Here is a 72,089-nt window from a genome sequence, read left to right on the forward strand (position 1 = left end):
GAACACCAATTCTTACGGTACTCTATTCGCGACCGAAATGAGTCTAGGTGGCGTAACGGCGCTAGCTTCTCCGAGGTAGCACCAATGATCTAGCGTTTGCTACAGACAAATTAAAAAGTCATAATCTTGAACGTTTTTTCTTAAATAATAAAATATAAGCAAACGATGCAAAAATTATATTAAAATGCAAGCATAATTTTTTATAAAGTCGAATTTACGAATAACGACGAGGAAAAACTAATAGCGTCTGCTTTAGCCGCTATCTATCGAGGTTTCAATAGCGCACCCATAAATAATGATTCCGCAGACCCCGCAATGGCTTCAGGGGCCCCATAATGGAGGGGGTCTCCACTCATCCCTTATTAATGCCGCTGATTATAGCCCCCCCCGAAAACGGTGTCGCAGGGGCCCCCGGAGACCTTAGCTACGCCACTGAGCGAACCAATGGGGGCGTAGCGAGAGTTTTCGGTTGCAAATGTGCACTTTAATTGAAGTTACATTGCGCATTCATTCGATTTTTCTATCGTTCCTCTCAAAACTAGCTTCCATCGGAGTATTCAAACCACGCTTAACCGTCACAGTTGCTTCATTTTGAAGCGTTTTATTACAGAAACCACAATAGCTAGCCGAGTTCAGGGCCGGGCAGAGAGAGGTCTACAAGCATGCTTTTTTATGGACCGGTACGATAGGGAACCATCGGCCAACTCTTCATTAGCACCCCATCTTTAAAATTTAATTTAGAAGCGCCTGCGATTACATAATTTGCCCCCGGGGCCCCGAAGCGCTCTGCAAGGCCCTGGAAGAGTTATTCATTTGAAACGCTGCTACATGAACAAAAACGTTACGTAAATTCAGGCGACTGAAATGTCAAGGAAGACGTTAAATTGTAAAGCGCGTTTCGGGTACAACGTTCAAACTACGATTACGCAAAAACGACGACTTATAACTAAATATTTCACTAAAACGTTTTCATAGAAATTAGCCTGGCTCTTAGTTTCGTAATTGGGATTATAGCCGTAAATCCAATATTAACGGAGATATTAGTTAAAGACCATTTTTGCACTCTTATTTCCCGTCATAAAAATTTGTGATGGGGACTTTTGAAATTTTTTATATTATGCCTAAATGGAGGTACCTGAAAAAATTCAGCGCGGTAGCAATTTTTACGAAGTTTGGCCAAAATATTGACTAAAAATACTGAAGCTCTTTCCCAATCAATCAGCGTATTAAGCATTAACTTTACCAAAAGTTAACTCTATTACAACGCTATCTCAATCGCCCTGTCCATTAAAAACAATTTAAAATCATTCGAAATCACCCTGTCTATTAGAAACAACTTTTAATCACCCTAAATTACTCTAATATCACCCTGTTAATTAAAAACCACTTTTAATCACCCTAAATCACTCTAATATCACCCTGTTAATTAAAAAACAACTTTTAATCACCCTAAATCACCCTAAATTAGAAACAATTTTTAATCAACCTAAATTAACGAAAATCAACCTGCTCATTAGAAACAATTTTTAATCAACCTAAATTAACCAAATTAACCTGTTCATTAGAAACAATTTTTAATCAACCTAAATTAACCAAAATCAACCTGTTCATTAGAAACAATTTTTAATAACCTTAATTAACCCTGTCCATTAGAGAAAAATTTAATCATCATAAATTACACTGCACTACTAACTTTACCACAAAGAAAATAAATTACAGTGCTATCTCAATCACCCTGTCAATTAACAAAATAAGTTGTAAAAACAACAAACTTAGAGTTAATTTTCTATCACACAGAATAGTAGAACGCTATCTAAATCACGCAGTCCATTAAGGAACAATTTTTCATCTAACTCAATATATCGTTAATAATGTTTTTGTTTACCGAAAAGAGTGCTTTATTTACCGACGAAGAAAATCACAATCACCTTGTCCCTTGGCATAATTAGTGCTCTAAGCATTAAGAACCTAAGAGTAACATTACAACAAAGAATAATCCATTACACCGCTACCTCAAACACCATGTCCAACAGGAACAATATTTAAATCAACTTGTCTAATAACGAAAGATAAGCTTTGAACATGAACAAACTAAGAGATTTAAAACCACCAAAATTGCTTTTAAGTTCTAAATCGATCATACGGAAAAAATGTTTTTTCAGTCGGAAATATCAAAATGAGCAAAATCAGCAAATGACCAGTTTCTGGTCCCCCCGATCACTAAATAATTCATCTCTCTATTCTAGAGCTATTTCGGTGGCGGCGGCGGCGGCATCGGCTACACCATACGTGAGACTATTATATTAAAATCCCCCAATTAGGATTGTAAGTAAAAATCGGCTATCGTGCATTTTTACCAAACGTTAAATTATTTTAAAGTTTTCTAAAATGTAAATTCGTTTTCAATATCTGTTATGAGAGAAGCATATGTACAGGGTGTCTCTGCTCGATCAGGCCATTTTTCTCAAAATGTATTTATGCTAGGGTTTCAGAAAAATCGAACGATTTTGTGCCGTTTTGGAAAATTTATTTTTTCACCGGTAGGTGTCACGCAAAATGTTTCAATAGAAAAGTTGTAGGGCATAGTCGAAAGTGTAAAAATAATTTTGGTTCGGTTGAAAAAGACCTATTTTTCACTGAGTTTGGAGGTCGGGGGAAAAAACAAGTTGTACTAGCAGGCAATAGCCTTTAACGTAAACAATCGTACATAATCACAACACACATGTACATTTATTTTAGGGAATTTATGCTTTCAGCTATGTAGTTAATAATGAGATCTGCAAAAAGTTATTGTTAAAGAAAATTATTACGTTCAACACCTAATTAGACAAAGTAGAGAAAGACCGCGTCTTCCATTTCGACGTGGTTACGAGTAAGATCATCAAACAAAGATTTGTAGACCAAAGATTACGCTTATTTTTCTTTTGTTGTTTTTTAACGTGAAATATCAATTGTTCGAGTAGTATTTAAAGCGTTTACATTTCAAATTTAAAACATTATCTCAGCTTGGCCGATTGTTGTCCAGTATGCCTCTTTACACTCGAGATCAGCGCGCTCATATGCTAGAATTATTTTACGGAGAAGGTCGTCGTAATGCTACTCTGGTAAGTCAGTTATTTAGACGAAGATTTCCCAATTGCAGACCAAGTCATACGACGGTTCTTAGAGTGGTCCGCGACTTCGACACCTGGGGTAATAGCAATCCGAGGTTTCGTGGTCGTGGTCTCCAGGACATCGACATGGAAAACACCATACTTGCCTACTTCGTCGCCTATCCTCGAGTGAGCGACAGGACTGCCAGCTTTGACTTAGGGTTGGATCGAAACTACGTTTGGAGAACACTCAAAAGACACCATTTTCATCCTTATAGAGGGACACTTCACCAAGGACTGCATTACGGTGATAGACAGCGCCGACTCGACTTCTGCAATTGGTTTTGCCTCATGCCTGACGCACACCAGGATTTTCACGATCAACTACTGATGTCCGACGAATGTTCATTCGGAAGAGATGGGCCTTTCAACCGTCAAAACCAACCACTGGGGATTTCCTCACCGCCACCAAGTGCAGTTTCGCTTAAATGTGTGGGCTGGTCGGTGACAGAATTATTGGCCCGTTCTTCCTGCCAAATCGTCTGAACGGTCAAAACTACTTGGAGTTCCTTCAAAATGAAATATCCAACGTGTTGGTCGACATTACTCTGGCCGAGTACAGACGCATCTGGTTCCAGCAAGATGGGGCGCCACCTCACCAATATCGTGACGTGGTTGCATATCTAAACGACGAGTTTCCTGGAAGATGGATCGGAAGAACTGGTCCTGTTCGTTGGCCTGCAAGATCCCCTGATCTAACACCACTAGACTTTTTTCTTTGGGGATTCGTAAATACTACGTATACCAAACACCTGTGACGAGCGTTGAAGATTTACGACAAAGAATCATCGAAGCATGTCGCCGGGTGACTCCAGAAATGGTTCGGGGAGCATTTCGCAATATGCAACATCGTGCATATTTGTGCATTGCATCAGAAGGTGGCATTTTTAAAAACATTTTGTAGAAGTCATTAAAAAACATTTGTCACTTGGGCTAATTATTATTTGTTTATTTTTTGAAATCTTATAACTGAAATGCATGTTACCTACAATTCGTTAAAGGCTATTGCCTGCTAGTACAACTTGTTTTTTCCCCGACCTCCAAACTCAGTGAAAAATAGGCCTTTTTCAACCGAACCAAAATTATTTTTACACTTTCGACTATGCCCTACAACTTTTCTTTTGAAACATTTTGCGTGACACCTGCCGGTGAAAAAATAAATTTTCCAAAACGGCACAAAATCGTTCGATTTTTCTGAAATTTAGTAACCAAAGCCTTCCATACCTAACAAATAAACCCTGAAAATTTCAGAACCCTAGCATAAATACATTTGGAGAAAAATGGCCTGATCGAGCAAATTGAGAGACCCTGTATATGATAATGTTACTCACTTGAATCATTTTTCTTCGCAGGTTCCTTACGCTTTCATCAAAATGAGTTTCAAAATAAATATAACTATTACATTAGTAACCATGATTTATAAATTATTCCTAGGAAGTGGGATGTTTAAAATTTACATTCTGTAAATTTGGTTTGAGTCTATTTGATCGATTCCCAAATGATCGAAAGGGTCCCATTTGCTCGAGTGGCATTTGATCGAACGAAATTTGATCGAAAGCTACTGTAGGGTAAAACTACTAGTTTTTGGGAGTAAATCGAAAAGGCAACATCTAGTCAGAATGAGACACAGTAGACTTTATGAATAATAATTATTTCTTTAAACTGTACTAAAGAAAAATAATATACAGAAAAAAACCTGAGCGCAGTGACGTAGAAAACAAAATATTCTCTCGGACATGATTAATAGAAAGACCTATTGAAAAAACGAACTCTGTACCTAATTTTTAGCAATAGAAGAGCCGTGGACATGGTCAGACCCCTCGTATACAACGGTGCATACGCGCCTACGGCGCGTACATCAACCTAACCTGACCCTATTTATATATATCAAAAACAACGGGCCGTTATCGTCGATGTCATAAAAAATTCCATCATATAGTGTATAAAGTAAAAATCTCTTCATCTTTGTGGCTTAATACAGTTGAAGCAATTAATTATTCCATCATTATTCCTTCTGCACTTAAGCAATGAATTATTTCATCATTATTTCTTCTGCACTTCATATTGACATTCGGTAAAATAAAAACATACCAACTGGTACTATAAATACTTTTGAATTCGATCAAATAGTATTCGATCATTTGAAGGTTCGATCTTATGAAACAAATGACAAATGGGATTCGATCAAATGGAATTTCGATCAATTGCAACGTATAATGATCGACTGTCGATCAAATGGACCAACACCGTAAATTTGGTTAACGTCTTATGTTGATACTTCTCTCTCAATATATTGTATACTCCTGATAACACTTATTATTTGAAACGTTACTAAACTAGAATTAACTATAAAAACGCGTTAGTGATTTAACAAAAATAGCGACTCAAACAGTTAAATACACTAAAATATACTTAAATATAAATGAAATAATAAAGTTGTATAATGAAATAATTATACATACATATATTTATATATAACGTCCTTACCTATAATGTTTGTAATTGTACGAGTTATTCCACCGGTCCATTTGTTTGAGTTCCATCGCGAATATTTTTTCCATCGATAGACTCACTGGACTTCTGAGCACGTCATTAGCATTTAAAGAAGCCAGCAAACTCAGTATTTAGTGCTGCCCTTTTTTGTACTTGTACGTGGAAGTACAGCGCTCAGAATAAAAGCTTTTAAAACTCTCTTAAACGTTACTCGATACGTCAGTTAATAACACGCAGTAAAAGTGTTGCTAGGTATATTATTTTATTGGCAAAACTTGATGCCTTTTCGAGTGTTTCTTTTTAGTTATTACGCACGTCTATCAAAGTGAAATTATTTCTGTTCTTTTTTGGGGCAAAAATCAATATTTTCGAGACCAAATAAATGGGTTATAAAAAACAGGGCTTTATAGAGTGTTAATGATATTATAACTGTACCGGAAATTAACGTTTTTAGACCGGAAATTATCTTCGAAATTGAGTCTAGTTGGCTGGTCCGTGTGGAAGTTGTGGGAGATCTGGATATTGGATTTGGAAATCTTATCAAAAGGGATTTTCGTTTGAATTTTTGTAAATTTTTACTAATTATACAGGGTGTTTCAAACGGTTATGCAAAATTTTAAGGAGTTGTAGGGGATGAGTTGAGAAGTATGCCTGTTTTTTTTTCCTATTTTCCTACGATGAGTTAAAAGAGCGCCAGAGAGCTTCAAAGTGTGGCCTAATAGCCCCTGAAAGTAGGCTGCAACAAGCGCAAAACCAAGCAGCAGGGAAACGCGAACATTAAGGTTTGGGTTCGTGTGATCGGTAAAAAAGGACTTTGTACACTAATCGAGGTAACCCGCGTAAAAAAGTAAACTTAAACGGTATTTAAAGTCTCTGCTGCTTTGTTTGGCGCATGTTGCAGCCTACTTCCAGGGGCCACGCTTTGAAGCTCTCTGGCGCTCTTTTAATTCATCGTAGGAAAAGGGGAAAAACACAGGTATACTTCTCAACTCACCCCCTACAACTCCTTAAAATGTTGCATTACCTTTTGAAATACCCTGTAGAATAAATAATAAACTAAATGTAGCATTAAAGGCTTATACGCCATTTCAGTATGCCATCTACGTCAGTTTTCGGGGAAAAAAGATTCTATTTAAGTTTTCCATAAAGGGAATAAAATAAAATTACATTTCCCTTATTTACTAGTAGATGGCGCTTTAGTTATTCCAGACTTTTATACTCATTTGTCGATCCTACTACACTGTAATTGCTTGGACCGCCGACGTTTTGAATAGGGTAGCTTAAGACAAACATTAGACTAACCTTTTAGTGACTGTTTGATTGGATAAGGGATCTTCAAAATGGTCATATAATATATTAAATCAGGAATCCATACCTCTACTTGGAATGATTATCCTGGCGTATCGCGTATGGTAAAATCCGTATGATGGCTTTGGCCCCGCCTACGAGAGAAAAAATCCCTTCTGCGCGCGCTCCCTTTCACGTTTGTTAAGTTAACATAGTGACGTCAAAAGAATCGTCGGCCACATCGAGACTAAAATCGTATACTAAAAAATACATTTTATTAGTAGGACCCTATGGAACTTGAAAATGGTGACTTCGAACTTGAAAAGGGTTAGCGAAAGAGACTAACGAAAATTTAACAAAATGTTCATCACTACTTCACAGAAATATACATTTAAATTTTAGCAACAAGATTCTTGGAAATTATTATTCGACCTAAGGTACTTGAAACGTTGTTCTTAAAGGGAATGTAACCGCATTATTTGGTGTGAAACACTTCGAATATTGGCAGCTCCTTTATATGACTTTCGATTTTCAAATTGTAACGGGGTCTTCCAAAAAGAATGCGTTGAGATTAGATTCTCTTTAATTCAGTGGAGTTAATTAGTAACACATATAACACTTCAAATAAATTTGCAATAAAATATCAATTGGAACAATTGAAGAAAGCTAGACACTAACTTTCCGAAATATTTGCAAGAAACTAAATTCATAATGCCCCTTGCCCATACGACCGAATCCCTTTTGACTTATTTATCCCCCCCCCCCCTCATAAAATTTATCGGGTATCAAATCAACACTAACTAAACTAACTTAACATACCTTAACCTAACTGAAAATTTATCAAACAACCGAAACCCGCCACTGTGCTATCTTTAAAAATGTCCAGAAATTTTCGGTCGAATGAAATTTAAGCGAATTGGTTTTAAATAGCCTAATTTATTTGTCAAAAATATATGCGTTTATTAAACAACTTCTAACTTGATTCCTACCAATGATATAATTATTTTTTCAATTTTTATTAGTCTTGTCAATGGTGTTTTGAAATATCACTTGATTAAATATTTAAATTGTTCTTCTGTACCATTGAATGAACGCAAGTATACCAACCGCAGTTGCTATTGTTAACGCTTCTGGGATATTCGGCAAAACCTTTTCCAAAAATGACCTCTGCATCGGTTTAAAACCCTGTTGAAATTCAAACCATGAGTTACCTACCGCAAGAAAAGGGACTGTTGTCAAATTTATTGCAAGAAAAAGGGGGTGGTGACAAATTTGTGGCAAGAATAGGGGGCTGGTGACAAATTTTGTTGCAATAAAAGGGGCTAGTGACAAATTTATTGCAATAAAAGTGGGCTGGTGACAAATTTATTGCAAGAATAGTTGCTGGTGACACATTTATTGCAAGAAAAAGGGGCTGGTGACAAATTTATTGCAAGAAAAAGGGGCTGGTGACCAATTTATTGCAAGAAAAAGGGGCTGGTGAGAAATTTATTGCATGAATAGGGGGCTGGTGACAAATTTATTGCAAGAAAAAGGGGCTGGTGACAAATTTTGTTGCAATAAAAGGGGGCTAGTGACAAATTTATTGCAATAAATGGGCGCTGGTGATAAATTTGTGGCAAGAATAGGGGGCTGGTGACAAATTTATTGCAAGAAAAGGGGTTGGAAACATATTTCTTAACGAGAAAAATTGACTCCTCCATCGTAGCGGACAGTAACAACTCGCGATTAAATTAGGTCATAAATACTAAAGCCCATCTCAATTAAAATAGCACCAAGAATGAATTTATTTCTACTGTCGGGAGAATGACTGTGTTCAGACGATATGTAGAAGATGAGCTTGCTGTTAGAATATGAGGGGGGCCAGCAGCAACACTAAAAATCGTCTCAACCAAATCAGTTACCCTAAGTAAATAATTATGTTCTTGATAGCACCCTAAGCCTTCACATTATTAAAAAATAAATGCAAATTAAGCGTATTAGTTTCATGTTTTACCTCTGGAAAAATAATTAAACTATTTTAAATGAGATAAAGAAGTGCTAAATTTCTAAAATTATTGATAATTTAGATTCTGTTATAAAACAATTTATCCGCTTAAGACTGTTGGCGCCATCTCGTAAGACTTCGGGTATTTAAAAATGAGCCTCTAATGGCGTTACGCCCGCGAAAGGGATTTCTCCCTCATCACACGGATTTCGGTATTATACTAGAAAAGTAAACGCGAGAGTACCTTGACGGTGGTATCTGGTACCTCAACGCCATTGTCCCTAAGTACCTCCCTGGCTGCCCTTTGACCCGATCGAATCGCCCCGTCCATGTAGCCCGACCATTTAGTCGACGTCTCGGTCCCCGCGAAGTACAAACGACCTGTGGGCTCTCGAATGAACCTGAAATTAAAAGATTGAAAACCATTCAAACTAATTTTTGAAGCGAAGCGAGCGAAGTTTCCTTATCAGCGACTAAAATGGCGAAATGTTTTTGATCACCGCAGGCCTAATAAAAGTACCGCGAAACAAGGTCATAATGGAACCCAAATTTTAAATTTCTATTTGTGATCTACACCTTCGACAAAAACAAGTGGTCCAAAATGAAAATTTCGTCAAATAGAAGTTTAAAAAACTAATAAAAATGAAGGGGCAGATAGTATTCTTTGAGGGGGAATGGATTAATTTGAGGGGGCAACATTTATTTTTGAGGGGGCATTGCTACCGAATGCCGCCGCGTGTTTACGGACCTGCCTGGCAGCAAGAGGAGCCGGGTTCGATCCCAACTTAAGACACTGGTTGCAATCCAGGAGATATTCCTTCCGCGTTGAGATTACTGGTTAGGGGTCTTCGGTTTCCCTTGTCCGTAAAAACGTGTAGAGGTTAGTGCTCGGATTTCGATTAATTTTTATCCATGAATAAAATAAGCTCGGCGATATTTAAATAATATTTATTTAAATAACTAATAGTTGAATAAAAATTGTAAAATGTTTAAATAATCGAAAGTGGATAAGCCTATTATTTAAATAAAACAAACAATTATTTAAATAAATGCCACTTTTATTCAAATAAATGCTTGGTTGCGTAAAAAACATAATTCAATAAGTTAAAATGATATTCTTTTTACCAAAGTTTTTTAAATAAATCGAAAAATTTGTGGATAATGAATAAACAATTCCGAGCACTAGTAGAGGTTAGCAGTAATAGTGAATGTTGGGAGCCAATAGGTGGCGTTGCGAGCGAACACGCTCCTACGAATTGTAACCCGGCCAGCTAGCCACGTTCACACGTACCCTCGGAAACGTTTTGCCTCGTTTCGATCTCGCTGCGGTACGTAGCGTTTGGAAATCTGTTTGTTCACACGTTAGATTTCCAGTGAGTTTTGAAGATTAGAACTAGTAAAATATTAATAAAAATGTTACTAGGCGCCAAGAATGTAAAAAGACATGGGATGGCGTCAGTACGATATAATGTTTAATGAGCGCTGGTATGTCTACGGACGAGCAAATCGAAGAGACAGACCATAGAATAAATATATCTTTGCTGGTACTAGTGTTGTTAATTTTCCGGAAAAATAAAATGCGGAAAAATTAACAAAAAAATTTCCGCAAATCGGAAAAATAAAAAATTGAAACATAAATTACTTTTTAACGGTTTCTAATGTTTTTAACTTTTTATCAGTAAACATAATCCAAAACATTAATAGTGTTACATTGTTAATCAGTTTAAACTAGTCTAGAGGTTTAGTTTTACTTTTAGATTAGACTAATCATGGAATGAAACCTTTTTTTATTTTTTTCCGGAAAAATACGGAAAATTTTCCGGAAAAGGGCTTCGGTCATTTTCCGACTTACAACACTAGCTGGTACTATTCGTACTAATAGGTTAAGTAGTCTTTTGTGAGACTAGCTCTCAGTAAATATCGGAAAACAAGTGCCACCTGCCCTATGATAAGGCCCTTGCTATTAGAGATGGCAATGAATCTATTCGATGCTTCGAAAATACACGACTTCACTGGAGAGGGCGGTGCTATCTATCAATAGCAAAGGATGCTAAAATAATTGAAATTAGCGAAACGATAACTTCGTTAGAGAACATTGTTGAGTATTATAATTAGACAACTAAGCACAACATATGCTCTATTTAGTGGGCTTTAACCTAAATTAGATATACCATATAAAATATATTGTTAAAAATTACAATAATTTAAGTTATGGTCAAATTTACAAACGAGCCAATCAACGCGAGGGGTACTTTTATGTCCCGCCTTTTGGGTCAAAATGTAGCTTAAGCATCTTGTTTTGATTTCGACGCTAGCGACATCTGTTGTAAAAAGATTACTTCGCGTCGAACCGACACTTGCTTTAAAAGACTAAAAGACGAAAAGGTAGAGTTGACATACTTGCGAGTCTTATGTCGTTAAAAATAGGTTTCTTAAATGTCGTAGTAATTTATTTAATTGAGCAGAATGAATTACCTCGAGTAGCCTGTAATGACTCCTGGGAAAAAGAATCCAACGAAGCAGCCGCCCGTGAAAGGATTGGACATCCAGTTGTATTCCTCGTAATGAACGGGCTGACAATGTACACAATTATTTATGGCTTCATTTTGTTTTTTTCGAGAACGTTTACATTTGTATTTAGGGAGAACGACTATGTTGAGAAGATTTTTGGCGTTGCTGTTAATCCCGAGGGGCAGGTCACTTCCATTTTGGGTGCGTCTTAATCATAGTAAAATGATTAAATCAGGGTAATCAAGATTAAACAATCTAATCACGATTAGAGAATCTAATCACGATTTAATCAATCTAATCATGATTTAAACGAGATTTAATCATTCTAATCATGATCTAATCTTTTTAATCAGATTTAATCATTTTAATAACGATTTAATCATTTTAATTAAGATTTAATCATTTTAATTACGATTTAATCATTTTAATTAAGATTTAATCATTTTAATCACGATTTAATCAATAATAATAATAATAATCTAATCGCGATTTAATCATACTAATCACGATTTAATCGTTTCAATCAGGATTTAAGAATTTTAATCAGATTGAATCATTTAATCAGATTGAATCATTTAATCATGATTTAATCATATTTAAACATTCTAACCATGATTAAACGTGATTTAATCAACATAATCGTTATTAAATGGAATTAAATCAAAATAATCACGATTAAATCAGATTTAATCTTTCGAGTGGTGCGTCGTTAATCAAGGAAGTGACCGGCCCCTCGGTTAATCCCCTTCTTACTCTAACAGTTAAGTGTATCAGCTTTGAAGCCCGGTGTACCGCAAACAGGGTGCACACCACCGGAAGTCCTCATCATAATGCCCTATGCCAGCGTCCCCTCAGCCCGGACAGGTGACAAATCCAGCATGGGTAGCAGAACCCTACCGCTGACGGTCGCACCTTTGACGAAAGATGCTCAACCCAGCAGAAGGTGCAACAATGGGACGACCAACCCCTACTTTTCGCACACAGCAGTGGGAATAACAGTGGATGCTATAGCAACTAAAGCCGACACCCTACCTACGTAGGTAAGGAGCCAACGAGGGGTAAGACAGTCTCAGATAATCTGTACACCGAGTTCGTGCATTTAGCACTGTTAAAGGTACATATTTTCAAGAGTTAGCGAGTTCCATTTAGCACTGTCAAAGGTACGGCAGTGTACACCGAGTTCGCAGAGTGCCTTACCCCTCGGGAGCCAAACACTGTAAGAAAATGGGAACGACGGGCACACTGCGGCCCAGCGTAACCCGGAACGAGGGGTAAGACACTCAAGAACTCGGGTGTACATTTGCTATTGGAACTCTTATGAACTCCCCTGAACTCCCGAGAACTCTCTCGAACTCTCCAGAGTTCAAACTCCCGGTGTACACAAAAATCATAAGTGTCTTACCCCTCGCCCGGCACCCGGCACAGGTGGCACCGTAGATCCCGGTGGGCCCCAGAAGGCCGGGAAACAGGACCACTGCGCCTCATACAGAGACCCGCCACCCCACAGCAGGCAATCAAATCTGCTGAGGTGACAGGATGCCTGGCCTCTCTCCGTTAGCCTGAGCCGAAACTCATAGCTAACATCTCCCAGTGCACCACCGCCCTTTTGGGCTAAAAGAGCCGGACCACGACTTTCCGGTAAAACCACCAGTGATTGCACACTGAAGGGCCATGCTCTAAAAGTAAACTCCTCCTCTACAACTAATAAAATAATCCGGCTATTTCATTGGTACCCTAAAACTGAAGTCTTATGACGCTATTGAAGAACACGCCGGTGACTTTTTTACCCCCCCCCCCAGTACCAGAAAATAAATTAGTCCATGATTCACCTCAACATATAGGCTTCGTGCGTAGTTTAAATTTTGGTCACAATTATCGCCGCCTACCGACCAAGTTTGGAATTGAATATATGAAAGCTGTTTGCTCGTTCAAAACATTGAAAGTCGTCTGCTATTTATAGTTGACGGATATTAAGGCAGATGGCGCTATATTTCCTAAGCTCGAAGCCTATAATAGTCATTCTCCCTTTTAAGTAATTTGTTCTCATTTACATTTAAGGCGTCTTCTGATTGGAAGATCTCCTTTAAACTCTGCGCCACTAACGACTTCCGGTGCTCTGACGTCGTTTCCGCCAAACGCCTGGCCGTATCACCCACTAGAAAACTATGCGTTTGATATTTTTAATGTATTTATGTCACCTGATAGTAACTTGCCATACAGAACCGGTTTTATCCCCAGTATATTGGTTCCAGGTAAGGCTGCTTTCATTAATTTTTTTTACTATATTTTAGTTTATAATTAATTTCCGTAAGTGTGTCAGTCAGTCTAAAAAATAACCTATAGCTGTTTGTGGAGTGACGTAGAATTGAATAAAATTAAATAAATAATTTCTTATGACGGAGAGTTAATTAATATTTTAAGTGGTATTTGTTAATTAATATTTTAAGTGGTATTTGATAATTAATATTTTAAGTGGTATTTGTTAATTAACATTTTAAGTGGTATTTGTTAATTAATATTTTAAGTGGTATTTGTTAATTAATATTTAAATTTGTATATCTTTATTTATAATTTAAAGTGGTAGTTGTTTACTTATATTTCTTTATTTATAATTTAAAGTGGTAGCTGCTTACCTCTATTTCTTTATTTATAATTTAAAGTGATAGTTGTTTACTTATATTTCTTTATTTATAATTTAAATTGGTAGTTGTTTACTTATATTTCTTTATTTATAATTTAAATTGGTAGTTGTTTACTTATATTTGTTAATTAATATTTAAAGTTATATTTGTTAATTAATATTTAAAGTTATATTTGTTAATTGATTTTTAAAGTTGTATTTGGTAATTAATTAATTTTGTTAATTAAATACTATTTTATTTATATTATAAAACATTTAAGTTAATGACTCTCAGAAAAAAATTAACCTGCGGAATATAAGAAGCTGACACTATTTTGTGAAATATAATTATAAACTTATGCTATGGCTTATTAGGTCTACGAAATTTGTAGTTAAGTTTTGGAATTTTTTACCCTATGATAGCAGGAAAAGAACCATCGGGCTTGCTGTCGTCTAATGTATACGCTAGTGGATGTTTGGTTTGAGTGTGCGTTGTTGACACTGTGTTCCCGTTATAACCTGAAAGAAAAGACGTTGTTTCAATATCAATCTACCTAGTTGCACCCTGTGTCAACTACAGTACAATACTCGCCTAAATGTCTCCAGAAGGGTTTGCCGTAATAGATGATGACTTTGATGACGGTGCCCATGGGCATTCTTTGGTTTAGTTGCTGTCTGAACCCGGATAATCCGGGCTCGAACAAGATTCCCTTTTGTTGACTGGGTGGTATCGCCAAAATTACTTGCTTTCCCTATTTTTGGTTGAGAATAGCCGTGATTAGACGATTTGCTTTATTTTTAATCCGAATATTTTCTCTGTAGCGTGTTCTATTAAATAGTTTATAGTTTTGTTCGATCAAAATATCTCGGTTTAATCGGAAAATTTTCTTCATTGCGTGATCGATTAAATGTTTCATTTTAATCGGAATTTTTTCATTATATCGTGTTCGATTAAATATTTCATTTGAATAGGATTTTTTTCTTTGTAGCGTGTTCGATTAAATAGTAGTGTTGTAAGTCGGAAAATTTCCCGTATTTTTCCAATAAAAATAAAAAAAGTTTTCATTCCATGATTAGTCTAATGTATTGTTTGCAAATTTAAATAAAGCGGAATTTTCGCCTCATTTTTTCGAACCTAAAATTAAAACTAAACCTCTAGACTAGTTTAAACTGATTAACAATGTAACACTATTAATGTTTTGTAGTATGTTTACTGATATTAGACATTTTATATCGATAAAAAGTTAAAAACATTAAAAACCCTTAAAAAGTAGTTTATGTTTCAATTTTTTATTTTTCCGGAAAATTAACAACACTAATTAATAGTTTACAGTTTTGTTCAGTGGCGTAGACAAGTGGGGGGTTTCCGGGTCCAGACCCCCCTTGGGCCTACCTTTGACTGTACTAAATTACCACCCTCTCCTCGAACCCCCTCTTAACATTCACATAGGTCGACCCCCCCTTGACGAATTTCTGGCTACGCCACTGGTTTTTGTTCGATTCACTTAAAAATATTTCATTTTAATCGAAATATTATTAATGTGTGTTCAATTAAACAGTTTTCCAGTTTCGATCCACTTAATTGTTCGATTAACTATTTAATTTAAATCGAAATATATTCTTTAGTCGGTGTTCTATTAAAAGGTTTATAGTTTTGCTCAATTGAATATCTCATTTTAACTAATGAAATTATGTTTTTAATTTTAATCGATTAATTTATGTTAGATTCCAACTTTATTTTATTCAAGTAATCGTTTACTAATAAGGTTAAATTCGACCTATTAAGCCATTCATTTTTGATCGATTAATCTATATTTCCAATGAAATCCCACGTTTTTTGTTTAATTTATTGCCGATAGTTTAATCGATTAATTTATCTTAGATTCCAACTTTATTTTATTCAATTAATCGTTTACTAATAAGGTTAAATTCGACCTATTAAGCCATTCATTTTTGATCGATTAATCTATATTTCCAATGAAATCCCACGTTTTTTGTTTAATTTATGGCCGATAGTTTAATCGATTAATTTCGACGAATACCAACCTTGTATTCTTCGCCGTCTTTGGTTATGACCGTCACTTCATTTTCAGTTTGTATGATCGTTATTACAACTTTATTATATTCAGTTTGCCCTGTGTGAAATAAACAAGATGCTTAACACCACTATATATCTGGCTTCTCCACTCTTACCGACCTTTAATTATGGCCGCCAATTTGGTACTTAGAAGTTGAGATCCCCCAACGATTTTACTAGCCTATGGGTAATAACGTGTAATCAGAAGCCTATAAGAAACCAATTCGGGTGGAAGTATGAAAGCTCAGTCAAATCGAGTAACAACCGAGTTCCACAGGTGGAACTATATAACTGTGGCGGACGAGTACAGAGTTTTACATATTGTATTCTTCCGCGATGGTCTATTTGTAGCCTACGATATCTCGATAGGAAAGTTATGGGATTAAATTTTGGCTCGGACGAAACTGAAATTCAAAAATCGTGATTTAGAAGTTCTTTAAAATTTTGTGATATAAACCTTATTATTATAATTCTGTACATTTTAGTGTGTTCCAAAAATGTATTTTTGTTCTGTAAAAATGTCCCATCCAACGCCCGGATTCGAACCTACGCCGTTCTTTTAGTGTTTACTCTTTAACTACAGCCATAAGTGTATAATATTTTTACGTAACATATTCTTCACATGCAAAAGGTTTACTGAGAGCTATTCATGAGACAGACTGCATTACGGGCTTCGTCGCCGTTTAGCGTCCGCTTGCTAACGAGTCACATGTAGTCTTTGACAGAATTTTTAACGATCCTCTAAAATCTACTATCCATGGTAAAATATTCCCTTTCCATAAATGACTATTCCAGAACTCTAAATTAATTTTCCCATCATTACCCGCGCATTCCTGAACTCCAAATTACTTTTTCCATCCATTACCGACCATTCCAGAACTCTAAATTAATTTTCCCATCCATTACCGACCATTCCAGAACTCTAAATTACTTTTGCCATCCATTACCGACCATTCCAGAACTCTAAATTACTTTTTCCATCCATTGCCGACCATTCCAGAACTCTAAATTACTGTTGTTTTTAACATGGTGTGTAAAGGAGCTTTCCTACTTTTCCCGAAGGGGGTTTAATGCTATAATTAAATACTTATTTTTTAAATTACTTGATTTGCATTTGAAAACATGCGGTTAATTCCACCTCTTTGTTTAATAAACCAGAGAAAGTAAAGTGCTGACACCTCGTGGCCTTCGCCGCAAACGTTAAACGACACGAACGCGTTGGCAGCTCCGGCAACTACCCTTAAATTAAAATAGTTAAATTTTAATTTAAGATAATTAACAATTTGGAATGGTTTCTTTTGTACTTGGTCCAACAAATTTTGTCTATATATTCTTTCATTGTGATTTGGTCCAATTCGACGGCTTTCGGAGAGTTCCACGGGTCTTCGACATGAATCTAAATAAAGGACAATATTTCAGTTAATATAATTTTTAAAATAATTAACAAATTTATTATTGTTAATTTTTAAATAATTAACTAATGTATTATTGTTAATTTTTTTAATAATTAATTAATTTATTATTGTTAATTTTTAAATAATTAACTTATTTATTATTGTTAATGTTTCAATAATTAACTTATTTATTATTGTTAATTTTTTAAATAATTAATTAATTTATTATTGTTAATTTTTTAAATAATTAACTAATTTATTAATGGTAATTTTTTTAAATAATTAACTAATTTATTAATGTTCATTTTTTAAATAATTAACTAATATAAGTAATATAAATTAATAGTTTTTTAATAAACTAATTTAAGTTAAAGAAATTAAATAATATTTAAGTTACAAAAAATAATTAGGTTTAAGTTACAAAAAATAATTAGGTTTAAGTTACAAAAATAATTAGGTTTAAGTTACAAAAAATAATTAGGTTTAAGTTACAAAAAATAATAAGGTTTAAGTTACAAAAATAATTAGGTTTAAGTTAGACAAAATAATTATGTTTAAGTTACAAAAAATAATTAGGTTTAAGTTACAAAAAATCTAATAAATCTTTAGCCATATTTATTAAATACAATTCAAGTGATATTTATGAATTTCATATTGAATTTATAATCAATAATTAATATTTAATTTTCGTTGAATAATTAGTACTTAATATTCTTTGAATAATAAATACTTAATTTTCGTTGAATAATTAGTACTTAATATTCTTTGAATAATAAATACTTAATTTTGTTTGAATAATTAATATTTAAAGTTGTATTTGTCAATTAATATTTAAAGTTGTATTTGTCAATTAATATTTAAAGTTGTATTTGTCAATTAATATTTAAAGTTGTATTTGTCAATTAATATTTAAAGTTGTATTTGTCAATTAATATTTAAAGTTGTATTTGTCAATTAATATTTAAAGTTGTATTTGTCAATTAATATTTAAAGTTGTATTTGTCAATTAATATTTAAAGTTGTATTTGTCAATTAATATTTAAAGTTGTATTTGTCAATTAATATTTAAAGTTGTATTTGTCAATTAATATTTAAAGTTGTATTTGTCAATTAATATTTAAAGTTGTATTTGTCAATTAATATTTAAAGTTGTATTTGTCAATTAATATTTAAAGTTGTATTTGTCAATTAATATTTAAAGTTGTATTTGTCAATTAATATTTAAAGTTGTATTTGTCAATTAATATTTAAAGTTGTATTTGTCAATTAATATTTAAAGTTGTATTTGTTAATTAAAATTTTAATTTGTCATATAAATCATATAAATTAAAATTGTCTACCATGGTTAAAATTAACTTTAAAATAAAATTCACTACGTTACGGATACTTTATGGTAAAATGTCATTTTATTAAAAAAAAGGTTTAAATTGTTCTTTGGCGAGCTTTAGGGCCGCAGCCCCTTTTCAAGCGACGTCTTGATACAGACTCATATTGTCATCATTTTATCCCAGTTAACATTTTCCTTATCGTAAATTTGTTTTTTAGTACTTTTGAGTTTTAGCTCCCCCCAATTTTTTATACATATTTTCCCATATCTAAATTTAATTTTCCTAATTTTTTATACATATTTTCCCATATCTAAATTTAATTTTCCTAATTTTTTAATTAATAAATATTTAAATTCGTATTTGTTTCTTTATATTTTAAATTTGTATTTGTTAATTTATAATTTAAATTCGTATTTGTTTATTTATAATTTAAATTCGTATTTGTTTATTTATAATTTAAATTCGCATTTGTTTATTTATAATTTAAATTCGTATTTGTTTATTTCTAATTTAAATTCGTATTTGTTTATTTCTAATAAAATTCGTATTTGTTTATTTCTAATTTAAATTCGCATTTGTTTATTTCTAATTTAAATTCGTATTTGTGTATTTATAATTTAAAGTTGAATTTGTTAATTTTATTTAAAGTGGTTTTTGATAAATAATATTTTTAGTGGTATTTGTTAATTTATATTTAAAGTGCTATTTGTTAATTTTTATTTAAAGTGGTATTTGTTAAATAATTTTTTAAGTTGTATTGGTTATTCAATATTTGAAGTGGTATTTGTTAATTAATAATTAAATTTTTATTTGTTTATTAATTAATTTGTTAATTAAATAATATTTAATTTATATTAATAAACATTTAAGTGAATATCAATATTATTGATTAATTTTAAGTAAATAGATATTATTATCTTACGGTTTCACAGTCTCTCGAAAATCTTCTCAAATAGTTGAACAAGTCCATGCAAACTATTGGATTGAATAAACTTAGAATAGGCGCTCCATTAGCGTAGTAATATTTGTTGTTCTAATTAAGTATTCTAATTAATGTCACAAGGTACCACGGGTAAATTGTTTATCAGCTTACGTCGGATAGCAATACGCTTCTTCCGGTGTTATAAACTTTGAACGTTTCTAGTTGAAATTCTTCGACCAATTTTAGAATGCAGTCCTGACCAACGCAAACGTAAGAACCACCCATGTCGACGTAGCTCGTTTTGGGACCCTATTTTTCAATTAATTAATTATTAAAAATTAATTAAATTAATCAATCAATCCTATTAATATACCCCGGACAATGATATTTGACTAAATTGTTAGTATCCCGGACAATGATATTTGACTAAATTGTTAGTATTCCGGACAATGATATTTGATTAAATTGTTAGTACCCCGGACAATGATATTTGACTAAATTGTTAGTACCCCGGACAATGATATTTGAATAAATTGTTACTATCCCTTTAAGAATTTGTTTTAACTTACGTTTTTTGTATAAGTCCGTCCGCCCAATCGGCCACTGGCTTCCAGAACCAAAACGTTTTGTCCATTCTCGTGGAGAACTTTTGCGGCGCTTAAGCCTAAGTTTTCATAATTCACCGTTTAATTTTACACTTTAATCTTTGAAATTAAAGCTGGTATCGTTTGATTAAAATAAATTTCTTTTTCAAAACTACGAAGTCTATATGTTGGTTTATAACCTCTAATTTAAATTAATTTATTTTTTTAAGTCGTAAGACTTCGCTAAACTACCAGAAAACATATTACGCTGCAAAGACCTTTTGGGCTTAGATCAAAAGTTAATTAAATAACTCTTACGAGATAAGTATAAATTTTAAGAATTAAAATGCAACGTGTACAAGCTCTAAGTAGTTTCACCATAGTGGCTAGCCCTTCATGCCACACGAGCCAACAGCTCCCTACACTAACTATTACCTTTAACCTCAACAAGTAGAGGTATGGATTCCTGCATTAGCAATAGAGATAAATATATATATAATATATATATATATATAATATATATATATATATATAATATATATATATATATAATATATATATATATATATAATATATATATATATATAATATATATAATATATATATATATAATATATATATATAATGTATAATATATATATATAATAATATAATTATAATATATAATATAATATATCTAATATATATATAATATAATTATAATATATAATATAATATATCTAATATATATCTAATATCCTGCATTATATATTCCCTTGTAAAATATATATTACATAAAACTGGCAAGACATTAATTTTATAATTATATTAATGAGTTATTGGCTATAATGATTACCGCGACTTAAATATCGAAATGTCAACATTACCACTTAATCCAGCTCCAACGACAATCACGGGTAAATCATGTGAGGCCATGTTTTCACCAAATCTATAATAAATTCACGACTGGTGCTCGCGAAAGGCGGAAGCTCTTACGGTTCATAACGAATTTCACTGTCCCATTTATCGTATTAATTTCCACAAAATTGATAAATGCCATAAAGGAGAAAACAGGTTCTTCCATTCAAAACCGCGCAGTAATTACAGATTCTGGTTAAGTAGCTGACGTTACGACCGGGTACCTCCAGTGCTTCGCCGAACTTTGGTCATGGTATCTTGGCATTGTTAACAAAGCGTACGGAAAATGTCGTTAAAACTTCTAAAAGGTTTTACTTAACTTCCCTTATTATCTCTGACATCGTTTATAAGTTAACATTATCGGTTTTTTCAGAAATGTAATTGAAAACGCGTTTTGATTAGGCCTATACTTATCGTGGTCGTGACGTTCTAGCCTATACACGAAATTACTATATATATATAATATATATATTATATTATATTATATATATATATAATATAAATATTATATTATCATATATATTATATTACTTATTCGCTAATTTTATCATCCTTTACGAAATTACTATAACCTGCTACCATTATTTTGACATTTTATACTATCATATAATTCGATATAGTTTTAAAATTAATCCTAATTAAATGTCTAAACTATAATAAAAAAGATTTTTTAAAACGAATTCGAAATTACAATAAAATGTTTAAAATTTAATTTTCTCTAAACTGCAAATGACTAAGAATTTTTTTTAAAGTATTTAAGATTTTTTAAAAAGAATTTTAAATGTTTAAAACTAGTTTTCAATTTTCAAAAAGAAATTAAAAGTTCTACGATTTTTACCGTTAAAATTACTGGGGAAATTTCAGTTACTTTTAAATTATAGGATTTATTACTGATTACTGGGTGAACCACTCCTTCTACGTTGAGTTTGCAAGTTCTCTTCCCACTGGTAAAAGGGATTTTCACCCGAGATCTTCGGTTTCCCCTTACCATAAAAACTTGTAGAGGTTAACGGTAATAGTAAGTGTAGTGAGCTGTTGGTTCGTGTGGCATGAAGGGCTTGCCACCACCCTCCTACGCATTGTAACCCGGCCACCTGAATTAAAGGTATTAAAAGTCGCTTGATGACTTGGGCCTAAGGTGGTGCCTTGGGTATTAGCTTTTAAAGGTCGGTAAACTAACTGATTGGTTGAATACGAATATTTCCCAGTGTAAATTTAAAATTAAAAATAACGCAGTGACTGCTATTATTCAAAATAGCCCCAATTTCTACGAATAAATGAGCATGACGACCCTATTTTTCAATAACAAACAAATAATAGCAACTGGACAGTAAACGTTTTAATTAATATGTTAAATTTCGTTCATGAGATTACATACCAAAGCCCATACGTTACGAGGCTCTAGCTTTGTTGGTCTTCTTTTTTAAAAATTGGCCTACTAACTCCATCTGCTGACTAGTTGATGGAACTCTATCGATTTTTATTTTAATATCAATTGCAAACCACACCACTGTAGTAGTCTCAGGTAACACTGATGGCGGGTAGCAAAATTTTATACCTTTTTTATTTTGAAATTCGCAAAAATTACGTAATGTTCCCCTAAAACTTAAAACACATTTCTTCGATCCTTCTAAACGATTAAAAAAGCGTCACTCACTCTGTGCATGTGCCAAGGTGTCACAAGGCATGTGAAAAGTGTGCTATGGCCCAGGGGCCCAGATGTTTTTTTATTTTTTTAATATTATTATAAGTCATAATGTTAGGTCTGAATTTTTTTAGGGGCTCCGAATTCTACTTGGCCCAGGGTCCCCAATCAAGGTTGGACATAAGGCACTATAGTCATGGCATTTGACTACTAAAATAAATGCTCTGACTACTAAAATTAATTGAAATCTGGGGGCTCACTAGTCAATTTGAAAAATTTAACTAAATATTAATAAAAGTGGCGAATATGGCGTATCATAAATTCATCATTCATCAATCCCATTTTATTTAAAAAATCACATCATGTAACTCAAGTGATAATGAACTCCTATTTTAATTCTGCCGGGTGAAGCAAAATGTTGGCTGTCCTTCTTGTTTTTATATCCCCCTTTTTACCCAGACTAGTCAGTGACTATAGTGTTAACCCGTCCCTGGCCATCTTGAAAATAGTGTTTGCTATTTTGTTAACTTGCGCAATCGCTGTAACACCTATTTTCCCCGATAGAGGGATAGGAAAAAGGTTTCGCGCTTGTTAAAGAAATAGGCTATTCCATAATTTTGCTATGGCTGCCCAATTGGTTCTTGAAATAGTGCAGTTACTGAGCTAAGCCTATGGACGAATTACTTAGCTCTCTTTAGTGGGCGAGCTGGGGAAGCATTGTAGAAGTGGGAAAAAACAGTAAACAAGAAGGCCGCGTTAATTTATGGAAAGGCCTATTCAGTGGAATTTGCAGGTCCCGGAATTCATTCGTCTAAGGCGCCGTGTGTGTTGGTGAATCTATTTTGACAATTTTCATCGTTGTTTTAATTGAGAACAAGTTTATTAATTCCAGAACTACATAGTAGTTTTTGATCAATTAGAAACTTGGATTATTTTCCGTAATGTTTTTATTATATTGCTTTAGATACTATATCAAGACTTATAACTTCATTATGTTCATTGTAACATTTAATCTTCCAAACTTAATTATTAACCTAACTATTAATTCGTAATTTTATTTTGTTTCTCGCTACATTAATGTTTATTTGATATTTGTAAATTATAATTAATTTTTAGATTATAGATTAATCGGTAATTATGTATAATTTATAAGTTACATATTATTTCTTTTTTATATATTATTTGTAAATTCTATATTATTTTTAAATTATATATTATTTTTAAATTATATATTATTTGTAAATTCTATATTATTTTTAAATTCTATATTATTTGTTAAATGTTAATTGTACATTATTTGTAAATTATACATTATTTGAAAATTATATATTATTTCAAAATGATATATATATTTTCAAAATTTTATATTTTTCAAAATTTTATATTTTTCAAAATTTTATATTTTTCACAATTATATATAATTTCCAAATTACATGTTATTTCAAAACTATATATAATTTCCAAATTACATGTTATTTCAAAATTACATATAATTTCCAAATTAAATGTTATTTCAAAATTATATATTTTTTCAAAATTATATATTATTTAAAAATTATATGTTATTTCAAAATTATGTATTTTTCCAAATTATATATTATTTCAAAATTACACATTATTTCAAAATTACACATTATTTCAAAATTACACATTATTTCAAAATTACACATTATTTCAAAATTACACATTATTTCAAAATTACACATTATTTCAAAATTACACATTATTTCAAAATTACACATTATTTCAAAATTACACATTATTTCAAAATTACACATTATTTCAAAATTACACATTATTTCAAAATTACACATTATTTCAAAATTACACATTATTTCAAAATTACACATTATTTCAAAATTACACATTATTTCAAAATTATATATTATTTCAAAAATATAAATTATACGTAGTTGACTATTTAGTAAAAACAAAAGTAACCAAACTGAAAAAACGAAAAAAATATTTTAAATTTAAAGGATAGTTATGGTTAAAAATTAAATTTCATAAAATAAACATTTACAATTTATAGTTTGTACCAAGTCTCACAAGTTTCACAGATATAATCAAATTTAAATAACTACAATCTTTTAATAATCAAGTTTTATTCATAATCGAATTGAAAAAAAACCGTTAATCTCTTAAAGGGTTACTATCACCAAAAATGTGTTCATACTAATAGATAATTTTAAAGGGAATATAACCTCTGGTATTTCTGTCGCCCTCCGAGGGTTCCAATATTGTCCGCTGCCTGCCACGGCTTTTCACACCTGCGGCGCTGATAATCGTTGATTGTGAAAAGAATAAACGAAATTGATGGGGTCTTCCATAAAGAACGCGTTGGAGGTTCCATTCCCTTTAAAATAAACATTTTAAAAAAGTTCATATATTACCTTAAAGGGAATATAACCTGCAAATCAATCTTTATGGAAGACCCCTTTAATTTTTCAAGTTTCCCTGTACAGTGGCGCCAAACATTTTTAAAACCAAAGGCAAGAGCGGCCAGAGCTTCAAACGTTGGTGTTCCACACCAAATACCTGAGGTTATATTCCCTTTAATACTTTAGGAATTATCCGCCATTTTCTTTACTAAATTATCGTTATTTAGTCGTGAGAGAGGAAAAACCACGTAACACGAATAACGACTTTTTGCTTTGAAAACAATCCAAGTTTTTAAAGTACCTTTATAATTGTTACAATGGAAAAACTACGAGACAAAATCGTATCAAATGGGTTACAAGAAAGGTTAACCAACAGTAGTAGGATTACAGTGTTTTATGTCTTTGGAAAGGTCGATCGTGTATTCTTGCCTTATCGTTTTAATACTATCGCCAGTATTTAAACGACCATGGTGTAGAATGTCTTTGAAATGACGTTTCTTCAAAACCTCCCTTTTGAACGAAATCACAATTTTCATGATGTAATCGTACAGTAGTGGTATGGATACTCCCAGCCATATGCCCAGATATCCGCCCACGTAGCCCAAAATCTCGATGGACTGTTAAAGATTCAGTTAGTTAATGGGAGTAAAAAGTAGATGATTCAAATTAGAGGGAGTATTAAGTAAAAGGTTAGAGTTAAAGGGAGTATAAAATACAAGTTTCGAGTCAAAGGGAGTCTAAAGTACAAGGTTAGAGTCAAACGGAGTAAAAAGTAAAAGGATTGAGTTAAAGGGAGTATAGAGAAGAAGATTCGAGTTAAAAGGAGTATAAAGTACACGGGGTGAGTCAAAGGGAGTATAAAGTACAAGGCTCGAGTCAAAGGGAGTATGAAGTAGAAGGTTCAAGTCAAAGGGAGTATAAAGTACAAGGTTCGAGTTAAGGGGGGGAGTAAAAAGTACAAGGTTCAAGTCAAAGTGAGTATAAAGTACAAGGTCCGAATTAAAGGGAGTATAAAGTAAACGGGACGAGTCAAAGGGAGTATAAAGTACAAGGATTGAGTAATAGGGAGTAAAACGTAGAAGGCTACAGTCAAAGGGAGTATAAAGTACAAGGATTGAGTAATAGGGAGTAAAACGTAGAAGGCTACAGTCAAAGGGAGTATAAAGTACAAGGTTCGAGTTAAAGGGAGTATAAAGTAGTAGTTTTGGGTTCAACGAAATATAAAGCTGTAGGCTCGAGTTACAGGTAGAAGATTGCCTTCTGCAAAGTTAGGGCACGGGCGTTCCTCTGGGCTTTTTGGAAAAGATGTTTCTTTCCAAGACGATTCTGATAAACAATTCACTGCATAAACTTGGAGGAAAACTTCTATCATACTATAAAACAGAGTGCCGATATGACGATGTAACCCTTACGAAAATGGTTGATAAAATTTTGATCAAATGATTTTATCAAATATTGTTTTACCAAAATTTAATCAAATATTTTTTTATAAAAATTTGATCAAATATAAACTACAAAGAATTGATCAAATCAGGAGCAAAATTTGATAAAACATATTTGATCAAATTATTTTCCTATCAAAGTTTTGATCACATTTGAAAATTTTATCAACCATTTTCGTAAGGGATATATTTCTAATGAAATTTTGATATCAGTAAAAGTAAAATTTAATCAAATTCTGATGTTATTTTAGCAAGTAAAATATTAGCAAATTCCGAAACAATGGTATTTCATCAAAAAAATAATCAAATTCTGATGAAAACGTTTATCAATTCTGATCAAATAAACTTTTTAAAAACTTGGAACAAATTGTATTTGATCACATTAAATTTTATCATACACTGATCAAATGGCATTTGATTAAGTAAGGTTTGATCAAATGCGGATCAAAGTTTGAAAAAATATTTGATTAAATTATATTTCGACCAAATACCACTTCGTTTGACCAAATTTGGATCAAATTTCCAAAATTTGATCAACCTTTTTCGTAAAGGAAGAAATCGGGATTTGATATTAAGTTATTGCCCTAGCAATTTTCCAAACACTTTATGCTCCCTTTAATATTATTTGTATTTTTCTAAACCGTCAATAGATGTCACGGCAAACCACTTACCGTAATTTTGGGGTTGTGCGTATAAATGGTGTGTCGTACCATTTGAAGATTGATTATAAGTTCCACGAACTTTTGACTATGGTATCTTTTTGGGGTTTCTGTAGATTCGTCGCTACTGTCCTGAAAGTTTAATTTCAAAATTTAATTTAATTAGAAATTTACATACTAAAATAGTAGTTTTACTACTGTGTAATTTTAAGAATTTTTAATAATCTAAACTCATACTTGGTTCAAATAAAAGCCGGGATCCGGGTCAATTTGTATATCGTAGAGCTGCACGCTTGGAAGTAATTTAATAGTAAAATTATTATATAGTTAATAACATTACTAATTTGTAATTCATAAATTACCGTTATTTTAACTTACTTGCATTCTAAAGGACATTCTTTTGAGCATTTTTCCTTGCGCGCCATAATATCTCCACAACATTGTACTAAATTAATAATAATAAATTAATTATACAATTAATGATAACAAATTCAAATTCAAATTTTAAGATTTACGATTTATGATAACAAACTAAAATGCTTATTATAATTAAGTGTAATTCCAATTTTAAATAATTAAAATATGAACTATAATTAATTAAAATATAATCTATTATTAATTATAATATAAATTATAATATATTTTATAATTAACTATAATGTAAATTATAATATATTTTACAATTAACTATAATATAAATTATATTATATTTTATAATTAACTATAATATAAATTATCATATATTTTATAATTCACTATAATATAATTTACAATTAACTATAACATGAATTATAATTAATTATAATAGAATGACAATAAATTAATTATAATAAAATGGCAATAAATTAATTATAACAAAATGGCAATAAATTAATTATTATAAAATGACAATAAATTAATTATAACAAAATGACAATAAATTAATTATAATAAAATGACAATAAATTAATTATAATAAAATGACAATAAATTAATTATAATCAAATGCCAATAAATTAATTATAATCAAATGACAATAATTACTTATAATAAAATGACAATAAATTAATTATAATAAAATGACAATAAATTAATTATAATCAAATGCCAATAAATTAATTATAATAAAATGACAATAAATTAATTATAATAAAATGACAATAAATTAATTATAATCAAATGCCAATAAATTAATTATAATCAAATGACAATAATTACTTATAATAAAATGACAATAAATTAATTATAATAAAATGACAATAAATTAATTATAATCAAATGCCAATAAATTAATTATAATCAAATGACAATAATTACTTATAATAAAATGACAATAAATTAATTATAATAAAATGACAATAAATTAATTATAATAAAATTATTATAAGCCGTTATAGCTCATAGTAATTAGTTAAAAGCCATTGTAGTTCATAATAATTAGTTATAAGCCGTTATAGTTCATTATCATTATATATAATTCATTAAAGTTCATTATCATTATATATAATTCATTAAAGTTCATTATAATTATATTTAATTAATTCAAGTTCATAATAATTAGTTATAATAAAAATTAAGCCGAGTAAAATTTAAAATAGGTCAGCTACTAACTTTGCTCTCTGTAACTGGTGGTGCACACGTCGTACTTGCCCAAGTAATTCTTCATGAACACCAAACATTCTGGAATGCAATTCGGAATGCAAGTGTGGTTGGCAAGTTCGGCCAAGCATTGCTGGTAACAAATCTACGCCGTGAAACAATTAAAGTGGAGGTATTAAACGAACTTGTTCTTTTTGGGCCTTTTTACAATCTGTGCGATACTTACCCTTTTGCCCAAATGTCGTAGACGGTCGTCGTCATTTTCAGCTCTTGCGTATCGTGTGGTGTAATTGGTACACATAGTCTGGTACGGTGGTTCCATTAACGCAACGGTTGTCTGTAATTAATTAATTAATTTCTATTCAGTTATAGTTTAACTATTAATTTCCTTAATTCATAATTTGGCTAATATTTTACCTTAAGTTATAATTTGGCTAATAATTTTTCTTAAGTTATAATTTGGATATTAATTTCCCTTAATTTAGAATTTGGCTATTATAATTTCCATTAAGTTATAATTTGGATATTAATTTCCCTTAAGTTATAATTTGGATATTAATTTCCCTTAAGTTATAATTTTGCTATTAATTTCATTTAATTTAAATTTGGCTTTTAATTTCCCTTAAGATACAATTTGGCTATTAATTTCCTTTAAGTTATAATTTTGCTATTAATTTTCCTTAAGTTGTAATTTGGCTATTTATTTCCCTCAAGTCATAATTTGGTTATTAATTTCCCTTAAGTTATAATTTTGCTATAAATTTCATTTAATTTAAAATTTGGCTATGAATTTCCTTTAAGTTATAATTTGGCTATTAATTTCCCTTAAGTTATAATCGGGCTATTAATATCCCTTAAGTTATAATTTGGATATTAATTCCCTTTAGTTTATAATTTGGATATTAATTTCCCTTAAATTATAATTTGGTTATTAATTTCCCTTAATTTATTATTTGGATATTAATTTCCCTTAACTTATAATTTGGATATTAATTTCCCTTAATTTAGAATTTTGATATTAATTTCCCTTAATTTAGTATTTGTATATTAATTTCCCTTAAGTTATAATTTTTATATTAATTTATTTCCCTTAAATTATCATTAGTGAGCTAAATTGCCTAAAATTATAATTAGTGAACTAAATTCCCTTAATTTAGAATTTGGATATTAATTTCCCTTAAGTTCTAATTTGGCTATAAATTTTCCTTAAGTTGTAATTTGGCTATTTATTTCCCTCAAGTCATAATTTGGTTATTAATTTCCCTTGAGTTATAATTTTGCTATAAATTTCATTTAATTTAAAATTTGGCTATGAATTTCCTTTAAGTTATAATTTGGCTAGGCTATTGATATCCCTTAAGTTATAATTTGGATATTAATTTCCCTTAAGTTATAATTTGGTTATTAATTTCCCTTAACTTATAATTTGGATATTAATTTCCCTTAATTTAGAATTTGGATATTAATTTCCCTTAATTTAGAATTTGGATATTAATTTCCCTTAATTTAGAATTTGTATATTAATTTCCCTTAAGTTATAATTTTTATATTAATTTATTTCCCTTAAATTATAATTAGTGAGCTAAATTGCCTTAAATTATAATTAGTGAACTAAATTCCCTTAATTTAGAATTTGGATATTAATTTCCCTTAAGTTCTAATTTGGCTATAAATTTTCCTTAAGTTGTAATTTGGCTATTTATTTCCCTCAAGTCATAATTTGGTTATTAATTTTCCCTGAGTTATAATTTTGCTATAAATTTCATTTAATTTAAAATTTGGCTATGAATTTCCTTTAAGTTATAATTTGGCTAGGCTATTAATATCCCTTAAGTTATAATTTGGATATTAATTCCCCTTAGTTTAGAATTTGTATATTAATTTCCCTTAAGTTATAATTAGTGAGCTAAATTGCCTTAAATTATAATTAGTGAACTAAATTCCCTTAATTTAGAATTTGGATATTAATTTCCCTTAAGTTATAATTTTTATATAAAGTTATAATTTTTATATTAATTTCCCTTAAGTTATAATTTTTATATAAAGTTATAATTTTTATATTAATTTCCCTTAAGTTATAATTTTTATATAAAGTTATAATTTTTATATTAATTTCCCTTAAGTTATAATTTTTATATAAAGTTATAATTTTTATATTAATTTCCCTTAAGTTATAATTTTTATATAAAGTTATAATTTTTATATTAATTTCCCTTAAGTTATAATTTCTATATTAATTTATTTCCCTTAAATTAAAATTAGTGAACTAAATTCAATTAAATTTAGTTCGTTTATTTCCCTTAAGTTCATACTTCTAACTTTATTGCACCCGATTATTACGCTATCAACACAATGGTCACATAGAGTAACACAATGGTTTTGAATGTAACAAAGGTAGCTTCAGGAATGATGAAGAAGAAGGTTACTTTTTGAATCCCGAGTGCGTACGAGTTTCCGCCCATGGCCGGGAAGTGCGAAGTCCTGGAGTCGGGAAGTGCGATGCTGCTGTGGAAGTAAACCTCGGCCCCCGTTTGATTCGGATAGAAATACTCTTCCGGGTGCAGGTCCAGCACTGCTCTGAATTCTGTACGCAAATAAATTAAGTGCTTTTTTCATATCGTTCAGTTTAGTCTTAGACCAATTACATCCACCGGGACTCGTAACGTTATTGTATGCCACCGTAAACAAATTCACCTAGTAGAAACGCGGATAGTATTTTTGTTTAAGTCGAAGGATGCTACATCTGTTGCCAATTTTTTTAAACACTGAATTAATATTTAGTTCAAATATTAAATAATTGAACCATTTTTACTAGTAAGAGCTTTGAAGGTCCTTATGGAATTAAAATTTTGATAAATTAATTATATATTTTTCAATTATTATATAAAAACGAAGAATTATAAATAACTAAAAAACGTTTTTTTTTTAAATTTCAAATTTCTATGGAACATTCATCGGGCAGGAGGACATTTACTAGGGTAAAATTGAATGACCTTGAGCCAGGTCTTCAAGGTCATTTAAAAAGTATCTCGAGAACCGTTGGGTTTACGGATTTGGTTCCAATTAGAAACTTGTTGCTCGAAATATTATTAGTTCAAATAACTTTGATTTGACCAAATTTGACCAATCAGGAGCCGCGAAAGTTAGGTTTAAGATATTAAGCTTGAGAAATGTTGGTCCTACTATATTTTATCTCTGGTTTCCCTTTAAACATTCTCTCTCGGCTCGCTCTAGTACCAACCAATAAAACCCTCTACCCGCTAATGACGTCATTAATAGGAATTAAAAAATGCAGGGAAGTCAACCCTTCCATTTAAAAGCTTCAATTGTCATTACCATTATTATTATCATTAACTATTTATATATTTCATACAAAAATCCAATACAGCAAGAAAATTCTGACACTATCTCTTTAACCATAAGTTAATGATACCTCTAAGTAGACAAATGGCTATGCTGCCTATGGCGGATATGCTTGTCCAAATCGACCTATGTCTCTCCGTACTGCGTATCAAAGTAGCCTTAACATACACTTGGAATTGCCGAAGCTGACGTTTCTTTAATCCCGTTTGGTGCAAGGCTAGCTTGAACTTCCCCAAAAGAGATAAATTTCGGTATTCCCTTAGAAAATTCGTTCCCCCCACAGAGGCAAAAGAACGTTTTTTTTTTGCTATTGGTTTATTTATCTCAGCCCAATATAGTTTCATTCTCGACCGCACAGCGGCGCTGGGTCCGAGATATTTTTCAAATCTTTCATTTTCGCGGGAATCGGAGACACAAGATTTGACATCACATTTTCTGGACAAAGATTCCACCTTGAAAGAGCTTATTTGTCTACTTAGAGGTATGCTTTAACTAAACTATACTAAATAATTACCAGAATCGTTGGCGACCAGTTTAATTCTGGTGTTATTCTTCGTCCACTCAGAATTTAATACGAAACAAAGTTTCTTTTGAAAATATAGCCAAACCGATTTTCTACAAAACACATTAATTCATTATTTAAAAGTCAGCTTAAACAATTAAAGGGAGTATATAGCAGTGCTACTTTATACTCCCTTTAATTCTAATACATAAAGTGTTTAATATTAAAAATTGAAATTTTCAAAAAAAGTAGTTAAGCCTAGCGCCGCCGGTTCAACGCCGCCGTCGCCGATATTTTCTCTGCCGCCAAACCGCCGCTGCCGTAAAATTTTGTTCCCGCCGCCGAAATTTATTTGAGTTTTCCTACGTTACTTTTTTTCAAAACCATTTTGGAATTTTGTTTTGAAATTTTCAAAAGGGGGGAGAGATTTTTTCCCCTTCACGCCGCCGCCGCCGCCGCCGAAAAAAATCAACGACGCCGGGTATTTTTTTCCAAACGTCTCCGCCGACCTTAATTAAATCGGCGCTAAGCTCATAAGCGGAGTATAAAGTAAAATGTGGACGATGGATCAGCTACTTTGACTTTTTGCCACTAGGAATGCTACCAACTGACTTTTAGAGTGAAATGTTTGTAAGAGCACTATTCCAACTGTTAATGGAAAATGATTCGTTCAAAGAAGTTTCTGCTAAACCACTAGTTGGCTGTACACTCCATTTATGTCAATGTTATGTCGCAATGCTGTATAATACAGTACCTTCATAGTCCATATGACGTCATAATACTTCATACTCCCTTTAAGTTAATGAGATGTTCGAATACTATATACTTGGGCCGTTATAGTCAATGTGACGTCCCAATACTTTATACTCCCTTTAAGTCATTTTAATGTCCCAATACTTTATACTCCCTTTAAGTCATTTTAATGTCCCAATACTGTATACTCCCTTTAAGTCATTTTAATGTCCCAATACTTTATACTCCCTTTAAGTCATTTTAATGTTCCAATACTGTATACTCCCTTTAAGTCATTTTAATGTCCCAATACTTTATACTCCCTTTAAGTCATTTTAATGTACCAATACTGTATACTCCCTTTAAGTCATTTTAATGTCCCGATACTGTATACTCCCTTTAAGTCATTTTAATGTCCCAATACTGTATACTCCCTTTAAATCATTTTAATGTCCCAATACTTTATAATCCCTTTAAGTCATTTTAATGTCCCAATACTTTATACTCCCTTTAAGTCATTTTAATGTACCAATACTGTATACTCCCTTTAAGTCATTTTAATGTCCCAATACTTTATACTCCCTTTAAGTCATTTTAATGTACCAATACTGTATACTCCCTTTAAGTCATTTTAATGTCCCGATACTGTATACTCCCTTTAAGTCATTTTAATGTCCCAATACTGTATACTCCCTTTAAATCATTTTAATGTCCCAATACTTTATAATCCCTTTAAGTCATTTTAATGTCCCAATACTTTATACTCCCTTTAAGTCATTTTAATGTACCAATACTGTATACTCCCTTTAAGTCATTTTAATGTCCCAATACTGTATACTCCCTTTAAGTCATTTTAATGTCCGAATACTGTTTACTCCCTTTAAGTCAATAGGACAACCAAATACTGTATACTCCCTTTAAGTCAATGTGACGTCCCAATACTTTACATTCCTTTTCAGTAAATATGACGTCCCAATACTTAATACTCCCTTTAAATCAATATGACAACCAAATACTGTATACTCCCTTTAAGTCATTGTAATGTCCCAATATTTAATACGCCCTTTAAGTCAATATGACAACCCAATACTTTATATTCCCTTTAAATAATTGTGATGCCCCGATACTTAATACTCGACCCTTTAAGTCAATGTACTGGTACTTACTCGCAATTTTTGACAATCCGATCTTTCGTTTCTTGTCTGATCATGCACAGCTCGAACATTTCGCTGTTGTTAAAAGTCATTCTTAAAAGTTCCTCCATTTTTAGCCTGGCCAAAATTTGCCTCAAAATAGTCGTCTGTGTTTGAAGGCAAAAATCATGAGAATGTTAATCTCAAATTTCCAAATTAACGTCTTACGTGGTTTTTGAAGTGTAAAATTCCCTCGTACAATGTCGCGTTGTACAGCTTCACTTCCGATTTTTTTAGGCTTTAATTACAGAAATGATTAAATTTGGTGAAATTATCATTAGTTGTTAATTAATAAACTTACACGTTGTGGTTGCATATGGTTATAGCCGGCAAATCCGGTTCGTCAGGAAAAGCAACGCTGACGTCTACAACCTTTCAATTTATATTATTAATTGGAAAATTGATAATATTTATTTTTTTATATATATATATATAAATAATTCATTGAATATTTAAGTAAATTTACATAACCAATTCATTTAATATCTATATGTATATATTTATTTATTATAATTAAATAATAATTGAATAACTAAGTAAATACTTAACCAATTATTTAATTATCCATATTTATTTTATAATATATATAGTGTATTTAATAGTTAAGTAAATAACTAATTACCTATATTAATTTTAATATGTCAATAATCAGTTGAATTGTTAGGTAAATTTATCTATCCAATTAATTAATTATCGATATTTATTTTATTATGTAAATAATCAGTTGAATTGTTAGGTAAATTTATTTATCCAATTAATTAATTATCAATATTAATTTTATTATGTAAATAATCAGTTGAATTGTTAGGTAAATTTATTTATCCAATTAATTAATTATCAATATTAATTTTATTATGTAAATAATCAGTTGAATTGTTAGGTAAATTTATATATCCAATTAATTAATTATCAATATTAATTTTATTATGTAAATAATCAATTGAATAGTTAAGTAAATTTAATTAATCAATTAATTAATAATCAATATTTATTTTATTACGTAAATAATTAATTGAATAGTTAAGTACATTAACTTCACCAATTAATTAATAATCATAATTTATTTATTACATCCTTAATTAATTGAATAATGAAGTAAATTTAATTAACCAATTAGTTAAATATAGTTAAATATGGGAATGCTTACCGTGGGGTACTCCCAGTACATTTTAAAGAAATTGTAAATGTAGAAAATGAAAGCGGCCGTGCAGCCAATGATGACCAATACGCGGGTCACTTTGGTCACTTGGACCAAACGGTCCGCTTTGGCTTCGTGGCGCCTGCCGGAGCGGGCGTACTGCGGACGATCGGGCACCCTCGGAGGGTTTTTGGTGTGCGCCCTGTGGAGCCTCTTCCCGGAGCTATGGCCGTTCATTTTCTTCTGATTTTGATTGGCGGCATTTTGGGAGTTTTGTGACGTGGGCGTTGTTGCCATGGAAACCTGAAATATTTTATTAACAATATTAATATTTCGACTTAAATGTATTTACGGTAACAGAGTACTAATTATGAAAACTTATTGAAGTTAATGTAACTGAAAAGGTAAATTACAGATGTAAAAAAGCTTTTATACGCGGATTCTTAATGCAGGTTGATGACTTCGGTGATACACTTCTGGTCAAACTAAAAAGGTTTTTATAGTAGAATTCATCGTGACCTCAGATTGAAACCTTTCGAATATAAGGACCGTGTTGGATTTTGACCGTGGTAAGAGGTCAAAAAGTATAAGTTTCACCATAAGTTGATAATTAAATTAAATGCCACTTAAATGTCACGTAAATATCACGTAAATGTAAATTAAATGCCACTTAAATGTCACGTAAATATCACGTAAATGTAAATTAAATGTAACTTAAATGTCACGTAAATATCACGTAAATGTAAATTAAATGCCACTTAAATGCCACTTAAATGTCACGTAAATATCACGTAAATGTCACGAAACGTAATGTAACGTAACCCGGCCCCCTGAATTAAAGGCTTTCAAAATCGCTTGATGACTTAGGCTTAAGGTGGTGCCTTGGGTATTAGTCTAGCTGATTATTAGTAATGTATCGCAACGTAATGTAACGTAATGTAACGTAATGTAATGTAATGTAACATAACGTAAAAAGCATCAGATTATGGAGCTCTGGTACGCTAGGAACAATAATCTAAAAACCCAAGTAACTTTAAAAAAAATTAGGAATGAACTAAAAAAATCATTTCGGGTCTAACATAATAATAATAATAAGTGTAGTTTTGAAATGTAAAACTGAAAAGTTCTGATAATAATATTCAATAAAAAGCATTGTTATATATTATTATATAATAATAATTATTATTATTATTGGGAGCATTGAAAAAAATGAATAAAAAGTAGAAAAAACAATGTATAGCTTTTACGTCACAGAGCTTTACTGATCTAGTCTTGGCACGCGCGTTTCGCTCGAGCGCCATTACATTTGTAATAATTGGTTTCGTGGAACTCTAAGCCGCCTTTCACCCATAAAGGTCGCGAGCGAATTTCGAGCGCGCACGCATGCAACCAAGCTCGTGCACAAGTGAGCGAAACGTGTGCGAAAGTAGGATTTTTTCTAATTGGTGTTTTTATAAATTAACGTGGCCTTGTTGTTTGAATGTAGCTGCTATACGTCAACAAGGAAGATGTTTGAAAAAATATCTGTACGAGTTAAAATTGATGACGTCACCCAGATTAGGCTCCGTTGATTTTCAATACGATCTCATCTGGGTGACGAACCATAGATATAAGAAATGTATATAAAGGTCTAGCTAAATTTCGGGGCGTCTAAGCCTAACATAAAATACGGAATTGACACCTAGCAGACACCGAGGAAGGCACGTGACCAAGAGCGCGAGCTCTCTTAGCATTTTAGTACTACGTGCTTGACCTTTCCGTAGGCCGTAGTCTTTAGACACCATCTGTTGGTGACTTTTAGTATAATTTTTAAGCGGGAGACATTGGCTCTCGCGACGATAACACGAGCTTTCTTACCGATAGATAGCGCCTTATAAGGATAGCCTGCAGAAATTACGCGTTTCTGCTAGCTGTCACCTCCGTATTCACTCCCTTTGAAATATTTTATCTGGACCTTTATATACGTTTCCTATATCTATGGCTACGACACAACTTTAAATTTGGTAATATTACGAGCGCGCGCTTAGGGCGCGAGACAACTCTGATTTTGACGCGCGCGCGTGCGAACCGCGCGTGTCAAAACTATTCTAATAAAGCTATGACATCGTGACGTAAGAGCAACATAAAAACAAGTTCGGCAAGCGTAGCTGAATTTATTAAAGCAAATATTTCACGTCGCTCCGGGTGTCATGTGTGCAGCGCTGGTAGACTTGTAGATAGTGACGTAACAACTATGGCAGAAGACGACGTTTTACTTTATAGAATGCACTAAAAACTTACATTACTGGAAATATTCGAAGTACCGGTCATTTTGGAATTTAAAGTAATCACACGAAAATTCTACAAACTTTGAAAAGTTTCAATTCGTTTTTATAGCGATAAACACCGAACAGATCTTCGTTTCGTTGATTTCCCGTTCTTTTATTTCTCGTGAAATGAAGAAAACGCGTGGATTGCAACGTTCAAAGTCCGAATACTATGCCCGTAACCCTTTATCTAGAAGCGTTTGACCTAGATCCGAAATAGTTCAAATAGGACTCGACCAGAGCACGAACATATCGTGCTGTCCTCAATTCTTTCTTTACACAGATAACGCTAACTGACACAGCCCTCTAGTAATTGCAGATAAATTTGCATTTTGTTGTTAAGGGCAAGGGGTCGGACATTCAAAGAAATACCGTACACTTTCAAGAAATACAAAATCCAGCGGGTAATCTTGAAATCCGACGATAAATCCAGAAATCCAGCCAGAAAGCCAGAAGCTGCGAAATCCAACGATAAATCCAGAAATCCAGTCTGAAAGCCAGAAGCTGCGAAATCCAACGATAAATCCGGAAATCAGGCCAGAAATCCAGAAACTGCGAAATCCAACGATAAATCCGGAAATCCAACAAGAAATCCAGAAACTGCGAAATCCAACGATAAATCCGGAAATCCGGCCAGAAATCCAGAAGCTGCGAAATCCAACGATAAATCCGGAAATCCGGCCAGAAATCCAGAAGCTGCGAAATCCAACGATAAATCCGGAAATCCAGAAACTGCGAAATCCAACGATAAATCCGGAAATCCAACAAGAAATCCAGAAGCTGCGAAATCCAACGATAAATCCGGAAATCCAACAAGAAATCCAGAAACTGCGAAATCCAGAAACTGCGAAATCCAACGATAAATCCGGAAATCCAACAAGAAATCCAGAAGCTGCGAAATCCAACGATAAATCTGGAAATCCAACAAGAAATCCAGAAACTGCGAAATCCAACGATAAATCCGGAAATCCAACAAGAAATCCAGAAGCTGCGAAATCCAACAAGAAATCCAGAAACTGCGAAATCCAGAAACTGCGAAATCCAACGATAAATCCGGAAATCCAACAAGAAATCCAGAAGCTGCGAAATCCAACGATAAATCCGGAAATCCAACAAGAAATCCAGAAACTGCGAAATCCAGAAACTGCGAAATCCAACGATAAATCCGGAAATCCAACAAGAAATCCAGAAGCTGCGAAATCCAACGATAAATCCGGAAATCCAACAAGAAACCCAGAAATTTGCATTTTGTTTTCAAAAACGCTCCTGTGGCAGTGGCGTAGCCAGCAATTCGTCAAGAGGGTGGTCGAGAAGGGGTGGGCATTTAGTACAGTCAAAGGTAGGCCCAAGGGGGGGGGGGTCTGCAGCCGGAAACCCCCCCTTGTCTACGCCACTGTGGACCTGTGGGTTTAGGGAAAGGGGTCGGACATTCAAAGTAATACCGTACACTTTCAAGAAATACGACAAGAAATACGAAATCCAGCCTGGATTTCTTCAAAATCCGGCAATATTTACAAAATTTTTAAATCCGGCAAGAAATGCTGAAATTCGACCAGAAATTGAAAAATCGCGAAATCCAACGATAAATCCTGAAATCCGACAAAAAATCTAGAATCTGCAAAATCGCGAAATCCGGCCAGAAATCTAGAAATCCAACGGGTAATCTTGAAATCCGGCAAGAAATCCGGAAATCCAACGGGTAATCTTGAAATCCGGCAAGAAATCCGGAAATCCAACGGGTAATCTTAAAATCCGGCAAGAAATCCGGAAATCCAACGGGTAATCTTGAAATCCGGCAAGAAATCCGGAAATCCAACGGGTAATCTTGAAATCCGGCAGGAAATCCGGAAATCCAACGGGTCATCTTGAAATCCGGCAAGAAATCCGGAAATCCAACGGGTAATCTTGAAATCCGGCAGGAAATCCGGAAATCCAACGGGTAATCTTTAAATCCGGCAAAAAATTCGGAAATCCAACGGGTAATCTTAAAATCCGGCAAGAAATCCGGAAATCCAACGGGTAAACTTGAAATCCGGCAGGAAATCCGGAAATCCAACGGGTAATCTTTAAATCCGGCAAAAAATTCGGAAATCCAACGGGTAATCTTGAAATCCGGCAGGAAATCCGGAAATCCAACGGGTCATCTTGAAATCCGGCAAGATATCCGGAAATCCAACGGGTCATCTTGAAATCCGGCAGGAAATCCGGAAATCCAACGGGTAATCTTGAAATCCGGCAAGAAATCCGGAAATCCAACGGGTAATCTTGAAATCCGGCAAGAAATCCGGAAATCCAACGGGTAATCTTGAAATCCGGCAGGAAATCCGGAAATCCAACGGGTAATCTTTAAATCCGGCAAAAAATCCGGAAATCCAACGGGTAATCTTGAAATCCGGCAAGAAATCCGGAAATCCAACGGGTAATCTTGAAATCCGGCAGGAAATCCGGAAATCCAACGGGTAATCTTGAAATCCGGCAAGAAATCCGGAAATCCAACGGGTAATCTTGAAATCCGGCAGGAAATCCGGAAATCCAACGGGTAATCTTTAAATCCGGCAAGAAATCCGGAAATCCAACGGGTAATCTTGAAATCCGGCAAAAAATCCGGAAATCCAACGGGTAATCTTGAAATCCGGCAAGAAATCCGGAAATCCAACGGGTAATCTTGAAATCCAGCAGGAAATCCGGAAATCCAACGGGTAATCTTGAAATCCGGCAAGAAATCCGGAAATCCAACGGGTAATCTTGAAATCCGGCAGGAAATCCGGAAATCCAACGGGTAATCTTGAAATCCGGCAAGAAATCCGGAAATCCAACGGGTAATCTTGAAATCCGGCAGGAAATCCGGAAATCCAACGGGTAATCTTTAAATCCGGCAAAAAATCCGGAAATCCAACGGGTAATCTTGAAATCCGGCAAGAAATCCGGAAATCCAACGGGTAATCTTGAAATCCGGCAGGAAATCCGGAAATCCAACGGGTAATCTTGAAATCCGGCAAGAAATCCGGAAATCCAACGGGTAATCTTGAAATCCGGCAGGAAATCCTGAAATCCAACGGGTCATCTTGAAATCCGGCCAGAAATCCGGAAATCCGACAAGAAATCGAAAAACTGCCAAATCGCGAAATCTGACGATAAATTCTGAAATCCAACAAGAAATCTTTAAATCCTGAAATCCAACAAGAAATCTTTAAATCCTGAAATCCAACAAGAAATCTTTAAATCCTGAAATCCTTGACAAAAGTTAAGAAATCCGAAATCCGACGTGAAATCTTGAAATCCTGAAATCCGGGACAAAAGTTAAGAGATCCGAAATCAATCTTGAAACCCAGCGTGAAATCCCGCATTTCAAAATCCCGTACACATTTTTGGTGAATGTCCGGCCCCTCGGCTTAGGGGGACTTAAGGGGTGTACCGATAGTCGAATTGGGTATTTCCCACACCTTTGATTAAACATTTACAAATTTTACGTCCAAAGCCTATGGCTATAACTTTCCCATAAAGCCTAAACTAGGACTTAGTTGTATCCTAATTTCCAACTATTGATCCGAGCTAGAATATCTGATATAGATCGATCTAATTTTCATTCTGGACGTAGTTAGATATATATTTAACAGCTGATGCGAAAAAATACTACAGTCTTATCTTAGCTTACTATACATTTTCCAAAAATCAATTCTTTTATACGAAGAAAAATTCGAATCATATCAACGTAGTCATCCGCTCTAAGTATAAACAAATATATTCTTGATATCAAAAGCTACAGAAAAATCAGAAGTGTGTCAGTCCTACATTTGCGCCGTTTGAAATATTTACAGAGAGTTAAATTGGAACGACCAAGCTTTTCCAAATATGGCCTTATTTCCGTATCAAAAGATTAACAAGACGTTCAATATACTAACACGTACCTTTTTTTGTCTTGCAAAATTGCTTTTGGCCCAAAAAGTTGAAACGAAAAATAACGCCAGGTGTTTGGGTTTGAATTTTCGCCGCCATCTTAGGGGCTGCCGCCAGCGCCCCTAACCCCGTATGAGCGATTTGCGAACTATCCTAACTTTTAAAATCGCGCAATTTAGGCTTTAAAAGTCTCTTATAACTGGAACGCGCAGCGCGTGCAAAACAATTTTTTTGCGTCTTCAGCAGCGCGCGCTTTTACGTTGTTTTTCTGTCTCACCGACTTCTCACCAGGTGTCGCGGCGGACGCGCGCTTTTCGATTTCCCGAAATTTCTTTATTTTATTAAAAAATAACCACTCAATATTTTTTGATGCGGTTTTCGCCATAAATTTTAGTTTTTAATGGGCTATAGGGCTATCTAACTGGTTAAAGCTTGACCGTTCCCCTTTAATGTCGCCATAGACTACAAAGCCAACTAACTAGATAGCAATGAACTGCTAGCGTTCTCTTTGGTCTATGGGCTAATTTATTTTGAGGCCAGTTTCTCGGTTTTATTTACTGGCGGATAAATAAATATATTAATAATCAGCTAGGCTAATAATACCCAAGGAGCCACCTTAGGCCCAAGTCATCTAGCGACTTATAATGCCTTTAAACGGGTGGCCGGGTTGCAATGCGTAGGAGGGTGGTGGCTAGGCCCTTCATGCCACGCGAGCCAACCGCTCCCTACACACACTATTACCGTTAACGTCCACAATTTTATATGGAAGGTGAAACTGAAGAACTCGAGGGAAACCCCTATAACCAGTGGCGGAGAGAACTTGCCTACGTTCTCAATAACCTAAATACGTTCTTTAATCAAAATACTATACAGGGTGTTTTATAAGGTTATGCAAAATTTTGAAGGAGTTGTAAGGGGTGTTTTGAGAAGTATGCCTGTTTTTTCCCATTTTCCTACGATGAGTTAAAAGAGTGCCAGAAAGCTTCAAAGTGTGGCCTACTAGCCCCTGGAAGTAGGCTGCAACAAGTGCAAAACAAAGCAGCAGGGACTTTAAATACTGTTTCGGTTTACTTTTTTACGCTGGTTACCTCGATTTGTTTACAAAGTCCTTTTTACCTATCACACGAACCCAAACCTTAATGTTCTCATTTCCCTGCTGCTTGGTTTTGCGCTCGTTGCAGCCTACTTCCAGGGGCTAGTAGTCCACACTTTGAAGCTCTCTGGCGCTCTTTTCACTCATCGTAGGACGACGTAGGTAAATGGGAAAACAACAGGCATACTTCTCAAAACACCCCCTACAACTCCTTCAAATTTTTGCATAACCTTATAAAACACCCTGTATAGTATTTTGATTAAAGAACGTATTTAGGTTATTGAGAACGTAGGCAAGTTCTCTCCGCCACTGGTTATAGGGGTTTCCCTCGAGTTCTTCAGTTTCACCTTCCATATAAAATTGTGGACGTTAACGGTAATAGTGTGTGTAGGGAGCGGTTGGCTCGCGTGGCATGAAGGGCCTAGCCACCACCCTCCTACGCATTGCAACCCGGCCACCCGTTTAAAGGCATTATAAGTCGCTAGATGACTTGGGCTAAGGTGGCTCCTTGGGTATTATTAGCCTAGCTGATTATTAATATATTTATTTATCCGCCAGTAAATAAAACCGAGAAACTGGCGCTCGTTGCAGCCTACTTCCAGGGGCTAGTAGTCCACACTTTGAAGATCTCTGGCGCTCTTTTCACTCATCGTAGGACGACGTAGGTAAATGGGAAAACAACAGGCATACTTCTCAACCCCCTACAACCCCTTAAAATTTTGGCATCATCTTTTGAAACACCCTGTATAGCTCTTAGTTTTGATCCAGTGCAACAAGCTCTCGCTGCGAGCCGAAAGTGCTAACCACTCCGTCAGCGTGACCACACCTCGCCAATAATAATATAATTATGGGGGCTCATACAGGGGTTAATTACACCTGACAGTGGTATCAGTCAATGAGCCCAGGAATTGGGTCGTAAACAAGTGAACCGAGCCCGTCACTGATTAACGTCAACGCTGTTTTTGAAGCCCGGCACGTCACTAACACATTGTCGATTCTCAGGAGCTTTGAAGCTGCAAAACTGTCAAATTGAACGTGGTTATTCCATCGTATTTTAACGTGGAAACCCAAAGTCGCTAAGCAGTGAAAGGTATTCTCACTTAGCTTGGGAACGTATTTTTGCGCGTTTATAAATGATTTCCGAGTGTTATCCGTCTAAAATGAAACAAGTACTTTCGCAAGTTCAACGCTGATTCCATTTAGAAGTTTCATTTAAACCAAGGAATACCTCCGCGTGTGGTGCCTTACCAGAGTGACTGAGATAAACCATATCACCTCGGGCAGGAATCGAACCTACGACCTTTGGGTTACCGTCCCAACGCCACTACCATTGGACCACCGAGGCCACGAAAAGTGACATAATTACTAAAAGTGTGACAATCCCTGTACTTTGGTATGCTAAAGGTTTAATGAATGCTCGACTCGAGATCGACCACATAAAAGACTATTTATTGTCGCCTTTCTGGATCTTTTTTTAGTCTATGGTATTATATCGTAGGTAGAGGGCGATAGCATCTCCGCAGAACGACGAAAAATCCAAAAATACACTAACTTTGACCAGTGCTACTTAGTTCCTCCGTTCCTCACAACGAGGCGTTATTTGTTGGTTTTAACTTCCTTCCCTCCCCAAGGCATACTTTCCCTTCTCCCCTCCCAACTTGTATATCGCTAGTAACATTCATTCAGAAATAGGTTCGATTGACACACTTTTGGTAATTATGTCACTTTTGGAGGCCACGAATAATCAGGCCTCGGACATCCAATTTATGAATGACTCGATCTGGTTCACATTTTTGACTGGATACATTTAATCCGTTGTTGTAGGTTCGATTCCTGCCTGAGGTGATATGATTTTTCTCAGTCACTCGTATGGAACCATACGCAGAGGTATTCCTTGGTTTAAACGAAACTTCTAATTGTATTAATTTCCTGCGTAATAACAATAATAAATTGTCGCCGATTCCAATTGTTAGAGAATTACACCTATCGACTTAAAATGGCAAAATAATACTGCGTAATGGTAAATAAATAGTATTTTCTACACAATTTTCTCTTCCGAAATATCTATATAAGCTATATAATAAAACTCAGCCACTTTCGTCGCATTTTTTTCTGACTTTCATTCGCGACTCTAACGTGGCATCGCCGCAGGTACACGGAGGTACACACCGAAGATATGCCTAGCGCTTCGCCTTAATACTAGGTCATCTACATTAATTTTTTCTGACTTTAATTCGCGACTCTAACGTGACATCGCCGAAGGTACACGAAGGTACACACCGAAGGTATACCTAGCGCTTCGCCTTAATACTAGGTCATTGAGTATATTTTAGAAATCGGATCTAACGTGACATTTCTCTGTGTATAACCCGTGGTCGTTGCGCTTCGCCTTAATACTAGGTCATTGAGTATATTTTTGTCATTGAGTTTGTTTTTGGAATTTCGGATCGGATTTCGCACTGTAAATCGGGACTCAAGGACGAGCGTATTTTTATTTGTTCGTCATGAGAGTAAATCAGCCATTGGACACAGGTGGTTTAAAGGAGTACAGAGGGGTTTGGGACGGCGGCGAGTTTTTTGAGTTATTTTTCCGGAAAAAAGGGTACCACGGAAATTCTCTCGTAGGCGGGACCAAAGCCGTTAGAGAAAGGACAGTAGATACAGGGACGAGAAAGTAGGAAACAAATTTCGATTTTAAACGTCTTTATATTCACGGGGAGTTAGATGTAAACAAACCGCGGCCATTGTTAAAAATAAAACTACGAGCGTAAATAAAAAGATGCCTATTGGTTTTGAACACTTAAGCCTCGTCAAGAACCGCAAAAACAGTTGACCGCCATTTTTTTTGTTTACAACTAACTCTCCTTGTGTTTAGGTTGTTTTAGGTGATATATTCCAACAGAGGCCGCCAATACACTTTCTCGTCCCTGTATCTACTGTCCTTGGTCAGAGTGATCTTGCCATACGCGATACGCCACGATAAGCATTCCTAGTAGAGGTATGGATTCCTGTAATCATCTATATTTCTGTAGAAAGTCCCAAGGTTTTCTATATTCTATAGATTATTTTATAAATATTTATATAGAAAATTCCTAGATTTGTTTAGGTTTTTCAATATCTATAGGAAAATAACTAAAATTTCCATGAATCCTTTGGAGTTATATACCATTTTTCTATAGGATTCCATTCCAATTGCATTTCTATAAAATATCTATTTTGTAAGAAAAATAGCAACCAATTTAAAAATATTAATTATCCTAGAGATGAAGTTATAAAATTGACTATAGAATATTCTAGGTGTCTATAGAAATTTATGTTTTCTATATTCTATAGAGTGCAATGTACTTATTCCTATAACATATACTATCTAAAATATATACAATTATTTATTTCTTTCATTGTCTATATAAAAATGACCCAAATTCCTATAAATTCTATAACATTTTGGGTCATTTCTCTATAGGATTAATATTACATTGCTAGAGCATTTCTATGGAATAATTTTGGAAGGAAAAAAACGAAATCAAGACCTACTGATTTTAAAAATATATAAGTTACAAAAATTTTAATTTCCAGATTTTTCTAGGTTTTTCCAAAGTCGATAGAAAAAATTACCCCAAAGTTTAATAAATTCTATAGAATTTTGTTACAAATTTTATACTTTGACATTTTTAAAGAATTTCGGTAAAATTATTTTGTAAGAGAAAAATATAAATTAAGACTAGCTGATTTAAAAAGTATTTAAGCATATTAGATATTTAAGTTACAAAACTTTAATTTGAAATTTTTTCTAGGTCTACAGAAAACAACTACCCAAGGTTCTATATTAAATTTTATAGAATTTGCTGTCATTTTAAATAGCGTTACATTTCTATAGAATTTCTATATAATAACGAAATCAAGACTTACCGTTTCTAAGAAAATATATTCAAATATCCTGCATATTTAAGTTCATGTAGGAAAATGCCCACGAACTGTAACTATTTTCCATTGCATTGGAATTTTTCTCGCAACTTTCTCGACACCCGAAACTGGAGGCGAACTAATCGATAAGCATCATCATTATTTTTTGACGAGGGAAAAGCTTTACGAGAACATTTTTCTAATTTCCGCCAGAGCCGATGTTTATTGCATCTTAATTTCCTGACCAATTTCTAACTTTTGCCGCTGTCACCGAAATAACGCTTAAGTCTTTGACAGTTAACCCCTGTAGTGTAGGCTACCCACCCGGCGGTAAACGAGTCACGTGGCTTCAGTTCTCGGCCAACCAGAAGGAGTGACGCGAATTCGCGTTTTCAATGTCAGACCATTTTTAGCTTTTGCGTCTCAAACTTAGTTTTCCAGGCGTTAATAGCTTGATACTTAGATTTTAAATCAAATCTATCTTTGATATTTACTACGTTAAGCTAATGTAACGGTCCGGTAATATTGGAAGCGTGTGAAAAATAACCTAACTTACGCTATTATTGACTTTCGGGGGTGAAACCATTATTATCAGGTATAGGTAAGAACTCTACAGAAAAAATCACGGGTACAAGGATTTAGCATTAGTCTAAATCGGTCAGAAGATTTTACGTTGTAGAAGAACTTACACAAGAATGCTGTTAAACAGAGTTAACAATCAAATAATTAAATATATTGTATTTGTTATCGCTATGGGTTTTATATTAAAAATCTATTTAGGCAAATAGTAATTATAATTTTACATGATGATCAATGATTTCGAATTTTTTAGAGTTTTGGCACGTAAACAAATAAATCTTAAAAGCTTTAGTTAATTAACTTTAAATCTGGTAAATGTTTATTTATTCCAAACTGGTCCTTGTTAAATAAACAATATCATAAGTAAGGACTCTAAAGCGAGAAGTACGACCTTCTTAGGCAAGTTCAATGGGTTCTATATTCCTTTCAATAGACGCATTACGGCTCGAAATGACGATATAAACCATAATTTTGCGAAATATTTATTTCATAAATGCATTATATGGTGTATTTCTAAATGCACTATTTTTCCTCCGAAATGCATTTTGAAAAATCAGAGAGAACCTACGAAGGTTCATGTTTCAAACGAATAGCATTAGAAGTAAAGAGTGGATGATACTTATTTCGCGAGGAATTTTATATACTTCTGATAGCACTAAATTTTTATTTTAGTTTTATTTTGGCATAGTTAACTAACATTTAATAATTTCATTAATTTTATTTAATATTGTATTTTAAATTCCAACTTGTAATTACTGCCGGAGCTCCCAGCGATTCTGATAATGAGCGTATTCGAATGTTTTCTAGTTAAAAAGGGGCGCTACCCAAAACTAAGGGACTAAAATAGCCTTTGCCTTTATGTGTCGAAAAAAGGGTGGTACAGTAGTCATTAATCATTTTCTTAACAAGCCGATCCCACTGCCAATGTCGTCAACAATAGTGCTCAAAAAGTATAGGAATTTTAGAATTAAAAATTCGAAATTATAGGATAAAAACTCAAAATTGTTGGATAAAAAATTCTAAATTATAGGAGAAAAACTCAAAATTGTAGGATAAAAATTCTAAATTATAGGAGAAAAACTCAAAATTTTAGGATAAAAATTCAAATTGTAGGAGAAAAACTCAAAATTGTATGATTAAAAATTCTAAATTATAGGAAACAAAATTAAAAATTCCCTCATGAAAAAGCTCTATAGAATCGTATAGAGCTTTAATGGGGTTTAAGGTGGTGCTATAGACTCTTTATATTTCTTTAGATATTTCTGTCTCCTTTTCTATAAATCTTTCTAAATAAAAAATTTTGTGCTATAATATTTAGAGTTTTGTAGAATTCTAAAAGGTATTCCAGGTCTATAGAGGCTATAGAAAATATCTTATACAATATCATAGAAATCAACATGGAGCATTGGGCCAATAATTTATTCATTTCTATATGTGTATCTATAGAAATCTGAAGAAATAACTGCTTTTGTGTGTATTAGTCTCACGTACAGTGTAGCCGTTGCCGCCGATGCCGCCGATGCCGCCGTGTCGCTCATACCTCTTCAACGTTTAGGGCTAGAAGAGTCAATGATATCTCGTTCGAATTTACAAACATCACCATTGATAGCCTTTCATAAAGTTTTCAAATCGGAGCCCAAGAAGTGGGTCATTTGCCCAATTTACTATTTTCGGTGATTTCCTTTATGTGGTAGATATTTTCTTTAAAATTAAGTCCGATAACGTTAAAAAAACATTTATTGGATAGGTTAGGATTCACTTGAAATACAACTTCGGTTATATCAGTAAATATTAAATTTAAGTATAGTTTTCGGGGTTATTTACGGGACCCCAATGTTCGTGGTTTTATATTTCCGCCTGAAAGTCGACATAACGTTCCTTAATTTAAGTCCGATTTTCATGAAAGTTATATTTTTGAATAGCTATGGTTTCCATAGCACATATAATTGCAATTACGTTGCTTAATTTTAATTCTAAGTAAGGTTTTTTGGGCAGCGTATACGGACCCCCTCAACTTCCAACATTGGAAAAACGCGTGGTTATAGAGACTTTACGCGAATTTACATCTGGCATTTTTCAAGGCCGTTCTAATATGGCCCAAAGTAACAAATAAGTTTGACACTTATCGGAGTAATACGCGATGCTTACAACGTATGACCTGAAGTAACAAATAAGTGTGACTCTTACCGGAGGCCGTTCTAATATGACCCAAAGTAACAAATAAGTGTGACACTTATCGGAGCAGTACGCGATGCTTGCAACGTATGACCACAAGTAACAAATAAGTGTGATCTAAGTAAAAAATAAGAAAGACACCGATCGAAGGAATCTTCGATGCTTTCAAAGTATGACTAAAAGTAACAAATAAGTGTAAATACAATTATGTGTGGCCGTGGATATATATTGGTTGTGATACCGGCGTTGCAGGTTGCTGTGAATAGATCAAACAAACTTAACACATTAGAAGGATTGTGTGTATTCTGACCGTCGTACGTCTTGTTTGTCTATAGAATTTTGACTTTTTTGTAAGGGTTATAGGATAAAAAATTCAAAATTAAAGGATAGAAATTATAAATTAAAGGATAAAAAATTCAAAATTATAGGATAAAAATTCAAAATTATAGGATAAAAAGTTCAAAATTATAGGACAAAATTCAAAATTTTAGGATTCAAAATTAAAGGATAAAAATTTCTAAATTATAGGATACAGAATTCTAAATTATAGGATACAGAATCCTAAATTATAGGATAAAAAATTAAAAATTATAGGATAAAAAATTAAAAATTAAAGGATAAAAAATTCAAAATTATGGGATAATAATAGGACTAATTTAACAAATTTTTAAGGTAAAAATATGGAAATATGCAAGTTTTATAGCTTGTATATAAAAAGGAGTCTTAACAATTTAAGACAGATCGGAACATAAATTTCAAAATCTTTTCGAATCAGCTCCTTTATGATTTCCATTTTTGCAAGAGCCTTTGCATTACAAGAAAAATTACAAATTAAATATATTTATTTTTCTTCACAAATTTTATCAGTAGGGCTTTAACCAAATATGCTAAAAATATAGCAAATATAGGATAAAATATGGAATTTATGGCACCATTTCAGAATTATAGGAAAATATAGGATCACTGTGAACCCTGAAAATAGAGTAGAGATGCAACCTACGTTTAAAGCCACATATTCGTTTGAATTTTGATGGTGGGACTACAGGATCACGTGTTGAACTTGAAATATTAACGTATGCATATTGATTAACCTTAACTTTTCGATATATATTGGTAATATTAGTATTAGAAGTAAAAAATATTACCTTTATATAATTTTGGGATTTTAATACAATAAATCTGATATAATTTTAGAATTTTAATCATATAAATCTGATATAATTTTAGGATTTTAATCCTTTAAATCTGATATAATTTCAGGATTTTAATCATATAAATCTGATATAATTTTAGGATTTTAATCATATAAATCTGATATAATTTTAGGATTTTAATCATATAAATCTGATATAATTTTAGGATTTTAATCATATAAATCTGATATAATTTTAGGATTTTAATCCTTTAAATCTAATATAATTTGGGATTTGAAAACTATAAATCTGATAAAATTTTGGGATTTTAATCATATAAATCTGATATAATATTAGGATTTTAATCCTTTAAATCTGATATAATTTTAGGATTTTAATCCTTTAAATCTAATAAAATTTGGGATTTGAAAACTATTAATCTGATAAAATTTTGGGATTTTAATCATATAAATCTGATATAATATTAGGATTTTAATCCTTTAAATCTGATGTAATTTTAGGATTTTAATCCTTTAAATCTAATAAAATAATAGGATTAAAATTCTTAAATGATATAATTTTAGGATTTTAATCCTTTAAATCTAATAAAATAATAGGATTAAAATTCTTAAATGATATAATTTTAGGATTTTAATCATCTAAATCTGATATAATTTGGGATTTTAATACTATAAATCTGATAAAATTTTGGGATTTTAATCATATAAATCTGATATAATTTTAGGATGTTAATCATATAAATCTAATTTAATTTTAGGATTTTAATCCTTTAAATCTGATAGAATTTTAGGATTTTAATTCTATAAATCTGATATAATTATAGAATTTTAATGCTTTAAATCTGATATAATTATAGAATTTTAATACTTTAGATCTGATATAATTATAGAATTTTAATCCTTTAAATCTGATATAATTTTAGGATTCGAAAGCTTATAATATTTTATAATTTTATCCCTATGAATCTTATAAAATTTTAGGATTTGAAACCTATGTATCTTTCGACTGTAGAGTTTTAAATCCTACGTATCTTAACATTATAGGATTTGAATCCTACGTATATTTACATTATAGGATTTGAATCCTATGTATCTTTCCATTGTATGATATGAATCCTATGTATCTTTCCATTGTATGATTTGAATCATATGTATATTTCCATTAATTAAAGGATTTGAATCATATGTATATTTCCATTAATTAAAGGATTTGAATCCTATGTATCTTCCCATTGTAGGATTTGAATACTATGTACCTTTCTAATGTAGGATTTGAATCCTATGTATCTCTCCATTGTAGGACTTGAATCCGATGTATCTTTCCATTGTAGGACTTGAATCCGATGTATCTTTCCATTGTAGGACTTGAATCCGATGTATCTTTCCATTGTAGGATTTGAATCCGATGTATCTTTCCACTGTAGGATTTGAATCCGATGTATCTTTCCATTGTAGGATTTGAATCCTATGTATCTCTCCATTGTATGATTTGAATCCTATGTATATCTCCATTGTAGGATTTGAATCCTATGTATCTTAACAAATTAACAATTTGAGTCCTACATATCTTTATATTTCATGATTTTATTCCTACATTAAATTTTATGTTTTGAATCCTACCTATTTTTCCATTTTATGATTTGAATCCTACCTATTTTTCCATTTTAGGATGTGAATCCTCTAAGTATTTATATTTGTTTTCGTATATCCAGATGTAAATATAAATTCACGGTCAAAGATTTTTTTCTCTTGCTAACGGACTTAGGTCAAGACAATTTATTGACTGCGAAATGGGTGTTTTCGGTCTTCTGTACTTTTTGCTCCGAAATCTATGACAGTCAATATAGTTTGTGACACTTTTGCGAACTGTGTGGGCGTAACACGCTATTTCCCCCCTTTTTATGGACGACAACAGTCAATACCAACTTTCTCTTGATGACGATAAAACAGTACAATAGCCCAAAACTTTTAATTGTTACACGAAGATATTACTCTTACAGAAGTGTATTTTTAGTTGTTACATATTTTCTTGAATTACTAAAATTGTTCAAAGTTGCGAGGTAACGTCATATGTAACATAATCACTCATAAGTATGCCATAAAAGCAATTTCTTTAATGAAACCTTCTTAAATACGGCATGAAGGGCTTGCCAACACCGTCCTACGCATTGTAACCCGGCCGCCTGTTTAAAGGCATTATAAGTCGCTAGATGACTAAGGCCTAAGGGGGTGCCAACGGTATTAGCCTAGCTGATTATTATTATTATTATTTATTACGCGTCTTCAACTTTACTGATGCGAGGTCACTTGCGAATTGTTTTTCCTACGTCACTAGCTGCTATTGTTATTGAAGATAGACAGCACGCCGCTGGAGTAATTCGAAGTCCACGTGCGAAACGCGCGTGCCAATAAAGTACTGAAAAGCTTAATCTCGTGACGCGGAGAAAAGCATTTAATAATTTTTATTTTTTATGGTTTTATTTTAGGGAAACACCTATTTAGTGAAAAGGATTTTGAAAAAGCGTGTTTCTAACTTTGACAGTCTATAGTTTCAGTGGCGTACTATAGGGGGGGGGCATTTGGGGGTGCCACCCGACCGTGAAAAAATATAAACTTACATCTAGGAGCAACAAACACAAGGAGAACGCAGCTAGCCTTTAAACACGCTAACGAAGGGTTGTGTACGAATTTCATTGGACGAGCGTCACGAGCCTTTACGCTGAACGTTTTACACCTAGGAGCAACAAACACAACACCCCACACAAGGAGAACGCAACCCGTCAAAAGTCGGGGATTTTCTTGCGTACATTTTTCATTGGTTAGACGAAATTGTCTTCCCCCGCCCGTAAAACGTTCAGTGTAAAGGCTCGTGACGCTCGTCCAATGAAATTCGTACACAACCCTTCGTTAGCGTGTTTAAAGGCTAGCTGTGTTCTCCTTGTGTTTGTTGCTCCTAGCTTACACAAACTAGAGAAATTCGAAAAAACTTTTTACAGGGTTCGACTTGTAAGTAGCACACCATGATATCCGCACCGGGTGCCACACATGATAGCTACGCAACTGTATAGTTTAGCTCGTGCCTCGCGATCACGTGATTTCGTTTCCATGGTAACCATTTCAATAGTCCAAGTATTATAATAATTTTTGCATTTTTGGGTTCGCTTATCGTGTGTTTCGTTTGAAACAAGGTCTCATTGCAATTTTTTCTATGGAAATATTATACATAAAGGCGCACTTACGAATATTTATGTTACATATGGTAATACTGATATCCCCTAGCATCCCAAATGCAAATTAAACTAGTCTAAAAATTGTTTAAAATTAATTTTCAAAAATTTCCCAAATTATAGCATGACCCAATTTTAAACACGAATATTGTGTACAATCTACAAGTTCCACCGTTTTCTCAATTTCCAATTTACTGAATTGTAAAGATAATAATTTACTACATAAGCAGGGCCAGTGGTGTAGTCAACGAGAAAATGTGTTGGTGGACTCTGTTGGAATATATCACCTAAAACGACCTAAACGCAAAGAGAGTTAGTTGTAAACAAAAAAAAATGGCGGTCACTTAATTTTAGCGGTTCTTGACGAGGGTTAAGTGTTCAAAAAAATTATTTACGCTCGTAGTTTTATTTTAATTTAACATCAAAATGGTAAAAACTAACTACAATAATAGTGTCCATGGTGAACCACGTCTTAACAATGGCCGCGGTTTGTTTACATCTAACTCCCCGTGAATATGAAGACGTTTAAAATCGAATTTTTTCCCCCTGCTTTCTCGTCCCTGTATCTACTGTCCTTGGTGTAGTCGGGCCAGGGCGTCACCCCGGTGCTTTTTTCAAAGGCAGGGCCCCGCCAGTTTATCCAGAGCACGCCTTGTTTCTATTTCGTAAATCATTGGCATTGCAACTTGCGTACTAGTTCTTACAAAATGTTTGTTTATTAACAATATTGATTTTTAGTACCTTTTATCAAAAGTAACATAATAACCAAAAGTGTGACAATCCCTGTACTTTCGTATGCTAAAGGTTTAATGAATGCTCGACTCGAGATCGGCCACATAAAAGACTATTTATTGTCGCCTTTCTGGATCTTTTTTTAGTCTATGGTATTGTATCGTAGGTAGATGGCGATAGCATCTCCACAGAACGACGAAAAATCAAAAAAGTACACTAACTTTGACCAGCGCTACTTAGTTCCTCCGTTCCTCACTACGAGGCGTTATTTGTTGGTTTTAACTTCCTTCCCTCCCCAAGGCATACTTTCCCTTCTCCCCTCCCAACTTTTATTTCGCTCGTAATATTCATTCAGAAATAGGTCCGATTGACACACTTTTGGTTTTATCCATTTACCATTTAATCTTCACGTTTCCTACTTTGCTGCCAGCCTTCGTATAAACCCCTTCACTCTAGTGTGCTTAAGCGTCCGTTTACCATAACCATAACATAACATAACAGTTGTTTCTAGACTGACTCCCCCACTAGTCAACTCTTAAGTTTTTTTTTTCAATTTAATTTTTTGAATAATATAAGCGAATGATGTAATATTTAGAAAACACGATTATTGTGTTTGGTTATCTTAGTCTAGTCCACAATGTACGTTTAATTATTGTTAGAAAATATAAATTTTTATTTGAAAACTTATACGTAGAATTCGGTGACATAGGAATGCTGAGTATTACTATAAAGGCCCATTTTCATGCTCGCTGGTAGCGGATAAAAATTGTCAAAATTCGCATCCGCCACTCGCTATCGTGAAAATAAAGCTAAAATATCTGTTTGAAACAGATCGACGCGGAAAGTGAAAAAGTGTGTAGCGGAAGCGGATTTTGTCGATTTTTACCCGCTACCAGCGAGCATGAAAATGGGGCTTTAGCCTAGCCTCGCAGCCTCGAATAAAGGGTATGTGAATTTATTATGGTTTTGCCCGTAGGAAACATACTAGTATTGTTAATTTTCCGGTAAAATAAAATGCGGAAAATTTTCCGCCAATCGGAAAAATAAAAAATTGAAACATAAATTGCTTTTTAAGGGTTTTTAATATTTTAAACTTTTTATCGATATAAAATGTCTAATAATAGTAAACATACTACAAAACATTAATAGTGTTACATTGTTAATAATTTTAAAGCTAGTCTAGAGGTTTAGTTTTACTTTTAGATTCGAAAAAATGAGGCGAAAATGCCGCTTTATTTAAATTAGCGAACAATATTAGACTAATCATGGAATTAAAACTTTTTTATTTTTTTTTCGGAAAAATACGGAAAATTTACCGGAAAAAGGCCTCGGTCATTTTCCGGAAAATTTCCCTACTTACAACACTAAAACATATAAAATAAAATAAATCCCGGCGAATAGGCAAAGCCTCACAATAAACACACAAGTAAGGACTTACAGTCGTGAGGTAAATTGAGTGACCTTCGTGAAATCACGTTGGAATATATAATTTCTTATTTAATGGTGTCACTGATAGGAGGCGCTTTCCGCAGTTTTTACCTCACGACTGCTAGGTCTTGCTTGCACACGCGCTCCTTGTAAAATCGGGGGTCTATTTCATTTTAGATGTCTATGGTAGGAAAGTACCATAAAAATTTCAAATCAAACAGTACGGCCAACTCCAATCAGGATGAACATCGATGTTGGACGTAAATTTATAGCGGCCGGTACAGCCATATTCTAACACGTGCGAAATCGAAGTTGGCCGTACCCAGGTTATTTTATATAGGACTACACCACTGTATATTATTCTATAATATTTTTCCAGAAGTTTGTCACTTTGAGGAATATTTTACTGAGAGCCATTAACGAAGTGACGTCATCACAAGAAGAAATTATCCATGAGTGTCTCAATCCCGATCCTGTACGCATCTCTGATTCGCTGTTTTTCTCGTCTGCTTCGTGGCGTTTTCTGTTTAACGAATATGCATTTTCGCGTTTATCGAGATTTTAATTTAATTTATCGACGATGGATAAAAATTATTGTTGCGGGTTTTGTTCTAAAGAATTTAATCGTATTTAACCAGTCATTTGAAAAGAGATCATACATCAATAATTTTTAACAGATTAGGAAGGACCAAGAATGTATTTATTTATACTCAGGGAGAATGAATATGGAATTGGAGAAACGCTAAAAATAATCTCGACATATTCATTCTCCCTGAATATAATTAAATACATTATTGGAAGGACTAATAAAAATTATACATGTACATAAACATTTCTTAAAAATATAGCATTTTCCGCTATTAGCGGACTTCTTCAATTTCCAAATTTATATTGTAGCTAAATTTCTATTTCAGGGGTGACAATTTCTAGAAAATAAAGTCAGTAAACTGTGACAGTGTAGGGAAGACTATTTACAGATATTATGAAAATATAATATAATTTTAAATATATTGCATTTTTCACTATTAGCGACTTAGTCAATTTCAATCAAATTTAGGGAAGTTTAAAATTCAGGGTTGTACATTTTGTAAAATAGATTAGTAAACTGACAGTTAAAGACTAAAAAATTAAATTTTACAGATATTTTAACATCATTATCATATGACTTTGGTACTCCACGACTATTGTAAAAGTTAGTTCTAGTAATTATATAGAAAAACAACGGTTTATCGTACACTATAAAATTATTTTTTATTTTAAAAAGGTGCGTTTCATGTTTCATAGTTTTAAATATTACATCTACACTAGCCTATTAGTGTCTTCATCAATTTCAAACCTAAATTTAGCAAATATTTTTTAGAGTTGTAAATTTTATTGACATGAACTTAGTAAAGTCAAATATTAACACATTTGGTAAAGTTAGTAAACATCAGATTTGGTTGAGCCTTTGATACTAAAATTTCAAACCTAAATTTAGCAAATATTTTTTAGAGCTGTAAATTTTATTGACATGAACTTAGTAAAGTCAAAAATTATCACATTTGATACTATAATAAACAGAAAATAAAGTTGAATATGCATGAGAAAATTTTAATAGTGTTTAAGAAATTAACACGTCAAGTTCTTATACATTCAAGATAAAAATGTGTTTGTAAAAGATAGTTTATATAACCACAAAAAGCAGACGACGCCACGAAACCAGACGAGAAAAAGAGCGAATCAGAGATGCGTACAGGATCGGGATTGAGACACTCGTAAAATATCCCCCTAGCGAGGTATTGTCAAGGGCTACGTGTGACGCGTTAACAAGCGGACGCAAAACGGTGACGAAGCAGTCTGTATTGTGAATAGCTCTGAGTGAAACTTTTGCATGTGAAGAATAGGAAGTGTCACACTTATGTGATAATATTATACACTTATGGTTACTACATAAGTCTATAATATTGTTATAATAGTAGTGTAATAATAGTGTATAATAATATTATACACTATTGTTAGTATAATAGTGTATAATAATATAATATAAATAATGTAATATAATATAATATAATATATTTTTAACTCTATTATTTAAAAAATGTTTAGCCTGGCGGATTATTAACAAAAATATTTTTGCTTAATAACCTCTAGATGGCGCTGGTTCCCGCGTGGACATTCTGGGAAGTGTAGGAGCATGGTAGTCTAAGTCAATGATACCGTTCAAGGTTCTTAGATCCATAAATACCTTCTTGATAGAGCCGCGTGGTATCAGAGATAATATAAACTTCGTACCCTAGATTCGAAATCATTGCCCACTTCCTGCCGTAACCATGGTAACCGACTATAGATAGCGCCCTACAGCAACGGATGGAGGCTGATTTTAGGGACGTCACGTGCAGGAAGTAGGTGATCGTTTCGTTGCAAAACCGCCAATCGGAAAGATTTGTGAATTTAAACGTAGGGTACGGATATTTATATTATTTTTGGTCAGTATAACCCTTCTATGAAGGATTTTTTAATATCGCAGCACCATCTATAGGCGCTTGCAGGACTCATGCTTTAATAGACTGGTATATTCAAAGAAAATACTATTTTAAGTGAAGCTTTATTTTAATAAAAAACTAAAAACAAGTTCTACTCGAAAAAATTCACCATATAAAGAAACACGAAATAATAAATATTTCTCGCGGTTTTTTTCTAATTCAAAATTTCCACTTTTCAGATTATGGGTGCCATCTAGCATGCATTAAGGTATTTAAAAATCGGTCCTCTAATGGCGTTACCCTCTGGCAAATATTCCGGTCTATTCATTCGAGTTTTAAACTTTTTTCTAAACGTTAATATTTGTTTTACTAATTTCAAGCGTCGGACTATATTTTGCCATTTGTCCACCTTGTTTTTATAGCGACAGAACGTGATTGACTACGGCTGTCCCAGGTTCAAAACCCAGTAAACGCCAATTTCAAATATTTAGAGTTAATATTATTTAATTCCCGTATGTATTCGAATGGTGCACCCACTGGAAGACCTTTAACCCGTCAAAAACATTCCTGTTAAAGGGGCTGGAAAGTGGGATTTTGAAAAACGTCATCCGTGACGTCATTAACGAAATTTGGCGCGTAGAACTACTTTTTCTCAAGTTCGCGAAGACGAAAACAGGCACCACTGTGTTGGGATTTTTGTATGACGAAATCCAGCGTGGTCTTTTTTAGAAAGACTATATAACGCTTCGCTTACTAGACAGGCGTGTTCCTAGGAAAAACCTGTTAACACCTCTGTAGCACTGTTAAAGCTGGGGTAATATTTGGACCCGCGGCTAGAGGTGCCACTAGTAACACAGCTCAAGCTAGGGGAAATTTTGGGCCAGCGTCGAGATGGAGCCACAATCGGTATGCAAGTTGGGCCATAGAACAAGCCTGTCTAGTAAGCGAAGCGTTATATAGTCTTTGTTTTTTAGTGTGAGCTGAGCTCGTAGGAAGTTTTAAAATGTCATTAATCTTTATTGAGATTTAGTTTAGTGAACAACAAATGTTTAACGAAAAATTCATTTGAGCGATAAGGTCTTTTGGTAGCAGTGTGTTCGTAATTTTTTAAATAATTATTTGCGAGTTTCATCGAATTTTGTAAAAAACGCTAGATGAATCGAAGCCAATTTCTAAGGGCCTTGGTTTCACTGGAGCATTTTGATAAACCTTAGTTCTCAACCACAGTTCTTTTGCCTTTTCCCACTTATCAAATTCACCAACAAGAGATATTTTCGTATCATCACGTTTCCGTTTTTTATTTGAATTAAACTCGATCATTAACTTCATTATAATTAAATAAATTAAAATACTAGAACCAAAACCACGTCCACGAAGGCCCGAATATCTTAGTTCGCGTATGAATACCTCAAACTAGACGATTTCAAAACCCCACTTTCAAGCCCCTTTAAAATCACTTTCGTTACCGTAAGAAATAATGTTAATCGAAATAAAGATAATATAACTACGTACCCTAGATTCGAAATCAAGCTCCTTGCACCATGGACACACAGTGTCCTCGAAATTAATCTCCTTGCACGTAAACGCAGGCTCTTACTGAGTTCCCGGCGGAAGTCGGAAAAAACTGCCTCCATGGAGCTGGCAGGGCTACCGACATCTAGTTAAAACGTAAAGTTTTGGTGAAAATTGCGCCGTGGTTTTTGACTGGCGGTTTTCAAGATACCAGATATTTTTGCGTTATATTGTTTTAAAACAATAATGGATCATGCCTGTAGCTCTAAAAATGTTGGGCTGAAGTGGGCTTTAGCCCCCCTGCATTTCTGAGAGGGGCCACAAATTTGAATTTATGAATTTTCTTTATCTCTAGAAATTGTTTTTATTGCCAAGAAACGTTTTTCTGGAAAACCATCTGTCAAAATCAATTCGTTTACTCAAGAAGATAGTAGACCATAAACAGATAGATTCGGGGGGAAGGGAGCGGAAATTGAGAGAAAGTTGAATGGGCAATAGAAAGAAAAGAAAGGGGATTTAGGGAAATACCCCGGGCATGCGACGAGAGCTGCAACAATAAAACGACCTTGCTCTTCTCGCTTCCTGGAAAATTTATAAGGGCTCACTAAAGTTGTATAAGGGCCACAAAATTCTAATTTCTTAGGGGCCACAAAATAATTAGCCAACCTGTGAAAAAACCTTAGCGCCGCTACTGGTGAGTAATATTATCTTGAGATATCTATTGAAATTCCTTATTTCTCACCCTGCCTATGGAGCCCGATTTTTCCGACTTCCGGCGCGAACTCAGTAAAAGCCTCACGAGAAAACGCGCTATCTAGAAACGCCGTGATTTCGAATCGAGGGTACGTAGTTATATTATCTTTGATCGAAATAAATGAACTGGAATATCTCAAAATGTAATAAAATGGCGTTTACTATGTTTTGCTTTAGGTCAGCCGACTTTCGGGAACCGTCATTACTTTCGATCTTAAAAAAAGAAAAATTTGCATTCAGAACACATCGCGTGATCTACTGGCAAAAAAGGGAACAGGAAACACATTATCGTTTCCTTATACAAGTGGCATTTATTTTTTTCCGAGAAATGCTATTCACACAAGATATAATTGTAGGTTTGTATACAGATGTTTTGCGTCTTAAAATAGTCTTTGCATCTAGTCTTCGCTAAAGAGTGGTCATTAGGGGTCAAATGGTCATTAAACTATTCTTTTCTCAAGTCCGTTAACCGTATTTTGACGATTATTAACAAAAATATTACGTCACCCGTACATAGACCTCGTCACAAATTGCTCGTGGGAAACAAACATTTAGACCGAAGACTCTTAACGGTTCGATTTTAATGCTTTTACGTTATACTAGATGGCGCCAAGTTTAAACGTTTTGACGTGAATAGAATATATTTTTTATGATTTATTACGCGGAACAACTTATTATGTAAAACTATAAAGTGGTAGTAGCATTTCGTAGCTTTTGCTATGGCTCCCATTTTAAGCGCAATTTTAATATCTATGGAAAGAAGCTATGGTGACGTCATGTTACGTCATAGTTACATTATTCCAGGCTGACCATTCTTCTTATATTTTATAATTTTTCCTATATTTCGATGCTTTCCTATATTTTCCAATAATTTAACCATTTTTCCTATATTTTCCTATTTATTATTTTGTATTTCGCGCGGTTTTTTCGAATTCACCGCGTGCGTAGTTCGCTTTTCGTAATACAGATGGTGCTCAATGTACAAAATCCCTTTGATCAAATGTAAACTGCTTCTCCAAAGAACTGCACTGAACGGAATTAAGAATATCGTCGTCTGCTTAAAAAAGGTCCTTTTATATTAACAAAAATTTAAATTTTATTTATGCAAATTTTCCTATATGTTCCTATATTATCAAAGATAATACTCCTATATGTTCCTATATTATCAAAGATAATACTCCTATATGTTCCTATATTATCAAAGATAATACTCCTATATGTTCCTATATTATCAAAGATAATACCCCTATATGTTCCTATATTATCAAAGATAATACTCCTATATGTTCCTATATTATCAAAGATAATACTCCTATATGTTCCTATATTATCAAAGATAATACTCCTATATGTTCCTATATTATCAAAGATAATACTCCTATATGTTCCTATATTATCAAAGATAATACTCCTATATGTTCCTATATTATCAAAGATAATACTCCTATATGTTCCTATATTATCAAAGATAATACTCCTATATGTTCCTATATTATCAAAGATAATACTCCTATATGTTCCTATATTATCAAAGATAATACTCCTATATGTTCCTATATTATCAAAGATAATACTCCTATATGTTCCTATATTATCAAAGATAATACTCCTATATGTTCCTATATTATCAAAGATAATACTCCTATATGTTCCTATATTATCAAAGATAATACTCCTATATGTTCCTATATTATCAAAGATAATACTCCTATATGTTCCTATATTATTAAAGATAATACTCCTATATGTTCCTATATTATCAAAGATAATACTCCTATACGTGCCTATATTATCAAAGATAATACTCCTATACGTTCCTATATTATCAAAGATAATACTCCTATACGTTCCTATATTATCAAAGATAATACTCCTATACGTGCCTATATTATCAAAGATAATACTCCTATACGTGCCTATATTATCAAAGATAATACTCCTATACGTTCCTATATTATCAAAGATAATACTCCTATACGTTCCTATATTATCAAAGATAATACTCCTATACCTGCCTATATTATCAAAGATAATACTCCTATACGTGCCTATATTATCAAAGATAATACTCCTATACGTGCCTATATTATCAAAGATAATACTCCTATACGTGCCTATATTATCAAAGATAATACTCCTATACGTGCCTATATTATCAAAGATAATACTCCTATACGTGCCTATATTATCAAAGATAATACTCCTATACGTGCCTATATTATCAAAGATAATACTCCTATACGTGCCTATATTATCAAAGATAATACTCCTATACGTGCCTATATTATCAAAGATAATACTCCTATACGTGCCTATATTATCAAAGATAATACTCCTATACGTGCCTATATTATCAAAGATAATACTCCTATACGTGCCTATATTATCAAAGATAATACTCCTATACGTGCCTATATTATCAAAGATAATACTCCTATACGTGCCTATATTATCAAAGATAATACTCCTATACGTGCCTATATTATCAAAGATAATACTCCTATACGTGCCTAAATAATCAAAGATAATACTCCTATACGTGCCTAAATAATCAAAGATAATACTCCTATACGTGCCTAAATAATCAAAGATAATACTCCTATACGTGCCTAAATAATCAAAGATAATACTCCTATACGTGCCTAAATTATCAAAGATAATACTCCTATACGTGCCTAAATTATCAAAGATAATACTCCTATACGTGCCTAAATTATCAAAGATAATACTCCTATACGTGCCTATATTATCAAAGATAATACTCCTATACGTTCCTATATTATCAAAGATAATACTCCTATACGTTCCTATATTATCAAAGATAATACTCCTATACGTTCCTATATTATCAAAGATAATACTCCTATACGTTCCTATATTATCAAAGATAATACTCCTATACGTTCCTATATTATCAAAGATAATACTCCTATACGTTCCTATATTATCAAAGATAATACTCCTATACGTTCCTATATTATCAAAGATAATACTCCTATACGTTCCTATATTATCAAAGATAATACTCGTATACGTTCCTATATTATCAAAGATAATACTCCGATACGTTCCTATATTATCAAAGATAATACTCCTATACGTTCCTATATTATCAAAGATAATACTCCTATACGTTCCTATATTATCAAAGATAATACTCCTATACGTTCCTATATTATCAAAGATAATACTCCTATACGTTCCTATATTATCAATGATAATACTCCTATACGTTCCTATATTATCAAAGATAATACTCCTATACGTTCCTATATTATCAAAGATAATACTCCTATACCTTCCTATATTATCAAAGATAATACTCCTATACGTTCCTATATTATCAAAGATAATACTCCTATACGTTCCTATATTATCAAAGATAATACTCCTATACGTTCCTATATTATCAATGATAATACTCCTATACGTTCCTATATTATCAAAGATAATACTCCTATACGTTCCTATATTATCAAAGATAATACTCCTATACGTTCCTATATTATCAAAGATAATACTCCTATACGTTCCTATATTATCAAAGATAATACTCCTATACGTTCCTATATTATCAAAGATAATACTCCTATACGTTCCTATATTATCAAAGATAATACTCCTATACGTTCCTATATTATCAAAGATAATACTCCTATACGTTCCTATATTATCAAAGATAATACTCCTATACGTTCCTATATTATCAAAGATAATACTCCTATACGTTCCTATATTATCAAAGATAATACTCCTATACGTTCCTATATTATCAAAGATAATACTCCTATACGTTCCTATATTATCAAAGATAATACTCCTATACGTTCCTATATTATCAAAGATAATACTCCTATACGTTCCTATATTATCAAAGATAATACTCCTATACGTTCCTATATTATCAAAGATAATACTCCTATACTTTCCTATATTATCAAAGATAATACTCCTATACGTTCCTATATTATCAAAGATAATACTCCTATACGTTCCTATATTATCAAAGATAATACTCCTATACGTTCCTATATTATCAAAGATAATACTCCTATACGTCCCTATATTATCAAAGATAATACTCCTATACGTTCCTATATTATCAAAGATAATACTCCTATACGTTCCTATATTATCAAAGATAATACTCCTATACGTTCCTATATTATCAAAGATAATACTCCTATACGTTCCTATATTATCAAAGATAATACTCCTATACGTTCCTATATTATCAAAGATAATACTCCTATACGTTCCTATATTATCAAAGATAATACTCCTATACGTTCCTATATTATCAAAGATAATACTCCTATACGTTCCTATATTATCAAAGATAATACTCCTATACGTTCCTATATTATCAAAGATAATACTCCTATACGTTCCTATATTATCAAAGATAATACTCCTATACGTTCCTATATTATCAAAGATAATACTCCTATACGTTCCTATATTATCAAAGATAATACTCCTATACTTTCCTATATTATCAAAGATAATACTCCTATACTTTCCTATATTATCAAAGATAATACTCCTATACGTTCCTATATTATCAAAGATAATACTCCTATACGTTCCTATATTATCAAAGATAATACTCCTATACGTTCCTATATTATCAAAGATAATACTCCTATACGTCCCTATATTATCAAAGATAATACTCCTATACGTCCCTATATTATCAAAGATAATACTCCTATACGTTCCTATATTATCAAAGATAATACTCCTATACGTTCCTATATTATCAAAGATAATACTCCTATACCTGCCTATATTATCAAAGATAATACTCCTATACCTGCCTATATTATCAAAGATAATACTCCTATACGTGCCTATATTATCAAAGATAATACTCCTATACGTGCCTATATTATCAAAGATAATACTCCTATACGTGCCTATATTATCAAAGATAATACTCCTATACGTGCCTATATTATCAAAGATAATACTCCTATACGTGCCTATATTATCAAAGATAATACTCCTATACGTTCCTATATTATCAAAGATAATACTCCTATACGTTCCTATATTATCAAAGATAATACTCCTATACCTGCCTATATTATCAAAGATAATACTCCTATACGTGCCTATATTATCAAAGATAATACTCCTATACGTGCCTATATTATCAAAGATAATACTCCTATACGTGCCTATATTATCAAAGATAATACTCCTATACGTGCCTATATTATCAAAGATAATACTCCTATACGTGCCTATATTATCAAAGATAATACTCCTATACGTGCCTATATTATCAAAGATAATACTCCTATACGTGCCTATATTATCAAAGATAATACTCCTATACGTGCCTATATTATCAAAGATAATACTCCTATACGTGCCTATATTATCAAAGATAATACTCCTATACGTGCCTATATTATCAAAGATAATACTCCTATACGTGCCTATATTATCAAAGATAATACTCCTATACGTGCCTATATTATCAAAGATAATACTCCTATACGTGCCTAAATAATCAAAGATAATACTCCTATACGTGCCTAAATAATCAAAGATAATACTCCTATACGTGCCTAAATAATCAAAGATAATACTCCTATACGTGCCTAAATTATCAAAGATAATACTCCTATACGTGCCTAAATTATCAAAGATAATACTCCTATACGTGCCTAAATTATCAAAGATAATACTCCTATACGTGCCTATATTATCAAAGATAATACTCCTATACGTTCCTATATTATCAAAGATAATACTCCTATACGTTCCTATATTATCAAAGATAATACTCCTATACGTTCCTATATTATCAAAGATAATACTCCTATACGTTCCTATATTATCAAAGATAATACTCCTATACGTTCCTATATTATCAAAGATAATACTCCTATACGTTCCTATATTATCAAAGATAATACTCCTATACGTTCCTATATTATCAAAGATAATACTCCTATACGTTCCTATATTATCAAAGATAATACTCCTATACGTTCCTATATTAGCAAAGATAATACTCCTATACGTTCCTATATTATCAAAGATAATACTCCTATACGTTCCTATATTATCAAAGATAATACTCCTATACGTTCTTATATTATCAAAGATAATACTCCTATACGTTCCTATATTATCAAAGAAAATACTCCTATACGTTCCTATATTATCAAAGAAAATACTCCTATACGTTCCTATATTATCAAAGATAATACTCCTATACGTTCCTATATTATCAAAGATAATACTCCTATACGTTCCTATATTATCAAAGAAAATACTCCTATACGTTCCTATATTATCAAAGATAATACTCCTATACGTTCCTATATTATCAAAGATAATACTCCTATACGTTCCTATATTATCAAAGATAATACTCCTATACGTTCCTATATTATCAAAGATAATACTCCTATACGTTCCTATATTATCAAAGATAATACTCCTATACGTTCCTATATTATCAAAGATAATACTCCTATACGTTCCTATATTATCAAAGATAATACTCCTATACGTTCCTATATTATCAAAGATAATACTCCTATACGTTCCTATATTATCAAAGATAATACTCCTATACGTTCCTATATTATCAAAGATAATACTCCTATACGTTCCTATATTATCAAAGATAATACTCCTATACGTTCCTATATTATCAAAGATAATACTCCTATACGTTCCTATATTATCAAAGATAATACTCCTATACGTTCCTATATTATCAAAGATAATACTCCTATACGTTCCTATATTATCAAAGATAATACTCCTATACGTTCCTATATTATCAAAGAAAATACTCCTATACGTTCCTATATTATCAAAGATAATACTCCTATACGTTCCTATATTATCAAAGATAATACTCCTATACGTTCCTATATTATCAAAGATAATACTCCTATACGTTCCTATATTATCAAAGATAATACTCCTATACGTTCCTATATTATCAAAGATAATACTCCTATACGTTCCTATATTATCAAAGATAATACTCCTATACGTTCCTATATTATCAAAGATAATACTCCTATACGTTCCTATATTATCAAAGATAATACTCCTATACGTTCCTATATTATCAAAGATAATACTCCTATACGTTCCTATATTATCAAAGATAATACTCCTATACGTTCCTATATTATCAAAGATAATACTCCTATACGTTCCTATATTATCAAAGATAATACTCCTATACGTTCCTATATTATCAAAGATAATACTCCTATACGTTCCTATATTATCAAAGATAATACTCCTATACTTTCCTATATTATCAAAGATAATACTCCTATACGTTCCTATATTATCAAAGATAATACTCCTATACGTTCCTATATTATCAAAGATAATACTCCTATACGTTCCTATATTATCAAAGATAATACTCCTATACGTCCCTATATTATCAAAGATAATACTCCTATACGTTCCTATATTATCAAAGATAATACTCCTATACGTTCCTATATTATCAAAGATAATACTCCTATACGTTCCTATATTATCAAAGATAATACTCCTATACGTTCCTATATTATCAAAGATAATACTCCTATACGTTCCTATATTATCAAAGATAATACTCCTATACGTTCCTATATTATCAAAGATAATACTCCTATACGTTCCTATATTATCAAAGATAATACTCCTATACGTTCCTATATTATCAAAGATAATACTCCTATACGTTCCTATATTATCAAAGATAATACTCCTATACGTTCCTATATTATCAAAGATAATACTCCTATACGTTCCTATATTATCAAAGATAATACTCCTATACGTTCCTATATTATCAAAGATAATACTCCTATACTTTCCTATATTATCAAAGATAATACTCCTATACTTTCCTATATTATCAAAGATAATACTCCTATACGTTCCTATATTATCAAAGATAATACTCCTATACGTTCCTATATTATCAAAGATAATACTCCTATACGTTCCTATATTATCAAAGATAATACTCCTATACGTCCCTATATTATCAAAGATAATACTCCTATACGTCCCTATATTATCAAAGATAATACTCCTATACGTTCCTATATTATCAAAGATAATACTCCTATACGTTCCTATATTATCAAAGATAATACTCCTATACGTTCCTATATTATCAAAGATAATACTCCTATACTTTCCTATATTATCAAAGATAATACTCCTATACTTTCCTATATTATCAAAGATAATACTCCTATACGTTCCTATATTATCAAAGATAATACTCCTATACGTTCCTATATTATCAAAGATAATACTCCTATACGTTCCTATATTATCAAAGATAATACTCCTATACGTCCCTATATTATCAAAGATAATACTCCTATACGTCCCTATATTATCAAAGATAATACTCCTATACGTTCCTATATTATCAAAGATAATACTCCTATACGTTCCTATATTATCAAAGATAATACTCCTATACGTTCCTATATTATCAAAGATAATACTCCTATACGTTCCTATATTATCAAAGATAATACTCCTATACGTTCCTATATTATCAAAGATAATACTCCTATACGTTCCTATATTATCAAAGATAATACTCCTATACGTTCCTATATTATCAAAGATAATACTCCTATACGTTCCTTTATTATCAAAGATAATACTCCTATACGTGCCTATATTATCAAAGATAATACTCCTATACGTGCCTATATTATCAAAGATAATACTCCTATACGTTCCTATATTATCAAAGATAATACTCCTATACGTTCCTATATTATCAAAGAAAATACTCCTATACGTTCCTATATTATCAAAGAAAATACTCCTATACGTTCCTATATTATCAAAGATAATACTCCTATACGTTCCTATATTATCAAAGATAATACTCCTATACGTTCCTATATTATCAAAGATAATACTCCTATACGTTCCTATATTATCAAAGATAATACTCCTATACGTTCCTATATTATCAAAGATAATACTCCTATACGTTCCTATATTATCAAAGATAATACTCCTATACCTTCCTATATTATCAAAGATAATACTCCTATACGTTCCTATATTATCAAAGATAATACTCCTATACGTTCCTATATTATCAAAGATAATACTCCTATACGTTCCTATATTATCAAAGATAATACTCCTATACGTTCCTATATTATCAAAGATAATACTCCTATACGTTCCTATATTATCAAAGATAATACTCCTATACGTTCCTATATTATCAAAGATAATACTCGTATACGTTCCTATATTATCAAAGATAATACTCCGATACGTTCCTATATTATCAAAGATAATACTCCTATACGTTCCTATATTATCAAAGATAATACTCCTATACGTTCCTATATTATCAAAGATAATACTCCTATACGTTCCTATATTATCAAAGATAATACTCCTATACGTTCCTATATTATCAAAGATAATACTCCTATACGTTCCTATATTATCAAAGATAATACTCCTATACGTTCCTATATTATCAAAGATAATACTCCTATACGTTCCTATATTATCAAAGATAATACTCCTATACGTTCCTATATTATCAAAGATAATACTCCTATACGTTCCTATATTATCAAAGATAATACTCCTATACGTTCCTATATTATCAAAGATAATACTCCTATACGTTTCTATATTATCAAAGATAATACTCCTATACGTTCCTATATTATCAAAGATAATACTCCTATACGTTCCTATATTATCAAAGATAATACTCCTATACGTTCCTATATTATCAAAGATAATACTCCTATACGTTCCTATATTATCAAAGATAATACTCCTATACGTTCCTATATTATCAAAGATAATACTCCTATACGTTCCTATATTATCAAAGATAATACTCCTATACGTTCCTATATTATCAAAGATAATACTCCTATACGTTCCTATATTATCAAAGATAATACTCCTATACGTTCCTATATTATCAAAGATAATACTCCTATACGTTCCTATATTATCAAAGATAATACTCCTATACTTTCCTATATTATCAAAGATAATACTCCTATACGTTCCTATATTATCAAAGATAATACTCCTATACGTTCCTATATTATCAAAGATAATACTCCTATACGTTCCTATATTATCAAAGATAATACTCCTATACGTCCCTATATTATCAAAGATAATACTCCTATACGTTCCTATATTATCAAAGATAATACTCCTATACGTTCCTATATTATCAAAGATAATACTCCTATACGTTCCTATATTATCAAAGATAATACTCCTATACGTTCCTATATTATCAAAGATAATACTCCTATACGTTCCTATATTATCAAAGATAATACTCCTATACGTTCCTATATTATCAAAGATAATACTCCTATACGTTCCTATATTATCAAAGATAATACTCCTATACGTTCCTATATTATCAAAGATAATACTCCTATACGTTCCTATATTATCAAAGATAATACTCCTATACGTTCCTATATTATCAAAGATAATACTCCTATACGTTCCTATATTATCAAAGATAATACTCCTATACTTTCCTATATTATCAAAGATAATACTCCTATACTTTCCTATATTATCAAAGATAATACTCCTATACGTTCCTATATTATCAAAGATAATACTCCTATACGTTCCTATATTATCAAAGATAATACTCCTATACGTTCCTATATTATCAAAGATAATACTCCTATACGTCCCTATATTATCAAAGATAATACTCCTATACGTCCCTATATTATCAAAGATAATACTCCTATACGTTCCTATATTATCAAAGATAATACTCCTATACGTTCCTATATTATCAAAGATAATACTCCTATACGTTCCTATATTATCAAAGATAATACTCCTATACTTTCCTATATTATCAAAGATAATACTCCTATACTTTCCTATATTATCAAAGATAATACTCCTATACGTTCCTATATTATCAAAGATAATACTCCTA

General features: G+C 32.5%; 2 protein-coding genes and 1 non-coding gene across 3 annotated transcripts; all 3 read right to left on the reverse strand.

Annotated features, from left to right (window-relative positions):
- Positions 1-7,863: 7,863 nt before the first annotated feature.
- LOC149958825 (amine oxidase [flavin-containing] B-like) lies at positions 7,864-21,381 on the reverse strand. Its single transcript, XM_090166229.1, has 14 exons — positions 21,222-21,381; positions 20,341-20,435; positions 19,943-20,080; positions 19,772-19,882; positions 17,432-17,523; positions 17,231-17,366; positions 16,248-16,308; positions 16,097-16,185; positions 14,643-14,802; positions 14,464-14,569; positions 13,482-13,593; positions 11,395-11,492; positions 9,164-9,320; positions 7,864-8,117 (listed from the first exon to the last, which is right to left on the reverse strand). Exons 1-14 carry the CDS (start codon positions 21,268-21,270, stop codon positions 7,995-7,997), a joined length of 1,527 nt encoding a protein of 508 aa, XP_090022355.1. The 5' UTR covers positions 21,271-21,381; the 3' UTR covers positions 7,864-7,994.
- A 4,262-nt stretch (positions 21,382-25,643) lies between these two features.
- Positions 25,644-36,182, reverse strand: LOC149958826 (bile acid-sensitive ion channel-like). Its single transcript, XM_090167256.1, has 12 exons — positions 35,895-36,182; positions 35,049-35,119; positions 34,916-34,985; positions 34,721-34,854; positions 32,835-32,935; positions 31,384-31,541; positions 29,184-29,294; positions 28,970-29,102; positions 27,758-27,824; positions 27,617-27,671; positions 27,392-27,511; positions 25,644-25,895 (listed from the first exon to the last, which is right to left on the reverse strand). Exons 1-12 carry the CDS (start codon positions 36,180-36,182, stop codon positions 25,644-25,646), a joined length of 1,560 nt encoding a protein of 519 aa, XP_090023382.1.
- An 8,271-nt stretch (positions 36,183-44,453) lies between these two features.
- On the reverse strand, positions 44,454-44,526 carry TRNAT-GGU (transfer RNA threonine (anticodon GGU)). Its single transcript has one exon. It is a non-coding gene; the product is annotated as a tRNA-Thr (tRNA).
- Between the last annotated feature and the right edge of the window lie 27,563 nt (positions 44,527-72,089).

The sequence above is a fragment of the Leiobunum rupestre genome, chromosome 2 (assembly GCF_980474605.1).
Source record: "Leiobunum rupestre chromosome 2, qqLeiRupe1.1.hap1, whole genome shotgun sequence".
Taxonomy (NCBI): domain Eukaryota; kingdom Metazoa; phylum Arthropoda; class Arachnida; order Opiliones; family Sclerosomatidae; genus Leiobunum; species Leiobunum rupestre.

Bases quoted from the DNA above. Each gene is read 5' to 3' on its own strand.
- LOC149958825 (XM_090166229.1), bottom strand. From the start codon at position 21,270: ATGGCCTCACATGATTTACCCGTGATTGTCGTTGGAGCTGGATTAAGT. The intron at 16,186-16,247 runs GTCGGTAAGAGT...TATTTCACACAG, and splicing joins ATTGGCGGCCATAATTAAAG to GGCAAACTGAATATAATAAA. The intron at 11,493-13,481 runs GTAAATGAGAAC...GTACATTGTCAG, and splicing joins AATCAGAAGACGCCTTAAAT to CCCGTTCATTACGAGGAATA.
- LOC149958826 (XM_090167256.1), bottom strand. From the start codon at position 36,182: ATGGCAACAACGCCCACGTCACAAAACTCCCAAAATGCCGCCAATCAA. The intron at 31,542-32,834 runs GTAATTATTTAG...ATTTGCGTACAG, and splicing joins ACTGGTCGCCAACGATTCTG to AATTCAGAGCAGTGCTGGAC. The intron at 29,295-31,383 runs GTAACCTTCTTC...AATTAATTACAG, and splicing joins ACGCACTCGGGATTCAAAAA to ACAACCGTTGCGTTAATGGA.